This window comes from Podarcis melisellensis (genome assembly GCF_964234715.1).
Source record: "Podarcis melisellensis genome assembly, chromosome: 8".
Lineage (NCBI taxonomy): Eukaryota > Metazoa > Chordata > Lepidosauria > Squamata > Lacertidae > Podarcis > Podarcis melisellensis.
Window position 1 is genome coordinate 75,177,638 of NC_138540.1, and position 55,259 is coordinate 75,232,896.

The window sequence follows — 55,259 nt, forward strand, 5'->3', positions numbered from 1 at the left end:
TCCGGACAGCCACTCGACCGTGGCTGTCTCAATCGCTGGCAGAATCCGTCAGTGGGCGTTTCTTGAACTTCTTCCAGCAAAGAAGCTCTTTGACGCCTAGTCTCCGCCTACTCTCCCTGCGTGGAAGCCTTCTGCGCAAGGAGGGCGTGGGCAACGGAGGACCCCTACTCTCCCCGCTGGTCCCCGGCAAGGAGTCATGGGACCGCCTCGCCGATTCCCCCATCTGCCCCCCTTCTCCACTGGTGCTACGCTGATTCCCTTCCCCAGAAGGGAATCAGCCTCTCCCCATCCCGGGACGCTCTCTGGAATCCCTCTGGAGCCCACTCTCTCCCTCTGGCCCTGATGGCAGTTCCCTGACATCCTGTGTCCTGCCTCTCTACCCATTTAAGAAGCCAGGTGCAGGTTTCCTCTGAGACACCCTCTGCTGGTAAACAATCCATTCTTGGTTTCCTCTCCCTTCGGTCCTTTGGTTCCAGCAGCCAAAAATGGATTTTGCTTTTGATTTACGTCTACAGTGGAAGGTACTCTACCCTCTGTCAGCTCCATCATATAATCTAAACTGTGCATCGTTGGGGGGATGCAAACATGAAATAATATACAGCATGTCATGCGTGACTCATCATTTATGACCCTCACTTGTATTGAATGGAAAATATCAACATGCACTGTAAAAACTGAAGTCAAATCACTGGTACGTTGGTTACTCGCCGACGGAACGCTGGAAGAAGGAGAATAATGAGAATTAGAACCATTCCAAATGCTCAGGCCCAATCTTAGTCTCAGCTCCTTTATTCTTTTTTTGTCTCCTGTTCTATTTTAGGAGCTATGGGGCACCAGGAGCAGTTTTAAAGAGACCCTGTGTTTTTAGTTATTGCGCGCCTCTTAAGAGTCATGTATCTATGTGTCTTGATTGGGTTATTCTTGTTTTTATTATGTATTTTGTGCTTTTATATTGTGCTTTTATAATTTGAACCACACTGAGACCTGCGCGTATAGGGTGGTATAAAAGTTGTTGTTGTTGTTGTTGTTACACTGGCTACCACTTAGTTTCCATGCTCACAGTGCTGGTTTTGACCTATAAAGCCTTACGTAGCTCAGGTCTGCAATATTTTTATTTATTTGGACTACTGCTTGGACTACTGCAATGAGCTCTAATTGGGGCTACCATTGAAGGTGACCACTACAACTAATCCAGAATGCGGCAGCTAGACTGGTGACTGGGAGTGGCCGCCAAGACCATATAACACCAGTCCTGAAAGACCTCCATTGGCTCCCAGTACATTTCCGAACACAATTCAAAGTGTTGGTGCTGACCTTTAAAGCCCTAAACAGCCTCGGCCCAGTATACCTGAAGGAGCGTCTCCACCCCCATCTTTCAACCCAGACCCTGAGGTCCAGCTCCGAGGGCCTTCTGGAGGGTCCCTCATTGCGAGAAGTGAAGTTACAGGGGACCAGGCAGAGGGCCTTCTCGGTGGTGGCACCCACCCTGTGGAATGCCCTCCCATCAGATGTCAAAGAAATAGACAACTACCTGACTTTTAGAAAACATCTGAAGGCAGCCCTGTTTAGGGAAGTTTTTAATGTTTAATATTTTATTGTGTTTTTAATATATTCTGTTGGGAGCCGCCCAGAGTGGCTGGAGAAACCCAGGCAGATGAGCAAGGTATAAAAAATAATAATAAAATTATTTATTATTACATTTATATACCACCTTTTCTTCCAAGAATCTCAAGGTGGTGTACATGGTTTTCCTCCTCACCCCCACCCCCATTTCATCTCCACAAAAATCCAGCGAAGTAGGTTTGGCTAAGAGATGGTGCCTGGTCTGAGGTCAATCGGCTTCATGGCTGAGTGGGAATTCTAACCCTGCTCTCCCAGGTAGTAATCCAACACTCTAACCATTACCTCAATGACCACCTCTCCCCATATGGGGAGACCTTACTGGTTTCATCCATCTTCCTTACCCAAGAAGCTGCCTTTTTCACTGGTGCCCCTCTGTCACCTGTGGAATGCTCTCCCCAGAGAAACATGCTTGGCACCACCACCATCCATGTTAAGGTTCCACGCTAATACAGTGGTACCTCGGGTTACAGACGCTTCAGGTTACAGACGCTTCAGGTTACAGACTCCGCTAACCCAGAAATCGTACCTCGGGTTAAGACCTTTGCTTCAGGATGAGAACAGAATCGCGCAGCAGCAGTGGGAGGCCCCATTAGCTAAAGTACTGTCTCAGGTTAAGAACAGTTTCAGGTTAAGAACAGACCTCCAGAACAAATTGAGTTCTTAACCCAAGGTACCACTGTAGGTTTTTTATTCAGTCTGGGAGTTACAGTGAACTGTGTGGTTATTAGCAATGACAATAACTATAATAGATTTAAACTACATGCACCTTTCACCATAAGCTCCCAGGCAGGGGCGGAGGAAGGGGGTGCAGTGGGGGTGGTCCTCCCCATGTGTCACCACTGGGGGGTGACAAAATGCCAGGCGGCACTCCCCACAGGCCTGCAGCATGCCTGAGCCATGCATCTCTCCTGGGAGTGACGCGGTGGCTTGGGTGCCACAGGCTCCATACTGCCCCAAACGGTCCGCCCGCTGCCTCCCCCATCCCAGCTGTAGGGCAGCTGAGTGGGAGGAGGCAGGCAGACTCCTTGGAGGCCCGACGGAGCATCCTGCCTCAACTCGGGGCAGGTCGTGCCGCCCCAGGTGCTCTATCAGCTTGCTCCGCCGCTGCTCCCACGGTGGGCCACAACAATGTTAGAAACAAAAACAATCCCAGCTAGAGTGAGTCATGTGGTGGAGCTAATCTTTTAGTGGGGTAAGTAGAACTTGTGCATCTTATTACATTACTGGAGAAGCATTTTAGGTATTTTCTATGGCACACTGTTTTCAGTTTTCTGGTTTGTAATTGTCGTTTTTGCTGTTTACATTTCATCTTGATCACTTTTGAGTATAGACTGTCAGATGTTATCAGTGATGATGATGATATAAAAGGTAAAGGTAAAGGTACCCCTGCCCGTACGGGCCAGTCTTGACAGACTCTAGGGTCGTGCGCTCATCTCAATCTAGAGGCTGGGAGCCAGCGCTGTCCGCAGACACTTCCGGGTCACGTGGCCAGCGTGATGAAGCTGCTCTGGCGAGCCAGCACCAGCGCAGCACATGGAAACGCAATTTACCTTCCCGCTATAAAGCGGTACCTATTTATCTACTTGCACTTAAGAGTGCTTCCGAACTGCTAGGTGGGCAGGCGCTGGGACCGAACGACGGGAGCGCACCCCGCTGCGGGGATTCGAACCGCCAACCATGCAATCGGCAAGTCCTAGGTGCTGAGGTTTTACCCACAGCGCCACCCGTGTCCCCGTTGATATAGTAATGATGATATAGTAATGGTTAAAAACCACCTCTATCTGATCTCTGGGGAAAGAACACAACCCCAGAATCTCTGGTTCCAGAATATATTACTCACCTAAGAAGGAGCAAATGATGCCCCCTGAAATGGCAAGTGCAGCAATGACCCCGAAAACGATCCCAGAAATCATCCCACTGCTCAGCTCCGTCTTGTCATCATGTGGTGATTTGGTCACTGCGCCTTGGATAATGATGGCAACATTTTATTACATTTCTATATCAGACACCTGGCCGAGTTTTCTGGGCAGTTGCGTAAACAAGGAATTGCAAAATACCACCCACACAAAAACCAGAATAAAATCCCTCCGAAATAAAAGATTTCCGAGCCTTTTGGATGCTCACCAGATCACAACTCTCACCAGGCCTGCTCTGCTTTTGCCTGGCTGAACTGTCAAAATATGGCCCTGGTGAGATGTGTTTGCTAGTGTGTGTGTGTGTGTGTGTGTGTGTGTGTGTGTGTGTGTGTACAAAGAAAATTGCAGTGGTTGCCTCAGCCACTTTTGCCTGTGACTATACGCATCATTGGCATAGGGATCTCAGTGCAGAACCTGAAGCACCCAATGTGATCTCCCTTCATCGCTTGCTGTGTCAACCTGAAACTTTGCAACCAGCTTCAGCACTGCCTGTCTCATCCAGCGCTTCTGTTGCTCTTGAAAGGCAACTCTTTTTTTAAAAAAAAAATATTTTTATTAAGTTTTTAGAATATAGAAAAACAGAAAGAAAAAAAAGGATAGAAATAGAAGATTAGAGTACATAAATAGCCAATTTCCATATTCTTTTTCCATCAATTCTAAGGGACTTCCCCACAACCTCCCAATCCTGCGTTATCAAAAATGTATATTTTCAGCAATTTGTTATCTTGTTTCAATAATATATTGTATCTTTCATTTTATCATGTTACCTAATTTCTTAAATATTGTTACCTCAGATCTTATACGTTCTGGATTTAACACAATAAAGTTGTTTCGTTGTTGTACCTCAAACTTCTTATGTCTTAATTTCTTTTCCTTAAGCTTAAATTTGCCAAAACTGTAATTTCCTAAAAGGTGCATTTTTCAACATTCATACAATTTATAATGTTTTTCCAAATAGTCCTTAAACTTTCTCCAATCCTCCTCAGTTGTTTCTTCTCCCAAGTCTCGGATTCTGCCAGTCATTTGAGCCAATTCCATGTAGTCCATCAACTGCGATTGCCATTCCTCCAACGTGGGTAAATCTTGTGTCTTCCAATGCTTTGCAATCAGGATCCTTGCTGCTGTAGTAGCGTACATAAAGAAAGTTCTGTCTTTCTTGAGTAACCTCTGGTCCACTATGCCCAGAAGGAAGGCCTCCGGTTTCTTAGGTATGGTAAATCTGAGTACCTTTTTTAGTTCATTATGGATCATTTCCCAAAAGGCCTTCACTTTCGGGCAAGTCCACCAGAGGTGAAAGAATGTCCCCTCCGCCTCCTTACATTTCCAACATTTATTGTCAGACAAATGGAATATCTTAGCAAGTTTGACTGGGGTCATGTACCACCGGTATATCATTTTCATAATATTTTCCTTCAAAGCGGTGCACGCCGTAAATTTCAAACCGGTGTTCCATAACCTTTCCCAGTCTTCAAACATAATGTTATGCCCGACATCTTGCGCCCATTTTATCATGGCGGATTTAACTGTCTCATCCTGTGTATTCCATTTAAGCAGCAAGTTATACATTCTCGAAAGTAATTTGTCTTTTGGCTCTAACAGTTCTGTCTCTAGTTTCGATTTTTCCACCTGGAATCCAACCTTTTTGTCTACTTTAAAAACCTCCTGAATTTGAGCATAGTGCAACCAATCTCTCACCTTATTTTTTAATTTTTCCATGCTCTGCAACCTCCAATTGTCTCCAACTTTTTCAATTAGTTCCCAATATTTAGGCCAATAGGCCTCCATGTTAAGTCTCTTACGTGCCTTGGCCTCCACCGGTGAGAGCCATCTTGGAGTCTTACTCTCCAATAAGTCTTTATATTTTGTCCAGACCATCAAAATTGCTCTTCTGACAATATGGTTTTTAAACAATTTGTGCACTTTAGCCTTGTCATACCACAAATATGCATGCCACCCAAAGGCATTATCAAACCCTTCCAGATCTAGGACGTCGGTGTTCTCCAATAAGATCCAATCTTTCAACCAGCAGAAGGTTGCGGATTCATAATATAACCTCAGGTCTGGCAGGGCAAATCCCCCTCTTTCTTTCGCATCAGTTAGTATTTTAAACTTTATTCGGGGCTTTTTGCCCTGCCAAACGAACTTAGATATATCCTTCTGCCATTTTCCAAAACATTCCACCTTGTCCACGATCTGTAGGGCCTGGAACAAAAATAACATTTTTGGCAATACATTCATCTTTACGGCTGCTATTCGGCCTAACAAGGAAAGTTTCAATCTTGACCATATTTCCAAATCTCTCTTAATTTCTGACCAACATTTCTCATAGTTGTCTTTGAACAAATTCAAATTTTTGGAGGTCAGATACACCACCAGGTATTTCACTTTTGTAACCACCTTTAGTTCAGTTTCTTTAAGAAACTCATCTGTTTCTGTAGTTGTCAAGTTTTTTGTTAAAACCTTGGTTTTTTGCTTGTTTAACTTAAACCCTGCCACCCGACCAAAATCTGAAATTAATTCTAATACTCTTTTAGTACTAGAGACTGGTTCCTGTAATGTTAAAACCAAATCATCTGCAAATGCTTTCAATTTATATTGTTTCTCTCCGACCTCAATCCCCTGGACCAACCGGTCCTTTCTGATCATATTTAGCAACACCTCCAGAACTGAAATGAACAACAATGGGGATAGGGGGCACCCCTGGCGTGTCCCTTTTTCAATTTTAAATTCCTCTGTCACATTGTTTACTATCAATTTGGCTTTTTGTTCTTTATAAATTGCTTCTATACCATTTTCAAACCCCCGCCCCACTCCCATCCCTTCCAAATTTTTCTTCATGAACATCCAAGAAATGTTGTCAAAAGCTTTCTCCGCATCGATGAAAATTAAAGCCGCTCTAGTATTTAGATTTGTTTGTAAAAGTTCCAGAATATCGATAATATTTCTTGTATTGTCAAACAAATGCCTACCGGGGAGAAAGCCTGCCTGATCTTTATGGATCACTTCGTTTAATACTTTTTTAAATCTATTTGCCAAAATATTCGCAAACATTTTGTAATCCACATTTAGGAGTGAGATGGGGCGGTAGTTCTTAAGCTGGGTCTTTTCAGTTTCTAGTTTAGGTATCAATGTGATGAAAGCTTCTTTCCACGTTTCCGGTGCCTTCCTCCCTTCCATGATCTGGTTACAAACCTCCATCAAAGGTTGTATCAAATATTCCTTTAGGACCTTATAATAATTGGAGGTTAGTCCATCAGGGCCTGGAGACTTGCCTAATTGAAGATTTTGAATGGCACTTTCAATTTCTTGCTGTGTAATCTTACAATTCAGGGTTGTTCTCATTTCCTGGGGTATTTTTTGTAATCCGTTTGTTATAAGGAATTGTTCCACTTCAGAAGCTTTTTGTGGCCCTTGTGCGTAAAGATCTTTGAAGTATCTCTGGAAACACTTTCTGATTTCCTCGGGTTTCTGAACCATTCTCCCTTCGATCTCTAGATTTGTAACTGTATTAAGTTTTTGTCTCTTTTTCAACTGCCAAGCTAGCAGTTTCCCACATTTGTTAGCTGATTCAAAGGATCTTTGTCGCATTTGTTTAATCTTCCATTCCACCTCTTGATTTATCAATTTCGAATATTGTGCCTGGAAAAATTTCACTTCTCTGAGTACTTCCTTCGACTTGGGCTTTGATCTTAGTTTTTTCTCTCCTTCCCTTATTTTCTCCAGGATCTTCTCCTTCTTCTCATTCCAGAGCCTTTTCTTAATCGTATTTTGTTGAATTAGAAACCCTCTCATAACTGCTTTACTTGCGTCCCAGATTGTTCTTTTTTCCACAGTGGTGTTCAAATTTATCTCGAAATAGTCCTTTAAAGTTTTTGGGGCCTTCTTGACAATCTCCTGATCTCTTAATAAGGTGTCATTCATTTTCCATCTGAAGGATCCGGTTGTGTTTAATCTCAGTTCCACTTTCAGGGCATTATGGTCGGAGCAGGTTTTTGGGCAGATTTCCACTTTTCTAGTCTTAGGTGTCAGTCCTCTAGTTATCCATATCTGGTCAATTCGTGTCCATGTCAGATGAGCCTCGGAAAAGAAAGTTCCTTCTTTCCCTAGAGGGTTCTTGACCCTCCATATGTCAATTAAGTCCATATTGTCAGTCATTTCAAAAAAGGTTTTAGGTAGTCTTCCATCTTTCGATATGTTTGCACTTTGTGACTTATCCATGTTTACAGACACAACCCCATTCATATCGCCCAGCATAATGATGTTGTCATAATCTAAGTAGTCCAGCATACTCTCATGCAGCTTCTTGAAGAATTCCGATTTCCCCTCATTTGGGGCATATATTCCTAATATTAAGAATTTTTCTCCTTGTGTCTGAATTTCAATTGCCAAAATTCGACCATGTTCATCTTTAAATAAGAATTTCGGTGACAGGCTCTCCTTAGCATATATGTCCACACCTCTCTTCTTAACTTTGTCTGATGAGATAAATTCTTGGCCTAATCTCTTATTGATTAACACTTTTCTGTGAAGCCTTGTCACATGTGTTTCTTGTAGGCAGATAACATCTAATTGTTCTTTTTTCAAAATATGAAAAACTTTTTTCCTTTTTTCCGGGGAGTTTCCACCATTTATATTCCAACTAAGCAGCTGCAGAGACATCCTGGTTCAATTAGCGGGTTCTACAATGGGGTATCTAGGTTGTCCTCCGATCCCGGAGGTGGTAGAGCTGGTCCAGATCCAGACGGTGTAGCTTTCGAAGATGGTTCCGGTGGTGGTGGCCAAGAAGCCCCAGCACCTTTTTGGAGGTCCTCCTCGTGGTCGTGTAGGAACTTCTGCTGGTCCTCCGGTGATTTAATTTTCGTTTTCCTTCCTTTGTAAGTGAATGATAGTCCTTGTGGAAACTCCCACCTATAAGGAATTCCGTTGTATCTCAGCAATTTAGAAAGATCTCTATAGGTAGTTCTGAGATCCAAGAGATATTTGGGTATGTCTCTATAGATTTCAGCCTTTTTACCTTCTACCTCCAAGGATTTCTTAAAATGTAGGCCTAATATCTTGTCTCTCTCTTCTCTTGATCTCAGAATAACTAAACAGTCTCGGGACTTGTCTTTCTTTACAGATCTTCCCAGTCTAAAGGCCGTCACAATCTTAAAGTCCTTGTCTTCCTCAATTCCCCAAAACTTGGAGAACAGATGTGTCAAAAATCCCTCTAAGTCACCTTTCTCCAGTTCCGGGATAGCCCTTATCCTGAGGTTATCTTCTTTACTTTTCAGTTCAACTAATGACAGGTAGGCTTGTTGTTCCCCTACCTGTCTTTTCAGAGGCCTTACTTCCCCTTTGATCTCATCAACCTTTATATTCGCCTGCTCTGCTTTCTGGTTGGCTTCCACAGCCAGTTTGTAGTTTTCAGCCGTAGCTCCTTGCAGTTTTTCAATGGCCTGGGTATGCTGCGAAACCTGTTCAGTTAATTTTCCTATGGAGGATGTAGCCTGATCAATTTTTAATGTTTGATTGTCCACTTTTTTATTTAAAACCGCTAGTTGTTCCAAAATTTGCTTCAAAACTGTTTCAGATCCTCCAGTTGCCATATCTTCTGCAGCAGGCTGTTCAATTTCCACCTCCTGTGCTGTCAGCACAGTTGGGACTGATGATCTGCGTTGATGGGTTAAAGTTGTTTGAACCAATTGCCCTGGCTTCTTTTCCTTTTCTTTTTCTCTAGCTTTGGCTGCTCTTGTTTTCCCTACGCCGCTCATTCCACACCTGCCTCTGTTCAAGGTCAAATAGTCTTTTAGTCCATGAGAAAGACAAGTCCAAAGAATAAACAACTTGACCACAAAAAATCACAATATAACACAGTTCCCAGGCCTCTATACCTCCACAGTCCTCTAGGGGGATGTTTCAAAGTTTTCAAAGAAAGGAAGAATTCTATTCCGCCATTAAAGTTCCTATATTCCCCATGTTAAAACTTTGTAATTCCAAAGAACAAAAGGAAGGCTCCCAGAGCTTTCTATTTCTTAAAATCTGGTCACAAGGTGTCGAGAAGCTTCCCAGCAACAATGTTCACACTTTAGTCTCTCACACTATGCAACAATTTAACCTTCAGTAACAGTATCTGCAGTTTGACAGTTCTCTTTTATACGCTGGCAATCCGTGTACTCGGTTGTTATTTTTACTCCGCAAGACTCAAGAATAGGAAGAAAGTTCCAAAGAAAAAAAAAATCCACCCGTTTGATAATCCTTTCCCTTTTATCTTCTAGATATAAAAGTCCAGCAATGCACCTTTGTTACTCTTTTTTGCGAATTTCTCATTTAAATGCTTCAGCCCACTTCAGAGCCCTTGCTTTGATCTAGTCAGCAAGATCGGGAGACGGACTTCCTGTTACTCGCCTCCCGTTTTCAGCCAAATTTCATTAATTTAGTCCAATACTTGGTACCCCTTACTCACGGGTATGTTGCAGCCAAATCCGATGTTTTCAAGAAGAAAGGTCGGCGCTCATCGGCAGCAGCAGCGCGGCTTTGCTTCCACGAAAAGAGCGATGAACTCACAGCGCCGCTCCCCCTTTCCCGTTCCGGAGCCCCTTATGGGGTCCCTTCTCCGTTCCTGGGGGGGCTTTTGGCGCCCGCCGAGTCCCACGGCCACAGGCTCACTCTGCCTGTGGTTTTTCTTGATGGGTCTCCGCTTCGCCGTAGCGGACGACCCTTTTTCGCGGAGCCCCTCTTCACAGCACGAAGAGGACCGCCATTGCCATTTCGCGCCGCCTCCGGAAGTCTTGAAAGGCAACTCTTAAGGGAATCGGCACATCTCAGCAAGCAACTTCACTCATGTAAAGAGTGCCAGAGGGAGTGTGTCAGTCCACAACGATTGCATGGTTGATTAACTGAAGGCATCATTATGTCAAGGTGATCACTGGAAGCAAAAGGGAAATTCTAGCCCTGACTCCTGGTTTACTTTGGCCCCACCACCCAATTTCCCTTTTTGGCTTTCCCCACTTTTAGCAAGTGCCTTCAGAAGGTCTGCCATAAGAGCAATATCAGGATTGTGAAGAGGGCGGCATCCTTTAAGAGTGATTTATTTATTTATTTTTGTATAAAGTGTCTCTTGCATGGGCTGAATAGTCTAAAGGCATGCCTAGGGGAGAGAGGGACAGATTTAGACTCCCTCAGAGCCAGCTCCATAGATCTTCCTTGCCCATGACCAACGGTCTTCTGGAAAGGTTCCCAGGAGAAAGGGGCAGGCAAGAGACCATCTCAATACCTGCTGCTGCAGGACACTTCCTCCCAAACAGAGCCATCCACCATCAACTGCCCTGTGGGAAGGATCCCAGGAGAAAGGTGAAGATAGCTCAGGTTAGAGCATGGTGCTGACCACACCAAGGTTACAGGTTCGATCCCCATAAGAGACAACTGCATATTCCTGCATTGCAGGGAGTTGGACTAGATAATCCTCAGGGTCCCTTCCAAATCTATGGAATAAATGTGGGTCCTGCTCCAGCTGCTCTTTCCCTTCCCCTCCACAGGATCCTGTCAGAAGAATCCCAGGAGAGGATGGGTATGACGTTAACATATGAGAGTGCTGGAGGTGAAATAGTTAAACAGGTTACCCAATCAGGACCCGGGGGGTGGAGTCAGAGGGACTATAAAACCAGCTCTTGGAGGGGCAAAGGGAGGAGTATGTTGGGAGTTGGGTGGTTGGTTGGAGTGGGAGTGAATTGGGATAGAGTTGTGGGTAGGTTGATTTAGTGTAGTGAAATAGGTTGAGTCAGGAATAGTTAGGGGCTAGGAAGATAAGTAAATATCTGAGAGGTGGTTTAGTGAGTGAGAGCAGGTAGCAGAAGTTATAGGTCTGGATAGGCACCCCATGAATGTAATTGACCAATACTGTTTATGAAACCACATGCAATAAATAAACAAAAGTACCAGGTAGGGCCTGGGTGGAGGCAGCGAGAAATAAAGTGGTGGCACAGGGATCAATAAAAGGTGAAACATAAAGGGACCCTGTGTGATCGCCACAATGGGACATAGGCAAAGACCATCTCAGAGCTTGCTCCAGCAGAACCATCCCCTCTTCACACACAACGTTTGTGCCATCAACTGCCCTGCCTCAGAGATCTCAAAAACTTTTAAAATATATTGATATCGTTTCCTTTTGTGGGTGGGGTTAACTTTGGAAGCATTTGTATCCTGAAAGCTGGCATATAAAAATTTGCATTCAGATAAACACAATTAAAAATGATATGCAATCCTTGGGCTTTCTCCTGGAGATGTGTAAATGTTAGCAGACCATGCATGAGACTTAAAGATGAAGTGGGAAGGCATGCTTACCGGTACTTGTCACGTTGAGCTCAAAGGGGACCTTGATTGTGACCGCCCCATATTTATTTGCTCCGGTGCAGGTGACTAAAGACTTTTTCTGGCTATCTAAGTCTCCTGGCCAGCTCAGGGTGCTGGTAACCGTATTGCCGTCAACCCTGGAGAAGAGTTTCATGGCCTCTGATCTCACAGTCTCATTTACAAGCTTCCCATCCACATGCCATTGAATCTTGGATGGAGGCCAGGAGTGGATAGAACAGAAGCATAAGTGTCCTTTCTTCTCGTACTGGCACGTAGTGCTCCCCATGGAGGTGGTGGCCTCAGGGGGATCTGGGAAAAGATTTTGGAAAGCCAGGGTGAATGAATCCAATCCTGGGCTATTAACTTACCTGGCATAGCTATGACAGAGCGTGAGAGGCTTCTGGGATGCAGAAGGTGAGCCACAGCAGTAAACTCTGTCTTATGCAGAGGTCACACCTGGAATGGGGTAGCTGCATCCCAAAATGACCTGGCCAAGCATTAGGAGAAATGGGAGCTGTAGTCCATATCTTCAGGCATGGGGTGTAGGCTCTTGCCACTGGCTTGGAGTAAAGATTGATGGGGCTTCTAGTTCAGACAGCTCTGCTCACAGATGTAGAGCCAGAAGAAAGGCCAGTTGGGTGGTGGAGGGCAAGTGTGGTGCCAGCATATAAAAGGAACGTAGAGGGTACCTTTTATCATACGCAGCGGTTATGTAAGATAACAAAATCATTTTGGGAAATGATATATAATGAACTGGAAAAAAAAGGTTTAAAATAACTTTTGTCAAAACAAAAAAACCTGTAGCCTTTGCTTTTAGGAATTATAGGTACTGAGATTCCAAAAGATCAGAAAAGACTTTTTATGTACACGACAACAGCTGCACGAATGTTATTAACTCAAAGATGGAAAGAAGCAACAATCTCGACTAAGGAAGAATGGCAAGCCAAACTGCTGGACTTTGCCAAAATGACAAAACTGACTGGGAGACTGAGGAATCAAGAAGATAAGGACTTTAAAAAAGAGTGGCGAAATTTTATAATTTACCTAAGAGACCATTGTAAGCAAATCCAGACATTAGCTGGACTTCAAGAATCACTTGTAAAGCAATGAGGTTTATATATAATTTAGAGAAATGAAAATCATGGAGAATATAATGACATGTAGATGGTTGTTGTTGTTTTTTAAAAAAACTGTTATTAGGACCCATGAAAGCGATGGGGAAGGGGGAGCCACAAGATTCAGAGAAATGACTATACAAAGAATTTTGCTATTAAAAAAAATTCAATAAATAGATAAATAATAAATAAATAAATGGAGTGTAGAAATGATCCTGCCATGTACAGGCCAGTAAGTCTTCAAAACTTAATACCGTTGTTGTTTTTTCATGTATAACACGTCCCTGTGTATAAGATGCCCCTTATTTTGGGGGATGCAAAATTGAGAAAATGGGGGGAAATTGCCCTGAGTTGTTGAGCTTTCTTGGGGGCGGGTGACCCAGGGTTATTGAGCTTTGGGGGCTGTTGGGAGTTGGAGTCCAACAAGCTCTGTAGGGCACCAGATTGAGGGAAGGTAAACTTGTGCTCTTAGGGGATGAGGTGCACGGCAACATTGTGACACAGACCCCACTTGTCAGAAAGTGGGGGCACTGAGGGCACCAAAAAGGGAACTGGGGAACCCAAGGGCAAAACAGGTTGTGGGGATCTGATCTTCGGGGAGATGCTGAGGGTTTGTGGATTTGAATGCAGTGGAAAGAAAAGAGAGAGCTACTCACAGCCAAAGGCAATGCGGGTGGATTGATGGACTGTTTTCTTCAAGTTATGGTATCTGACGCTGCAGGTGAGGACTTTGCCCTCATCATCTAAGGAGGGCGTAAAGGTGATGTCACTTCCGTATGTCTTACTCCAGTCGCTCACTGTCGTATGCCAGAAAAGTTTGACGTGATTCTTTAAATTGGCATTCCAGCTGACTTGGGGTATATTGTCTGGGCACACTCCTGGCATGAAACATCTGAAAGTGGCTGGTTTACGCCAGACTACCTCTGATGGCTTCGCAATATTTGGCTTCGTCAGATCTAAAGAAGTGAGATTCACCGGGAAGGAGAGAGAAGAAAATTCACAGGGCATTGAGTAGGATGCACGAGCCCTGGATTAAGGGTGGGATTTCTCAGTCACAGACATTTTGCCACTCTTAACTCCCACCAAGGTTGTCATCCTTTCGTTCTCATGGGCCTCTTCCCCTACACACACACACACACACACACACACACACAGAGTTAAGAACTGCATGATATCCTGGAAACTAACAGTCCACAGGTCCTAATGCAGTGTCGGCACAATTTTGAAACATTCAAATCACCCTGAAGTGCTTCAGAGTCTCTTGCTTCTAAATCCTATATTTAATGCTCCTAGGAGAGCCACCTACCTGTCAAGAAAATCTGAGGTTGAGTATGAATTCGTTTACTGAAAGAAAGAAAGCTGAATCCTTCTCCTTTCTCAATTCGCAAGTAGTACCAGCCCACATCTTCTGGCCCCATATTCTTGATGCTGAAGGAGCAGTCACCAGTCTTAGGATCTCCTGTTAGCTTGAAATGGGTCTTGGTAAGATTTTGATTTTTGTTATTGGTGCAGACAATTTTACCGGGGATCCAATATCCGGGCCAGATCCAGCTGTGGGATTTATCTGCATCCTTAAGCCAAAAGGCATATAATGGCCCAGACTTTTCCATGAACCATTTAGGTGTAGTAAACCTGCAGGCAACATAGGCACAGAAACCTTTCTGTACAGTGATAGTTTGGGCCACTTTGATGGAAAAGTCGAGGTGCTGGGCCAGCACGCCTGCCAGAGAGGGAATAAAAAAGATTTAAGTGTTATCTAGAAATGTTCAGTTAAAACAAGCTCAGTGTTCTCCTCCTCTAGGGTAGCCACCTGAGCATTGCCTCCCCAAAAGACTTGCCAATGTTTTGCCTGCCCCTGAGAAAGGGCAAAGAAAGACACTTGCATAAAACTTGAATAAAATCTGCAAAAATAATCCTCAGAGTACTGTACTGGCTATCCCTGATTATTAATCACTGTCCTTGGAATTGTCCAGGATGCTGAACGACTTCTCTTAGCACGCTTGAGTTCTGCTTCTTGCCATTTAAGAGGCTTTAAGAGGATCAGAAGGTCGGCGGTTCGAATCCCCGCGATGGGGTGAGCTGCTGTTGCTCAGTCCCTGCTCCTGCCAACCTAGCAGTTCGAAAGCACGTCAAAGTGCAAGTAGATAAGTAGGTACCGCTTTGGTGGGAAGGTAAACGGTGTTTCCGTGCGCTGCTCTGGCTCGCCAGAAGTGGCTTAGTCATGCTGGCCACATGACCCGGAAGCTGTACGCCGGCTCCCTCGGCCAATAAAGCGAGATGAGCTCCGCAACCCGAGGGTTGGTCACGACTGGACCTAATGGTCAGGGGTCCCTTTACCTTTACCTTTGCACTCCCTGCCTCTGAATCCCTTGCCCCAGCTATCTGCTCCAAACCACTGCACAACCCCACCATCCTCAATCTGACTTCATTGAGCGCCTACTTGCCTACCTTCTTCCCCAGAACCTCCTCCTCCAACTCTGTGGAGCCACTTGTAGGCTTCAGCAAGGATGGAGACAAATCTAGAATCAGTTGACTCTGCCAGTCATTGGCTCTGGCTGTGTTTGCTGTTGACTCTCTTGTCTTCATCCTTACCAGTCTAAGTGGACACCAGCGATCCAGTGGACAGGAACATTGGTTAAAAAAAAATATCAAAGCATTTCCTCACCTTGTCAATTTCACATCAGAAGGGACAGGGGAGAGGTGGTAATGGCAACAATAGCGGACAGGAAATAAGATAATGATGGGTGACTGGGGGGGGCATAAGGACTTGGAGAAATCATAAAAAGACAAAGGAATTAGTGATTTTCTTCCTCTTCATTTCTGCACATGGCTCTTACCTTTGCAAAGTAAGGCAAGGATTAGGGTTGCCACTGTCGCTAGAGAGGACACCAAACCTTTTGTCTTTGAGGAAGGATTGGCAACCTGCCAGCTATTCTCTGCCTCCATCATCTTCTGGCTACAAAGGAGATCTGTCAGAGGGAAAGAGGGAAGGGTTTGACAAGAAGGAGAATTGTGACTACAGGCCACTGAAAGATTTCTGGTTGTGCTTGGGGAGGTCTCATCAGCGATCCTTGCAGCCCAATCCCAGGCATGTTTACTCAGATGTAAGTCCCATTGAATTCAGTGGGGCTTACGCTCAAGAAGCTATGCGTAGGCTTGCAATCTTAGATAAAAATCATGCCAGTGGTAGGACTATTTTAATTTATTTGATTTAACTAGCAGGTAAATCTGTCAAAATTTGCTCCTCCATTTCTCGCTTTCCCAATCTTAAGACCTTAATGATTCCACATCCGTTTATGAGGGGGTTTTTATATGTTATTTTTTTTACTAAACTATGCATTATAATACACAATTTACCTCCTTACGTGCATTTTTGTAGATGGTACTTGACTGGAGCTGTACATCAAAATTCAGGGAAGTGTGTGAATGGCTGTGTTTTGTTTCGCATAGTGTTGCAGAAAATTGAATGGAGAAGACTCATCTTTAAGAGAGCCAGTGTGGTTAGGAGCGGTAGACTCATAATCTGGTGAACCGGGTGCGCTTCCCCGCTCCTCCACAGGCAGCTGCTGGGTGACCTTGGGCTAGTCACACTTCTCTGAAGTCTCTCAGCCCCACTCACCTCACAGAGTGTTTGTTGTGGGGGAGGAAGGGAAAGGAGAATGTTAGCCGCTTTGAGAGTCCTTTGGGTAGTGATAAAGCGGGATACCAAATCCAAACTCCTCCTCCTCTTCTTCTTCTTCTTCTTCTTCTTCTTCTGATTCTTCTTCTTCTTCTTCTTCTTCTTCTTCTTTAAATGAGAACCAATTTTCCAAATGCCCCATCCCTACCCAGATGTAACCTGAAATTGCTTGAAATGTGATTCAATCTCACCTCAAAATAGCAGCAGTTTGGAAGCCCCGCAATCAGCTGGATGGGGGGAAGAGAAGAGGGCACTGATGGAGTCTAAAATACTTAATGAACCTTGACTCGTTTTTATAAAAATCTATAAACAATGGGAAGTCTAATTTTCCACTTCTCTCTCCTACCTCACTGCCTCTTATTCATTCTAAGCAGATTCCAACTGCCTTGGAATATTACATCACAAAAGATGCCCATATTTTCAAAAGGCAAGGACATTCCACAGATTTGGATGAATCTATTCATTTCATACAAACGTTTTATTTTGTTTTTTAGAATTGGAAGGGACCCCAAGAGTCATCTAGTCCAATCACCTGCAATGTAGGAATCTCAGATTTCTTTTTCTCAGTTTTCAAATATACCGTATATACTCGAGTATAAGCCGACCCGAATATAAGCCAAGGTACCTAATTTTAGGACAAAAAACTAGGAAAACTTATTGACTCAAGTTTAAGCCGGTTCACCACACCACAAACCTGGTGGTGGCGGCAGGAGAGGAGGAAGAACAAGAAGACCGAAAGGGCTGCTTTCGGGCTGCTCGCTCCTCCCCCACCGCCGACAGCGTCAGAGGTGGAGGAGGAGGAGGAGGAAGGAGCAGCCGCTCATTCATCTGCCACTCGCAGGAGCAGGCATAGGAGCCCGGTTGGGAGAGGCACAGCACAGCGCCGCTCCCAGCCGCGGCTCCTGTGCCTGCCCTTGCGAGATGCGGGCAGTGGCAGAGGGACGAGCAGGAAGAAAGGGCTCCTTTCTTGCTGCTCATCCCTCCGCAGCTGCCTGCCTCACTCGAGTATAAGCCGAGGCAGGCTTTTTCAGCATAAAAAATATGTTGAAAAAGTCAGCTTATATTAGAGTATATACTGTAAGTGCTCTGCGTTCCCCCATTGTCATGAACTGGTTGGATGCAAAAGAATGGTGGGAGGAACAGGCTAGGAAACAACAAGAAGGTTCAGAGCCCCGGGAGTGGAGGTGGGACAATGATGAGTGGTCAGAGGGAGAAGAGGAGGTGTCGGAAGCTGAGGAAGTAACAGGGTTTAGTGAGCTGGGAGACTCTGTGGAAGAAAGAAGTCCAGAATCAGAGGTGGAAGCTGAAGCAGGAGGGTGGGAGGAGAGAGGTCAAGAGGCAGAGATGATTCAGGCTGGTGACGAGCCATGGGTGTCTTGCCCTCCTGCTGTGACAAGCTCCCCCCTCCCCTCCCCATTGTCTTCCAGAACCAGAAGAGTCATGAAAAGGGCAATTAAAAGATTAGTAGCACCCAGATGCAGCCTCCAATTGCTTGTGGGGGGGGGAACCATGGAGAAGAGGGGACTTAGGCAGTGGTGGGAAGGTAGGGACCTTCAATCTCAACAACTGCTTCATGTGGGGGCAAGACCTACTAGGGATGGGTTGCTGTGCTCCTTAGACTTGACACTCTACCAAGCCTGTGCAGTCTGTGGTTTTGCTAGTAAAATGTTAACTCTAACTTGTGTGATTTACTGCAGTCCTGTCAGATATCAGTTTTTGAATTTGTGCAATGTTTGGCATGTGGGTACCTGTGGCTTTTTCAGTGCTCTCCTGTTGCGACCTTTCCCCCTGGTATCGTATTCATTTAATTGATGCTGCAACATTTCACACTTTTGTGAGTCACTTGGGGAGATTTGTATGCCCAAAGGCCAGTATGCAAGATCTTGGAAACAAATGGTGCCCTGCCCTTTTTAGAATGGGAGTATTCCTTCTGATGCTCAAGAATTTTCCAAGGCAGTTAGACCCAGTTAAGGATCAATAAGAGGCAGTGAGGTGAGCCAGGGGGGAGAAGTAGATTTAATACAGTGGTACCTCGGGATATGAACGGGATCCGTTCCGGAGCCCCGTTTGCATCCTGAAGTAAACGTAACACCGCTTCTGCGCATGTGCGTGACATCATTTTGAGCGTCTGCACATGCGCGAGCGGTGAAACCCGGAAGTAATGCGCTCCGTTACTTCTGGGTCACCACGGAGCACAACCCGAAAATACTTAACTTGAAGCTACACTAACCCGAGGTATGACTGTATGTGTCTTGTGTGCATTATGTTTTAAGGTATTATCTATACCCCTCTACCCCAAGCAATCCAATTAAGTGTATTCTCCTCTCCCTTTCCTTGCCTGCAGTCCTCCAGTTATGAATTGAATCAGTTCTGCATTCCACAAAGCAGAGTGGAGGCTGTCCCGTGAGGGTTAACTGTGCATTTCCCACCAAATTCAGCCACACCTGAAGGTTTCCTTTCTCCTTACATACTACCAGTCCATATAGTGGCCCAAATTATCAGCTTCCTCTCTGTCCATCTCAGTGTCATCCTTGATGTCAAGGACGTGCTGAGGAGGGCTGCACTGAGGAGGCGTGATAGGAGTCACCCCCTCCCCCTGATCCTGAATCTTCCCAAGAACAGGAGGACAGTGTAGGTTTGGAACAGTGGTTTGCAGAGGGGCATAGTTCAGAAGGCAGAAGCTGGGAAATACTGGATGGGGAATAGCTAGAACAGGGGTAGGCAACCTAAGGCCCATGGGCCACAAGCGGCCCACAGGGGTCGTTTAACTGGCCCACGAACCGCTCCCAAACCGAGCTGCTCGCTCAGTGAGTCCCCGCACGCTGCACTAAACCAGCACAGTGACTCACTTCTGTGGTGCCAAAATTGCGTCTGCGCAAACACCAGAAATTGTGGGCACATGCGCTCATGTGTGCGTGTGATCCGGCCCACAGAGGGATCTCCGCTGGAGTGAACCAGCCCAGGCAAGGTAAACCTTGCTGATCTCTGAGCTAGAAGAAGAAGAAACACTGTGGAAGAGATGGTTGACAGCTTCACAGTCATTGGACAGCATTCCCCCACCACCCTCCCCAAGGCTGAGAAGAGCTCAAAAAGTCTCAGAACAGAAAGCCCAGAGGATAGAAGTTCAGATTACAAGATGTAGGAGTGACAAAGATTACTGTACTTTTCTGTGTATAACACGCCTCCCCATGTATAAGAGGCCGCCTATTTTGGGGGACTAAAAATTAAGAAGATGGGGGGGGAGATTGCGCAGAGTTGTTGAGCTTCTGGGGGGAGGGTGGCCCAGAGTTGTTGAGCTTTTTGGGAGGGTTGCCGAAAAACACTCACCCGCCTGGCCGACACTAACACTTCCCGGCCCAATTGCCACAGCAGCAACCAATCAAGCACACGTCTGCGAAGAAGAAAAGAAGTAACCAATAACAGCACCAACCAATCAACACCACCCCTTGCCACAGGTAATAACACGCTGCAGACCACCTCCGTTATTTATTTTTTTGTCCTATGAGCTCAGGTGACAAAGATTACCATACTTTTCCGTGTATAACACGCCTCCCCCCATGTATAAGACACCGTCTATTTGGGGGGACTAAAAAATAAGAAGATGGGGGGGAGACTGCCCAGAGTTGTTGAGCTTTTTAGGAGGGTTGCCAAAAAACACTCACTCACCCGCCTGGCTAACACTTCCCCGCCCAATTGCCACAGCAGCAACCAATCAAGCACACGTCTGCGAAGAAGAAAAGAAGTAAGCAGTCCGAGATGGAGGACGAGTCAGGTACGTCATCCTCTGATTCGGATAGTGAGGGCCCCATGGATGGTTACTGGGGTTTTGGTGAAGGTAATCGCGGGATCCCACTTTGGGCGCATGAAAGGAGGGCCAATTCCCATCGTAAGACCTTCAATGGAGTACTGGAATGGAAGGATGGGGCGTTGGTCGAGGACGTTAAGGTTTCCACCAATCAGTCCACCAATTTTATACTGGGGAACCATTTGTCCCAGAAGAAGAGGAATAAGATCCTCAACGGGGACTATGTGGACATGTTTACCCTTCTCCCTCTTACTAAAGTAACGGGGAAAGGTGAAAAGAGGTGCTCTTTTGGTAAGCGGAGTTATAGGACACCTAGGGCGGAGCAGACCTTTGAGAATTGGTTGGATGGGTACCAGGTTTTCATGGGAGTTGTTTGCACCGCTTATCCTCAGCGCTCCATGGATTTGGTTGCTTATTTGGCTCATGTGAGGCGGGCTCACACGCTCGCAGGGGAAAATGCTGCTTTAACATATGATGAGAATTTCTGTAGAAATACTTCTCTCCTGCCTTCCACCCGATGGGATCTAAGGGATCCCAACTACTGGGGCGAGGACATCAATCCCTACATCAAAAAGAAAAACCAGGAATCAGCCAAGGCGGGTAAGACAGAGGCGAAATGGTGCCGCCAGTGCTGGGAGTTCAACAGGGGTATATGCTCACAACCCTGCTGTAAGTAGCTTCATGAATGTGAGCGGTGCTTGGGAAACCACCCCGCCTCTGCGTGCTTCAAGAATAAACAGCAGCCCTTTCGAGGGGGCAGGGGGTACTTCCACAACAATACCAGAGGTGCCCCCGGATCCTCCCACCAGGGACCCGGTAACCGCCAGTAACTTGTATCTTGGTTTGGCCTCCTCCCCTATCCGTCTTCAGCCCCTCAAAACCCTGCTAGATCAATATCCCGATCGAAAAGTCACACAATACCTTTGGGGGGGGGTTCTCTATGGGGTTCAGGATTCCCGTGGCTTTTCCCCCTAACACCAGGGACCCACAAAATCAAAAATCAGTTAGAGAAAGGCCCAAGATAGTCAGAAAAAAGATAGAGAAAGAAATCAGGACAGGTAGGGTAGCGGGCCCCTTTGCCGAACGTCCCTTGGATGGACTTCACTTATCCCCCCTGGGCATTGTACCAAAAAAGACACCAGGGGAATTCCACATGATCCACAACCTCTCTTACCCAAGGGGAGGCTCGGTCAATGATGCGTTCCCCCAGGAACTTTGTACAGTGAAATACCCCTCCTTTGACCAAGCAGTTAAAATGATTCGCAGATTTGGGCAAGGGGCACTTCTAGCCAAATGTGACACTGAGTCAGCGTTCCGCCTTCTTCCCGTCCATCCAGCTGACTTCCGTTGGTTGGGCTTTAGATTTGAGGGGGCGTATTTCATTGACAAAGAAATGCCTATGGGCTGCTCCGTGGCTTGCTCAGCCTTCGAGTCGTTCAGTACATTTCTTGATTGGGCCCTACGCATCAGGACAGGGTCATTGGGCATGTCGCATTACCTGGACAACTTTATTTTGGTGGCAGATAACAGGCAACAATGCTCCGCCCTCTTGGAGGCTTTCACAGCCCTGGCCGGGAAGCTGGGGGTGCCGCTGGCCGCCAAGAAAATGGAGGGTCCAGCCACTTCCATGGTCTATCTGGGCATTGAGATAGACACCGTGGCCCAAACGTCTAGGTTGCCCGGGGGGAAACTGATCGCCCTTAAAGCACTGGTACAACAGCTACAGCCCCTAAGGAAGGTTACCCTAAGGCAAATTCAATCCCTGCTAGGCCACCTAAATTTCACTTGTAGGGTAGTGGCACCGGGTCGCCCCTTTTGCAGCCGCCTGGCCAGATTGTCGGCAGGTCTCAGGGCACCACAGTATAGGGTGCGCCTCTCCAAAGAAGTTAAGGCGGATCTGGGAGTTTGGCTACAATTCCTCGACAAGTACAACGGTATATCCTTATGACAAGATTCCATGGCACTCAATGCTGACTTCCAAGTCCAATCAGATCCAGAAGGTTCCTTGGGTTTTGGAGTTTATTTCAGGGGCCAGTGGTGTGCCCAAAAGTGGCCTGCAAACTGGCAGGGCCAGCCCATTACTCGGGACCTTACATTCTTGGAATTTTTCCCTATTGTAGTGGCAGTACATCTTTGGGCAAAGCAGTTCCACAATCATAGGGTTTGTTTCAACACAGATAAACAGGCAGTAGTAGTGGTTCTTTCCAGAAAGTCCGCGCGCTCCACCAGGGTGGGGAACTTGTTACGGTCCTTCGTCCGTCTGTGTCTGGAACAGAATATATATTTTTCAGCCAAATTCGTACCTGGCATTAATAATGACATCGTGGGTGCTCTGTCTCATTTTCAGATGGAGCGCTTCCGCTCATTAGCGCTGAATGCGGAACAATCATCAATGCCTTTCCCGGAGCATCTCTGGAGTCTTGGGAGCAAGAAGTGCTGAAGGGAGTATTCGGTGCAGTGGCCCCTTCCACAATGATATCATACAAGAAGGCTTGGGCTTCCGCAGCAGAACACCCAGCACAAGGCAGAATTCCATTCCCTCAACGAGGGCGGTCCTCCACTACTTAGCCCACCTGAAGGAGCTGGGCAGGGCACCAAAAACTCTCAATATTCAGTCCATGGGGATTTCATATTTTTGTAAAACCTTTTTCGCCACCAACCCGTGCCCTGAATTTATCGTGCGTAAGACTTTAGAGGGTTGACACCGGCTGCAGCCCTCCAGCTCTGACAAGAAGAGGTCCATAACTTATGATATTCTGACCCAGATACACAAAAAGTTACGAGAAATATGCTGGTCAAAATATGAAGCCCGCCTATTCTCTGCCGCTTATTCCATAGCCTTCTTTGGTGCCCTGCGCATAGGGGAGGTAGTGTACGAGGGAGGGGTTGCCCACTGCCAGAAGGGCATTCTCTTAAGTGATCTGACCCTATCAGGGACTGACCTAATCGTTCAAGTACGGAGCTCTAAGATGGACCAACAGGGTAGGGGGGCCCTCCTTTGGTTACCAGCCGCACAAGCTAGTGGTCCCTGTCCAGTTAGGGATATGAGGCGTTTCATCTACTTAAGACCCAATAGCCCCGGCCCCTTTTTTATTCACACGGATGGATCGCTCTGGAGTTGCAGCATGCGGACTACCTGCGGCTGAATTTGCACTTCACTCCTTTCGGATCGGGGCAGCTGCCACTGCAGTGCACCTTGGGCTCTCCACAGAGAGGATAAAGGACTCAGGGCAGTGGAGATCTAATGCATACAAAGCTTATGTGAGAAAGAATCTATGACTAGCGGTTGTTCTCCTGACCTTGGTTTTTCTGTCTATTTGCTTTTCAGAATACAAGAGGGTGCGCATTTGGTTGGTGGGCCACAGCATTGTGCATTGGGCCAAGAATCGTGCCATTAGTACCGGGTTGGGACAAAACTTGAACTTGCCTGCAAATGTGGAGCTGGCGTGGATAGCGTGAAGAGGGATGTGCTGGAGTGAATTCAAGCCAGCCGTGATGGCGAGAGCTGCCTCTGAGGGCCCACCTGATGCCCTGGTTATCCAGTTGGGGGGAAACGACCTAGCGTACCGCAAAGCTATTGACTTGAGATGGAACATTTTTGACGATTTTGCTGATCTGATAGCAGTTTACCCAAACATTACTATCTTGTGGTCCTCATTGCTTGAGAGGAGGACATGGAGGGATTGTGTGAGCCCAGTTGGAATCAATAAAGCAAGAAAGGTTTTGGAGTGGGCTGTGGAACGTAGAGTGGCGGCTCTGGGTGGGTGCGTCATAGGACACCCAGGCATCCAGGACAGCAATGAGGCCCTCTACAGATGGGATGGCATGCATCTGTCAGATGCTGGAAATGATATTTGGTTGGGGGACATCATAGCAGGGATTAGGAGTTGGTTACAGGTTTGAAGGTATTGGCGGCGAGCTTTGCTCGAGTGGCGGTTAGGCATTGGCAGGGGTTAATTGTTATGCAAATGAATGGGGGGAAGGAAGCGCCATCACCTTCCCCCAAGGAAAAGGGTAGTCCGGTAGAGGGAGGGGATTTGCCACGTGGGGGGCTGGCCTTTTGCCCCCACGAGATCCAGGGAATCCCCGGGCGTGCCTTCGACCCGGCCCGCCAATCAGCAGGCTGGGGAGGCGTGGCCTAGCCTACTTAAGGCCAGGCATGCCCGGGGACCACCCTCTTTCCCCTTTCCAGCTGAGAGGGTAGTCCGGTAGAGGACTCCACGGGGTGTTGCCTTGTCCAAAACCTAGGGAGGTAAGGACACTATTACCAACCGGCTCCTTTCGATGGAAGATGAATGACAATCTATTTAGAGATCAGGAGATTATTAAGAAGGCCCAAAAAGTTTTGAAGGACTATTTCGAAATAAATTTGAACACAACGGTGGAAAAAAGAACAATTTGGGACGCGAGTAAAGCCGTGATGAGAGGGTTCTTAATACAACAGAATGCTATTAAGAAAAGGAAACAAAATGAAAAGAAAGATAAGATCTTGGAAAAAATAAAAGAGCTAGAAAAGAAGCTAAGAGGAAACCCGAAGTCGCAGCCGACTCTGAGAGAAATTAAACTCCACCAGGCACAATATTCTAGACTGATTAATCAGGAAATAGAATGGAAGATTAAGTCAATGAAACAAAAAACGTTTGAATCGGCTAATAAATGTGGGAAACTGCTGGCCTGGCAGTTGAAGAAGAGACAAAAGCTGAACACAGTAACAAATTTAGAAATTGAAGGAAAAAACATTCAGAACCCTGTGGAAATCAGGAAATCCTTTCAGAAATATTTCAAGAAATTATACACTCAAAGGCCGCAAAATGAGGCTGAGATTGAACAATTTTTGGAAAAAAATAGTCTTAAAAAGCTCACACAAGAAAATAGACTACTCCTGAACAGTCAAATAACACGACAAGAAATTGAACATGCCATTCAGAATATGAAGCTGGGCAAATCTCCAGGACCAGATGGTCTTACCTCCAAGTATTATAAGACAATGAGTGACTATTTGATTCAACCCTTAATGGAGGTCAGCAATGAAATTTTGGAGGGAAAGAAGGCGCCGGAATCGTGGAAGGAAGCTTTTATCACGTTGATACCAAAATCAGAAACTGAAAAGACACAACTTAAGAACTATCGCCCCATCTCCCTTTTAAATGTGGATTATAAAATATTTGCTGATGTTTTGGCAGGAAGACTTAAAAAAGTTCTGAATGAAGTAATTCACAAGGACCAGGCTGGCTTTCTCCCAGGTAGACATATGTTTGCAAACACAAGGAACATTACTGACATTTTGGAACTTTTGCAAACAGACATAAACACTAAAGCAGTGCTGATATTTATAGACGCGGAGAAGGCCTTTGATAACATCTCTTGGAAATTTATGAAGGGAAACTTAAAAGAAATGGGAGTGGGGCGGGGTTTTGAAAATGGGATTGATGCGATATATTCAGAACAAAAAGCTAAATTGATAGTTAACAATGTGGTAACGGAAGAATTTAAAATTGAAAAAGGAACACGACAAGGCTGCCCGATTTCCCCTCTGTTATTTATCTCAGTTCTGGAGGTGCTCTTGAATATGATTAGAGGTGACCGGTTGGTGAAGGGGATTCAGGTCGGAGTGAAACAATATAAACTGAAAGCTTTCGCAGATGACCTAGTTTTGACATTGCAGGAGCCAGAATCTAGTACGAAAAGAGTTTTACAACTGATACACGACTTTGGTCAGGTTGCAGGATTTAAGCTAAATAAACAAAAAACGAAGGTGCTAGGGAAAAATATGACAGAAATAGAGTCAGAACGGTTTCAGAGAGAAACAGAATTATCACTGGTGAAAAGGGTAAAATACCTAGGGGTTAATATAACAGCCAAAAATCTGAGTCTATTCAAAGATAATTATGAAAAATGTTGGTCTGAAATTAAGAGAGACTTGGAAAGCTGGGCAAAGCTGAAGCTTTCTTTGTTAGGCCGAATTGCTGCAATTAAGATGAATGTGCTGCCAAAGATGCTGTTTTTGTTTCAAACATTGCAAATTGTGGACAAAACAGAGTGTTTCCGGAGGTGGCAGAGAGATATTTCCAAATTTGTCTGGCAGGGCAAAAAGCCCAGAATCAAGTTTAAGATATTAACAGACGCAAAGGAAAGAGGGGGCTTTGCCCTGCCAGACTTAAGGTTGTACTATGAAGCCGCAGCTTTCTGCTGGCTAAAAGATTGGCTACTTCTTGAGGACACTGATGTCTTAGATCTGGAAGGTTATAACAATGCGTTTGGTTGGCATGCATATTTGTGGTATGATAAAGTTAAGATCAATAAGGCCTTTAAGAACCATATTGTCAGAAAAGCAGTGTTTAATGTCTGGACAAAATATAAAGACTTACTGGAAAATAAAACACCAAGGTGGCTTTCACCTTTGGAAGCTAAGGCCCGAAAAGGAACCAATATGGAAGCCTACTGGCCAAAATATTGGGAACTGCTAGAAAAAGACGGAGACAATTGGAAATTGCAGAGTATGGAGAAAATGAAGGATAAAGTGCGAGACTGGTTACACTACGCTCAGATCAAGGAAATCTTTAAAAGTGACAAAAAGTTAGGATTCCAGGTGGAGAAATCGAAGTTGGAAACAGAACTGTTAGAACCTAAGACTAAGGTACTTTCAAGAATGTATAACTTGCTGTTGAAATGGAATACACAAGACGAAATGGTTAAGTCGGCTATGATAAAATGGGCACAGGACATTGGGCATAACATTATGTTTGAGGACTGGGAAAGGTTGTGGACCACTGGGTTGAATTTTACTGCATGTAATGCTTTGAAAGAAAATGTAATGAAAATGATATACAGATGGTACATGACCCCAGTTAAACTTGCCAAAATATACCATTCGTCAGATAACAAATGCTGGAAATGTAAGGAAAATGAAGGAACATTCTACCACCTCTGGTGGACCTGCCCTAAGGTGAAGGCCTTCTGGGAAATGATATATAATGAGTTGAAAAAGGTATTTAAGTATACCTTCACTAAGAAACCAGAGGCCTTCCTCCTGGGCATTGTCGACCAGAAGGTGTTAAAGAAAGATAGAACATTTTTCATGTATGCGACAACAGCAGCAAGGATACTACTTGCCAAGAATTGGAAAACTCAAGATCTACCCACACTGGAAGAATGGCAGATGCAACTGATGGACTATATGCAACTGGCGGAGATGACTGGCAGAATCCGAGACCTGGGAGAAGAAAGGATGGAAGAGGACTGGAAGAAATTTAAGACTTATTTACAAAAATATTGTGATTTAATGGAATGTTAAAAAAGATGCTTGGTTATAAATAATTGGCCATCACTAAAATAGATCAGGAAATGATGATAAGAGAGATTAAGAGAAACAAAGTTGAAGGAGAATTATTTTAATGTATTTTATTGGTACACAAGTTGGAAATAAGATGATAATTTGCTTGACAAAAATTTATTAATGATGTAAATGGGAGCGGGAGGCGTGAGGAAGTTCAAAGATGACATGAAACTTTGTTAAAGCAAAACAATACTGTTTATTATTAATGTACCTTTTTTTTTCTTTAAAAATCTTAATAAATATTTATAAAAAAAAAAAACAAAACCTAGGGAGGTAAGGGCCTCCGGCACGCCCCTGAGTGGTGACACCCATGGGATCCTAGTTGGCATACTTCAACAGGACTCCCATGGCTTGTGGATAACCCTTCCCGGTCTCCATGCCGGGTAGTCGATAGGAGCCAATGCCTAAGGCCAATACCTTTCAATTCAGTAATCAATAAAGTTGTTGCCTTTTTATGCCCATTAACCTTAAATAATGTGTCCAGTGTCTTCATTTCACATGGGGGAGGGGACTTGCCACGCAAACAATCCCTTCAGTCCTTTGGTTCCAGCAGCCAAAAATGGATTTTGCTTTTGATTTACGTCTACAGTGGAAGGTACTCTACCCTCTGTCAGCTCCATCATATAATCTAAACTGTGCATCATTGGGGGGATGCAAACATGAAATAATATACAGCATGTCATGCGTGATTCATCTTATATGACCCTCACTTGTATTGAATGGAAAATATCAACATGCACTGTAAAAACTGAAGTCAAATCACTGGTACGTTGGTTACTCGCCGACGGAATGCTGGAAGAAGGAGAGTAATGAGAATTAGAACCATTCCAAATGCTCAGGCCCAATCTTAGTCTCAACTCCTTTATTCTTTTTTTGTCTCCTGTTCTATTTTAGGAGCTATGGGGCACCAGGAGCAGTTTTAAAGAGACCCTGTGTTTTTAGTTATTGCGCGCCTCTTAAGAGTCATGTATCTATGTGTCTTGATTGGGTTATTCTTGTTTTTAATTATGTACTTTGTGCTTTTATATTGTGCTTTTATAATTTGAACCACACTGAGACCTGCGGGTATAGGGCGGTATAAAAGTTGTTGTTGTTGTTGTTACACTGGCTACCACTTAGTTTCCATGCTCACAGTGCTGGTTTTGACCTATAAAGCCTTACGTAGCTCAGGTCTGCAATATTTTTATTTATTTGGACTACTCTTGGACTACTGCAATGAGCTCTAAGTAGGGCTACCTTTGAAGGTGACCACTACAACTAATCCAGAATGCGGCAGCTAGACTGGTGACTGGGAGTGGCCGCCAAGACCAAGGACAATGTAGGTCCTGAAAGACCTACATTGGCTCCCAGTACATTTCCGAACACAATTCAAAGTGTTGGTGCTGACCATTAAAGCCCTAAACAGCCTCGGCCCAGTATACCTGAAGGAGCGTATCCACCTCCATCTTTCAGCCCAGACCCTGAGGTCCAGCTCCGAGGGCCTTCTGGAGGGTCCCTCATTGCGAGAAGTGAAGTTACAGGGAACCAGGCAGAGGGCCTTCTCGGTGGTGGCGCCCGCCCTGTGGAATGCCCTCCCATCAGATGTCAAAGAAATAGACAACTACCTGACTTTTAGAAAACATCTGAAGGCAGCCCTGTTTAGGGAAGTTTTTAATGTTTGATATTTTATTGTGTTTTTAATATATTCTGTTGGGAGCCGCCCAGAGTGGCTGGAGAAACCCAGGCAGATGAGCAAGGTATAAAAAATAATTAAAAAATTATTTATTATTACATTTATATACCACCTTTATCTTCCAAGAATCTCAAGGTGGTGTACATGGTTTTCCTCCTCACCCCCACCCCCATTTCATCTCCACAAAAATCCAGCGAGGTAGGTTTCGCTAAGAGATGGTGCCTGGTCTGAGGTCAATCAGCTTCATGGCTGAGTGGGAATTCTAACCCTGCTCTCCCAGGTAGTAATCCAACACTCTAACCATTACCTCAATGACCACCTCTCCCCATATGGGGAGACCTTACTGGTTTCATCCATCTTCCTTACCCAAGAAGCTGCCTTTTTCAGTGGTGCCCCTCTGTCACCTGTGGAATGCTCTCCCCAGAGAAACATGCTTGGCACCACCACCACCCATGTTAAGGTTCCACGCTAATACAGTGGTACCTCGGGTTACAGACGCTTCAGGTTACAGACGCTTCAGGTTACAGACTCCGCTAACCCAGAAATCGTACCTCGGGTTAAGACCTTTGCTTCAGGATGAGAACAGAATCGCGCAGCAGCAGTGGGAGGCCCCATTAGCTAAAGTAGTGTCTCAGGTTAAGAACAGTTTCAGGTTAAGAACAGACCTCCAGAACAAATTGAGTTCTTAACCCAAGGTACCACTGTACCTTTTTTATTCAGTCTGGGAGTTACAGTGAACTGTGTGGTTATTAGCAATGACAATAACTATAATAGATTTAAACTACATGCACCTTTCACCATAAGCTCCCAGGCAGGGGCGGAGGAAGGGGGTGCAGTGGGGGTGGTCCTCCCCATGTGTCACCACTGGGGGGTGACAAAATGCCAGTCGGCACTCCCCACAGGCCTGCAGCATGCCTGAGCCATGCGTCTCTCCTGGGAGTGACGCGGTGGCTTGTGTGCCGCAGGCTCCATACTGCCCCAAACAGTCCACCCGCTGCCTCCCCCCAGCTGTAGGGCGGCTGAGTGGGAGGAGGCAGGCAGACTTGGAGGCCCAACGGAGCATCCTGCCTCAACTCAGGGCAGGGTGCGCTGCCCCAGGCCCTCTATCAGCTTGCTCTGCCGCTGCTCCCAGGGTGGGCCACAACAATGTTAGAAACAAAAACAATCCCAGCTAGAGTGAGTCATGTGGTGGAGCTAATCTTTTAGTGGGGTAAGTAGAACTTGTGCATCTTATTAAATTACTGGAGAAGCATTTTAGGTATTTTCTATGGCACACTGTTTTCAGTTTTCTGGTTTGTAATTGTTGTTTTCATCTTGATCACTTTTGAGTATAGACTATCAGTGATTATCAGTGATGATGATGATATAGTAATGGTTAAAAAACCCCTCTATCTGATCTCTGGGGAAAGAACACAACCCCAGAATCTCTGGTTCCAGAATATATTACTCACCTAAGAAGGATTAAACGATGCCCCCTGAAATGGCAAGTGCAGCAATGACCCCGAAAACGATCCCAGAAATCATCCCACTGCTCAGCTCCGTCTTGTCATCATGTGGTGATTTGGTCACTGCACCTTGGATAATGATGGCAACATTTTATTACATTTCTATATCAGACACCTGGCCGAGTTTTCTGGGCAGTTGCGTAAACAAGGAATTGCAAAATACCACCCACACAAAAACCAGAATAAAATCCCTCCGAAATAAAAGATTTCCGAGCCTTTTGGATGCTCACCAGATCAGAACTCTCACCAGGCCTGCTCTGCTTTTGCCTGCCTGAACTGTCAAAAGATGGCCCTGGAGAGATGTGTTTGCTAGTGTGTGTGTGTGTGTGTGTGTGTACAAAGAAAATTGCAGTGGTTGCCTCAGCCACTTTTGCCTGTGACTATACGCATCATTGGCATAGGGATCTCAGTGCAGAACCTGAAGCACCCAATGTGATCTCCCTTCATCGCTTCCTGTGTCAACCTGAAACTTTGCAACCAGCTTCAGCACTGCCTGTCTCATCCAGCGCTTCTGTTGCTCTTGAAAGGCAACTCTTAAGGGAATCGGCACATCTCAGCAAGCAACTTCACTCATGCAAAGAGTGCCAGAGGGAGTGTGTCAGTCCACAACGATTGCATGGTTGATTAACTGAAGGCATCATTATGTCAAGGTGATCACTGGAAGCAAAAGGGAAATTCTAGCCCTGACTCCTGGTTTACTTTGGCCCCACCAACCAATTTCCCTTTTTGGCTTTTCCCACTTTTAGCAAGTGCCTTCAGAAGGTCTGCCATGAGGCAATATCAGGATTGTGAAGAGGGCGGCATCCTTTAAGAGTGATTTGTTTATTTATTTTTGTATAAAGTGTCTCTTGCATGGGCTGAATAGTCTAAAGGCATGCCTAGGGGAGAGAGGGACAGATTTAGACCCCCTCAGAGCCAGCTCCATAGATTTTCCTTGCCCATGACCAACGGTCTTCTGGAAAGGCTCCCAGGAGAAAGGGCAGGCAAGAGACCATCTCAAGACCTGCTGCTGCAGGACACTTCCTCCCAAACAGAGCCATCCACCATCAACTGCCCTGTGGGAAGGATCCCAGGAGAAAGGTGAAGATAGCTCAGGTTAGAGCATGGTGCTGAGCACACCAAGGTTGCAGGTTCGATCCCCATAAGAGACAACTGCATATTCCTGCATTGTGGGGAGTTGGACTAGATAATCCTCAGGGTCCCTTCCAACTCTATGGAATAAATGTGGGTCCTGCTCCAGCTGCTCTTTCCCTTCCCCTCCACAGGATCCTGTCAGAAGAATCCCAGGAGAGGATGGGTATGACGTTAACATATGAGAGTGCTGGAGGTGAAATAGTTAAACAGGTTACCCAATCAGGACCCGGGGGGTGGAGTCAGAGGGACTATAAAACCAGCTCTTGGAGGGGCAAAGGGAGGAGTACGTTGGGAGTTGGGTGGTTGGTTGGAGTGGGAGTGAATTGGGATAGAGTTGTGGGTAGGTTGATTTAGTGTAGTGAAATAGGTTGAGTCAGGAATAGTTAGGGGCTAGGAAGATAAGTAAATATCTGAGAGGTGGTTTAGTGAGTGAGAGCAGGTAGCAGAAGTTATAGGTCTGGATAGGCACCCCATGAATGTAATTGACCAATACTGTTTATGAAACCACATGCAATAAATAAACAAAAGTACCAGGTAGGGCCTGGGTGGAGGCAGCGAGAAATAAAGTGGTGGCACAGGGATCAATAAAAGGTGAAACGTCCAGGGACCCTGTGTGATCGCCACAATGGGACATAGGCAAAGACCATCTCAGAGCTTGCTCCAGCAGAACCATCCCCTCTTCACACACAACGTTTGTGCCATCAACTGCCCTGCCTCAGAGATCTCAAAAACTTTTAAAATATATTGATATTGTTTCCTTTTGTGGGTGGGGTTAACTTTGGAAGCATTTGTATCCTGAAAGCTGGCATATAAAAATTTGCATTCAGATAAACACAATTAAAAATGATATGCAATCCTTGGGCTTTCTCCTGGAGATGTGTAAATGTTAGCAGACCATGCATGAGACTTAAAGATGAAGTGGGAAGGCATGCTTACCGGAACTGAGCTCAGAGACATTGATTGTGACCGCCCCATATTTATTTGCTCCGGTGCAGGTGACTAAAGACTTTTTCTGGCTATCTAAGTCTCCTGGCCAGCTCAGGGTGCTGGTAACTGTATTGCCGTCAACCCGGGAGAAGAGTTTCCTGGCCTCTGATCTCACAGTCTCATTTACAAGCTTCCCGTCCACATGCCATTGAATCTTGGATGGAGGCCAGGAGTGGATAGAACAGAAGCATAAGTGTTCTTTCTTCTCGTACTGGCACGTTGTGCTCCCCATGGTGGTGGTGGCCTCAGGGGGATCTGGGGAAAGATTTTGGAAAGCCAGGGTGAATGAACCCAATCCTGGGCTATTAACTTACCTGGCATAGCTACGACAGAGCATGAGAGGCTTCTGGGATGCAGAAGGTGAGCCACAGCAGTAAACTCTGTCTTATGCAGAGGTCACACCTGGAATGGGGTAGCTGCATCCCAAAATGACCTGGCCAAGCATTAGGAGAAATGGGAGCTGTAGTCCATATCTTCAGGCATGGGGTGTAGGCTCTTGCCACTGGCTTGGAGTAAAGATTGATGGGGCTTCTAGTTCAGACAGCTCTGCTCACAGATGTAGAGCCAGAACAAAGGCCAGTTGGGTGGTGGAAGGCAAGTGTGGTGCCAGCATATAAAAGGAACATAGAGGGTACCTTTTATCATATGCAGTGGTTATGTAAGATAACAAAATCATTTTGGGAAATGATATATAATGAACTGAAAAAAAAGTTTAAAATAACTTTTGTCAAAACAAAAAAAAACTGTAGCCTTTGTTTTTAGGAATTATAGGTACTGAGATTCCAAAAGATCAGAAAAGACTTTTTATGTACACGACAACAGCTGCACGAATGTTATTAACTCAAAGATGGAAAGAAGCAACAATCTCGACTAAGGAAGAATGGCAAGCCAAACTGCTGGACTTTGTCGAAATGACAAAACTGACTGGGAGACTGAGGAATCAAGAAGATAAGGACTTTAAAAAAGAGTGGGGAAATTTTATAATTTACCTAAGAGACCATTGTAAGCAAATCCAGACATTAGCTGGACTTCAAGAATCACTTGTAAAGCAATGAGGTTTATGTATAATTTAGAGAAATGAAAATCATGGAGAATATAATGATATGTAGATGGTTGTTGTTGTTGTTGTTTTAAAAAAACTGTTATTAGGACCAATGAAAGGGATGGGGAAGGGGGAGCCACAAGATTCAGAGAAATGACTATACAAAGAATTTTGCTATTAATTTTCCCCCCCAATAAATAGATAAATAATAAATAAATAAATGGAATGTAGAAATGATCCTGCCATGTACAGGCCAGTAAGTCTTCAAAACATAATACCGTTGTTGTTGTTGTTTTCATGTATAACACGTCCCCGTGTTTAAGATGCCCCCTATTTGGGGGGATGCAAAATTGAGAAAATGGGGGGAAATTGCCCTGAGTTGTTGAGCTTTCTTGGGGGCGGGTGACCCAGGGTTATTGAGCTTTGGGGGCTGTTGGGAGTTGGAGTCCAACAACCTCTGTAGGGCACCAGATTGAGGGAAGGTAAACTTGTGCTCTTAGGGGATGAGGTGCATGGCAACATTGTGACACAGACCCCACTTGTCAGAAAGTGGGGGCACTGAGGGCACCAAAAAGGGAACTGGGGAACCCAAGGGCAAAACAGGTTGTGGGGATCTGATCTTCGGGGAGATGCTGAGGGTTTGTGGATTTGAATGCAGTGGAAAGAAAAGAGAGAGCTACTCACAGCCAAAGGCAACGCGGGTGCCTTGATAGATTGTTTTCTTCAAGTTATGGTATCTGACGCTGCAGGTGAGGATTTTGCCCTCATCATCTAAGGAGGGCGTAAAGGTGATGTCAGCTCCGGATGTCTTACTCCAGTTGTCGCCCACTGTCCTTTGCCAGATATGTTTGACGTGATGCTTTATATTGGCATTCCAGTTGACTTGGGGTATATTCTCTGGGCACATTCCTGGCACAAAACATCTGAAAGTGGCTGGTTTACGCCAGACTGCCTCTGATGGCTTTTCAATCGTTGGCTTCGTCAGATCTAAAGAAGTGAGATTCACCGGGAGGAGAGAGAAGAAAATTCACAGGGCATTGAGTAGGATGCACGAGCCCTGGATTAAGGGTGGGATTTCTCAGTCACAGACATTTTGCCACTCTTAACTCCCACCAAGGTTGTCATCCTTTCATTCTCATGGGCCTCTTCCCCTACACACACACACACACACACTTAAGAACTGCATGATATCCTGGAAACTGACTGTCCACAGGTCCTAATGCAATGTCGGCACAATTTTGAAACATTCAAATCACCCTGAAGTGCTTCAGAGTCTCTTGCTTCTAAATCCCATGTTTAATGCTCCTAGGAGAGCCACCTACCTGTCAAGAATATCCGAGGTTGAGTATGAATTCGTTTACTGAAAGAAAGAAAGCTGAATCCTTCTCCTTTCTCAATTCGCAAGTAGTACCAGCCCACATCTTCTGGCCCCATATTCTTGATGCTGAAGGAGCAGTCACCAGTCTTAGGATCTCCTGTTAGCTTGAAATGGGTCTTGGTAAGATTTTGATTTTTGTTATTGGTGCAGACAATTTTACCGGGGATCCAATATCCGGGCCAGATCCAGCTGTGGGATTTATCTGCATCCTTAAGCCAAAAGGCATATAATGGCCCAGACTTTTCCATGAACCATTTAGGTGTAGTAAACCTGCAGGCAACATAGGCACAGAAACCTTTCTGTACAGTGATAGTTTGGGCCACTTTGATGGAAAAGTCGAGGTGCTGGGCCAGCACGCCTGCCAGAGAGGGAATAAAAAAGATTTAAGTGTTATCTAGAAATGTTCAGTTAAAACAAGCTCAGTGTTCTCCTCCTCTACGGTAGCCACCTGAGCATTGCTTCCCCAAAAGAGGCAATGTTTTGCCTGCCCCTGAGAAAGGGCAAAGAAAGACACTTGCATAAAACTTGAATAAAATCTGCAAAAATAATCCTCAGAGTACTGTACTGGCTATCCCTGATTATTAATCACTGTCCTTGGAATTGTCCAGGATGCTGAACGACTTCTCTTAGCACGCTTGAGTTCTGCTTCTTGCCATTTAAGAGGCTTTAAGAGGATCAGAAGGTCGGCGGTTCGAATCCCCGCGATGGGGTGAGCTGCTGTTGCTCAGTCCCTGCTCCTGCCAACCTAGCAGTTCGAAAGCACGTCAAAGTGCAAGTAGATAAGTAGGTACCGCTTTGGTGGGAAGGTAAACGGTGTTTCCGTGCGCTGCTCTGGCTCGCCAGAAGTGGCTTAGTCATGCTGGCCACATGACCCGGAAGCTGTACGCCGGCTCCCTTGGCCAATAAAGCGAGATGAGCTCCGCAACCCCAGGGTTGGTCACGACTGGACCTAATGGTCAGGGGTCCCTTTACCTTTACCTTTGCACTCCCTGCCTCTGAATCCCTTGCCCCAGCTATCTGCTCCAAACCACTGCACAACCCCACCATCCTCAATCTGACTTCATTGAGCGCCTACTTGCCTACCTTCTTCCCCAGAACCTACTCCTCCAACTCTGTGGAGCCACTTGTAGGCTTCAGCAAGGATGGAGACAAATCTAGAATCAGTTGACTCTGCCAGTCATTGGCTCTGGCTGTGTTTGCTGTTGACTCTCTTGTCTTCATCCTTACCAGTCTAAGTGGACACCAGCGATCCAGTGGACAGGAACATTGGTTAAAAAAATATATCAAAGCATTTCCTCACCTTGTCAATTTCACATCAGAAGGGACAGGGGAGAGGTGGTAATGGCAACAATAGCGGACAGGAAATAAGATAATGAAGGGTGACTGGGGAGGGGCATAAGGACTTGGAGAAATCATAAAAAGACAAAGGAATTAGTGATTTTCCTCCTCTTCATTTCTGCACACGGCTCTTACCTTTGCAAAGTAAGGCAAGGATTAGGGTTGCCACTGTTGCTAGAGAGGACACCAAACCTTTTGTCTTTGAGGAAGGATTGGCAACCTGCCAGCTATTCTCTGCCTCCATCATCTTCTGGCTACAAAGGAGATCTGTCAGAGGGAAAGAAGGAAGGGTTTGACAAGAAGGAGAATTGTGACTACAGGCCACTGAAAGATTTCTGGTTGTGCTTGGGGAGGTCTCATCAGCGATCCTTGCAGCCCAATCCCAGGCATGTTTACTCAGATGTAAGTCCCATTGAATTCAGTGGGGCTTACGCTCAAGGAGCTGTGCGTAGGCTTGCGATCTTAGATAAAAATCATGCCAGTGGTAGGAGGACTATTTTAATTTATTTGATTCAACTGGCAGGTAAATCTGTCAAAATTTGCTCCTCCATTTCTCACTTTCCCAATCTTAAAACCTTAATGATTCCACATCTGTTTATAAGGGGTTTTTTATAAGTTATTTTTTTTACTAAACTATGCATTATAATACACAATTTACCTCCTTATGTGCATTTTTGTAGATGGTACTTGACTGGAGCTGTACATCAAAATTCAGGGAAGTGTGTGAATGGCTGTGTTTTGTTTCGCATATCGTTGCAGAAAATGTGAATGGAGAAGACTCACCTTTAAGAGAGCCAGTGTGGTGTAGTGGTTAGGAGCGGTAGACTCGTAATCTGGTGAATCGGGTTCGCGTCTCCGCTCCTCCACATGCAGCTGCTGGGTGACCTTGGGCTAGTCCCACTTCTCTGAAGTCTCTCAGCCTCACTCACCTCACAGAGTGTTTGTTGTGGGGGAGGAAGGGAAAGGAGAATGGTAGCCGCTTTGAGAGTCCTTTGGGCAGTGATAAAGTGAGATATCAAATCCAAACTCTTCTTCTTCTTCTTTTTTAAATGAGAACCAAATTTCCAAATGCCCCGTCCCTACCCAGATGTAACCTGAAATTGCTTGAAATGTGATTCAGTCTCACCTCAAAATAGCAGCAGTTTGGAAGCCCCGCAATCAGCTGGATGGGGGGAAGAGAAGAGGGCACTGATGGAGTCTAAAATACTTAATGAACCTTGACTCATACACTTCTCTCTCCCACCTCACTGCCTCTTATTCATTCTAAGCAGATTCCAACTGCCTTGGAATATTACATCACAAAGGATGCCCATATTTTCAAAAGGCAAGGACATTCCACAGATTTGGATGAACCTATTCATTTCATACAAACATTTTATTTTGTTTTTTAGAATTGGAAGGGACCCCAAGAGTCATCTAGTCCAATCACCTGCAATATAGGAATCTCAGGTTTCTTTTTCTCAGTTTTCAAATATACCATATATACTCAAGTATAAGCCGACCCAAATATAAGCCAAGGTACCTAAGTTTAGGACAAAAAACTAGGAAAACGTATTGACTCGAGTTTAAGTCGGTTCACCACACCACAAACCTGGTGGTGGCGGCAGCGGAGGAGGAAGAACAAGAAGCCCGAAAGGGCTGCTTTCGGGCTGCTCGCTCCTCTGCCACCGCCAACAGCATCAGAGGTGGAGGAGGAGGAGGAAGGAGCAGCCGCTCATTCATCTGCCACTCGCAAGAGCAGGCATAGGAGCCCGGTTGGGAGAGGCACAGCACAGCGCCTCTCCCACCCACGGCTCCTGTGCCTGCCCTTGCGAGAGGCGGGCAGTGGTGGAGGGATGAGCAGCACGAAAGGGCTCCTTTCTTGCCGCTCGCCCCTCCGCAGCCACCCACCTCACTCGAGTATAAGCCGAGGCAGGCATTTTTAGCATAAAAAATATACAGAAAATTCGGCTTATATTCGAGTATATACGATAAATGCTCTGCGTTCCCCCATTGTCATGAACTGGTTGGATGCAAAAGAATGGTGGGAGGAACAGGCTAGGAAACAACAAGAAGGCTCAGAGCCCCGGGAGTGGAGGTGGGACAATGATGAGTGGTCAGAGGGAGAAGAGGAGGTGTTGGAAGCTTAGGAAGTAACATGGCTTAGTGCCCAAGGATTAATATGATATATAATGATATATAATGAAATGAAAAAGGTATTTAAATATACCTTCCTGAAGAAACCAGAGGCCTTTCTCCTGGGCATGGTCGGCCAATTGGTGCCAAAGAAGGATAGAACATTCTTTATGTATGTAACAACTGCAGCAAGAATACTCATCGCAAAGTATTGGAAGACACAAGATCTACCCACCTTGGAAGAATGGCAGATGAAGGTGATAGATTATATGGGACTGGCAGAAATGACTGGCAGAATCCGAGACAAGGGAAGAGAGACGGCGGAAGAAGATTGGAAGAAATTCAAGGACTATCTTGGGAAATATTGCAAAATTAATGAATTTTAGAATGATGTTGGATTAGAAATTAAGTGGTTTTCAGCTGTAATGATAAAGAAAATTGGAGGGGGAAAAAAGAAAGAAAGAAAGGTTGAAAATTAAATGAAAATTAATGGTGAGGATTTGCTGAATTAATAATTAGAATTGAAATACAAAAAGGGGAAGTATGAGGAGGTCTGGGAAGTAAGTTATAAGAAAATAAGTGAACGAAATTTTATTTGTTTTTAAATTGTTTTCAGTTTTGTATTTTTCTATTTTTGTTATTTTTTCTGTTTGTGTTTTGTCTTTGTTATTGTTTTTTGTATAACTTTTGAAATGTTGATAAATATCTTTTTTTAAAAAAAAAAAAAGGAAGTAACAGGGTTTAGTGAGCTGGGAGACTCTGTGGCAGAAAGAAGTCCAGAATCAGAGGCGGAAGCTGAAGCTGAAGCAAGAGGGTGGGAGGAGAGAGGTCAAGAGGCAGAGAAGATTTAGGCTGGTGATGATCCATGGGTGTCTCGCCCTCCTGCCAAGACAAGCTTCCCCCCCCCTTGTCTTCCAGAACCAGAAGAGTCATGAAAAGGGCAATTAAAAGATTAGTAGCACCCAGATGCAGCCTCCAATTGCTTGTGGGGGGGAAACCCTGGAGAAGAGGGGAGTGGGGGGGGAAACCCTGGAGAGGAGGGGACTTAGGCAGCGGTGGGAAGGTAGGGACCTTCAATCTCAACAACTGCTTCATGTGGGGGCAAGCTTTTAGGGAGGGTTGCCCAATTGCCACAGCAACAACCAATCAACACCACCCCTTGCCACAGATAATAACACGCTGCAGACCACCTCCGTTATTTATTTTTTTGTCCTATGAGCTCAGGGGCACTAAGAGATGTTTTAATGAGACCCAGGTATCCCGATGAGCTTGCCATTCTATTCCATGCTCAGGTAACCCCGCTCGTACGAAAAGTACCAGGAAAGATGGAGGAATACTATTTAAGTTACCTCTTGTCCGACTGGAATCCCTATGTCACCAGAAATGTAGCTAGAAATGTACAATCAGGCATTCTCCATTGCAGTGTACAATTAAACAATTATACTTAATATTCCCTCCAGCCACTTTTGCCTCAGGCATGTTCCCTCCTCTCTCTGGAAGAGACTGAAGCACATGCTGTGATCTCCTTTCATAGCTGCCCTGTCGACCTGAAATTTGCAATCAACCTCAGCACCGCCTGTTTCACCAAGAGCTCATGATAACATTAAACGGAATCACTGAATCTTAGAAAGCAACTTTACTCATGTAAGAGTGTGGCAGTGTGAACTGCATGCAAATTAAGCTTGATTTTCAATTGATTATGATGGCATTTTGGGGGAGCAAGTTTGTTTTGCTTCTCCAAATCAGCTTTAATTGTGCAACCTGAATTTTCCGCTATGTGACTGAACCCTGCCCCAAAATAGCAACAGTCTGGAAGCTTTCACACTCAGTTGGAGGGAGGGAGGTCACAAACAGAATAATAATAATAATAATAATAATAATAATAATAATAATAATAATAATAATAATTATTATTATTATTATTATTATTATTAATTTATACCCCGCCCATCTGGCTGGGTTTCCCCAGCCACTCTGAAGCACTTAATGCATGTTGGACCATTTTTATTGATAAACAATAGAAAAATCTAGGTTCTCCTTCCCACTCCTACCCCCTCACTTACCTATTGCCTCTTACTCACTCTAAAGAGATTCTAACTGCCTAAGAATATTTCATCACAAAGAGCAGCCACATTCTCAAAGGGCAAGGACATTCTGTAGGGAGTGACAAATCTTCCCATTTCAGTTCCTTATCTTTCTGATCTTAGTTCTCCGCATTTCCACATCAGCTTGCAAATTCATGTAATGTTTGACTGGCGTGTATATCTGGCTTTCTAAACGATCTTCCATGGTGACCATCTTCCATTGTATCATATTGTGTTATATCCCACTTTTGCAAGTCGCTTAGAGTGCCTTCATTACAGTTCTATAGGAGCCAGGCATTCCTCTTCTCCAAGGTCTTTGGCGAATGAAACCATCTATGGCCTTTTAAACACTGGGGAGGGGGAATTTGTGCTTTGTTGCTGTTGTTGTTACTATGTTACGTGTTTTTTATATTGTAAACCACCCAGGGATCCTCAGATAAAGGGTGGCATGGAAATTTAATCAATAATAATAAATGAATAAATAATGTATAAAACTGCATTATAGGAAGGAAACTGCTTTGCAAAAATGTGGAAAATTGCATACAAAAATGTGTATATTTAGATAAAACAAAAAAAATTCCTTCCAGTAGCACCTTAAAGACCAACTAAGTCAGTTCTTGGTATGAGCTTTCGTGTGCATGCACACTTCTTCAGATAATTTCACACTAAAGTGCTGGTGAATTTTTGTGTGGACTTAAAAACAAACAAATTAGCAACTGATGTGAAAATGGGGAGAACTAAGCTTTGAAATAGTGAGAAGCTTGTGAGAAAGACATGGGCACATGCACTGATCCTTACAGTTTGTTTTTGTCCTTTTAGAATGTGGGTGTGCTTTGTGATGGAAAAGGATATGCTAGCGCAGTTAGTACCCAGTTGGAATGAGCAAGAGGCAATGAGGTCAGTGAGAGAGGGAAAGGGGCATGTACAGGAAGTTGTTTATAGATCAAGGTATGTACATTATGTTTTTAGCCATTATCTGTGTCCTCTTTCACTCTTCTGCCCAAACCATCTGAGTGTGGGAACTTCCAAATTGTTGAATTTAACTATGCACAAATTTGTGAACACACAAAATATCCTGTCGGGAAAAGAATAAAATTGAATGAATGGGCCCGATACCACTGGCATGATTATTATCTAAGACTGCAATCCTGTGCACATGTATACCCATCTTCTGATAAGACCTTCCCAGGCAGAGCCAGAAATCCTTCAGCAACCTCCTCCTCATCAAATCCTCCCCTCTTTCTCTGTGGCAGATCTCCTTCCATGGGAATAGCGGCAACCGTGATCCTTTCCCTGCTTTGCAAAGGTGAGTGTGATGTGCAGAAAAGTCACTGTAGAAGTCCCATGTCACTTTCTGATTTCTCCAAGTCATATTACTCTCTTTGGTGACCCCATTCCCCACTGCTTTTCCTATCACATTCTCTTCCCGTCTCAAATGAAAGTGATGAGCCTTGTTACATGTTCTGTTCCTGTCTTTTGGGCTTGGTGATAGGGATGGGGGAGAAATGTGTTTAGAAGAGGCAAAATACAGATTATGGAGGAAGTTGTATGGAAGACAGCAGGCAAGTGGGGGGGGGGGTCAGCTGAGGACAAACTGAGGTTCATGAGAAAATGCCCCATTCCTCCTAATGGACCAGCCTCCACTGCTCCTGTCTGTTTGCTTTGAGGAGCCCTCAGTAGAGTCGAGAAGAAGCAGATCAAGCAATGGTCTGGGAAAGATAACTGGCTCAAGGTATGGACAGACAGGGAGTGTAAATCCTACCAAAGCGCAGGAAGCAAGAGCGATCAGAGAGAAAAGATGTTCAGCACCCTGGACAGTTCCCAAGAAAGTTATTATTAAAGCAGTGGCAGCCAGAGTGGTTCTGGACTCCAGATCCCATCATGCCTGGCTATAAGCCATGCCAGCTGGGGTGATGGGTTCAAGAACATTTGGAAGGGACATATTTTGTATGCCAAGGGTCTTGGTTACATTCACCAGCATCTCTATGTAAAAGGTATCAGGTTGCATACCTCTGCCTGAGATCCCGTTGGGCTGCTTCCACTCAGAGCAGACAACAGTGGAGAGGGTATAGCAGAACTCTGGAGTTCTGGCTCAGTTTTCAATACTATAATCAACTTGGGTAAAAAGTGTGGTAACATTTGCACCATCACCAGAAGATCTAAAATGAAAGACTTAAGATTTAGGGAAGGTCTCTTTGCGGTGGCAGAGTATATTCACTGGTGCTCCTATAGCAGATAATATAAGTGGAGCAAATGCTTTGGGGGCTGGAAAAAGTGAGGAAGGTCAATGGTCCTTAGCCCTGTTCTCAGTTACAAAACAATGGGGGGGTTGTTGCCTTAAGAAGGGATCTCCTCTTGTTAAAGCCAGCCAAGGCCACAAAGGTAGACTGTAACAGCAAGAGGAGGTGGTAAAAAGACTACAATAAAATTGGTTCTGTGCACATCAAATGGAGAGGATCTAGCTATGGCACACAATACAAAATCTGAGTTTTCTTGGTGGTTTTTCAGGGCACACATCTTGAGTACCCCAGTTGCTTAGTATCTGTTTCACAAAACAGTTTGAAACTTGTTTTACTGCCACGGCTTTCTGTAAAGAACTATAGGAATGGAAACTTTGGTGAGGCTGCTGATAACTCTTTTGTGGTATCTCAGACCCTTTTACAGAAAGGCAGTTCCTAGAGGAATGCACAGCTAGACAGAAGCACACTGAATTTATGTTCTCGGAATTTTATTTGGGACCATGAGAGCTAGAAACCTTGAAACTTTGAAAGCAGAGGTTCTCAGTGTTGTAGCACAAAAGTGCCTCAGGGGCTTACACATCGGCTGCATGTTGCCCCCCTATTGTACTAGACTCTACTATTTTGCCCAGAGCTGGGAATAAAAAAAAACCCAAGATTTTTGGGTTCTAAGATAAAAGGGGGGAACAGTGGAGTGGGTAGAAGGCAGCTTCTTGTGAATGACACTCACCCCTAAAAACATTCTGCTTTTCCCTCCTGGAATCTGAAATGAAGACCAGTGGATGATTCCTGCAGGCTTCTCTGGTCCACTGAGTGAGACTACCCTGAGAGGGGACACATGGTGGTCACATGCCCTGTTTTACAGAGGGTAGTCCCCACAGTGTAAAGGCATCCTCTGTTTGAAGGGCTGCCTGGTCAAACTTCAGTTTAAAGACAAAGGGAAAGCAGGAGGGCCATTGAAGGGGCAGCAGACTAAGCAGTCTTGCAGCTCACTTGGTCAAAGTCCTTTCATCTATGGTAAGATGCATTTCTGTTTCAGTTATAGTCCTTGTTTCTGCGTTTGCATCTATAAATATGCATTAGCGCATGCAATTTTGTGCAGATGAATCTCCTCTTCGGCTCTCTTTCTTTGCCATATTTTTGGAAGTGCTGAATGAATTGGTCGTCTTTGGATACTAGTTAATTCTCTCCCCCCCCCCCATTCACACATTCTGATAGGTACGCTGACCAACAACTTGGACTTTAGAATCACAGTGCCTGATAGCATCACCGCACAGCGAGGCTTCTGCATCCACGTTCCCTGCAGTTTTACCACTCCCAATTGGTACAAGCGCAGCTCTGAGCCACTGTGTGGCTATTGGTTTAGGATTATGGATCGGCAGACCAATTTGGAAGGGACCAACATCTGGGTCCCGGGTGAACTTAAGGCCAGCAATGATGAAAGGCAGAGATTACTTAAACTTCATTCCACTCATATGAAGTTGTCAGGGGATCCAGAAAAAGGCGACTGCTCGTTCACCATCATCAACGCTGGACTCGATGACTGGGGCCGGTACTACTTTAGAATTGATAAAGGAGAGAGCTACAGATACTCCTTTAATCCTTCCAGTTCTCAAACTCACACTAATCCTGAGGTTGTGCTGACAGGTAGGTGGCTTTCCTATTAGGGGCATGCATAGGATTCAGACAAATCCCAAAGCCTGAGTTTAAAGCATCCTGCTTCAAAATGATTTGGGATTTGTCTGAAGCAAAGCAGGATCTTTCCAAAGAGCCCCAAGCCAAAGCAACAGTCTCTGAAGCATTTCATGGTACAGTAATTCAGATATTTGAAAACTGTGCAGTCAGTGTGTCTGCAAACATGGAAACACTTCTCCCCAAGCTTGCCATATAAGGAAATTGCAAGGGGGGATATGGAGAGCTCTTTTGTGACTGACATGTCTACTCGGAAGTAAAGAGGGCTTTCCAATCACAGTATTTGCAAGGAGTAAGATGTTGATGCGATGTATCACATTGTCCTTGTCTGTTCTCTGCTCTTTTGCTAGTTCTACTCATGGTTCTTGCTTGGAACATGCTGGACATTCAAGTCCTTCTGCCTCTGGGCTCCATGCCCTCCCATCCACTCTGGTGAAATCAACTTTGCCCTTTCATTCCTATCAAGCAGAACACAACCTGGAGCTGTTTCCCATCCCATTTGTCATATTTCTGTAGCCTCAGCACCCACAATGTGAGAAGGACATTGCACTCGTGTCCTGCTGGTGGGAGTTTTTAAAAGCATTTGGTCGGCCACCCTAGGAAATAAGGTGATGGACTTGATAAGCCATTTAGTCTTGAGTTCCACTAAAACTAATGTGGCTTAAGGAAATCACAACTCATATTCACATTGATTTCAATCAAACCAGAGTATGACTAACTTGTCATGGATCCAGCTCATTATTTGTTTCCCCTTCCCTTTTAAAGAAAAGTTGTTGGTTTCACTTTGTGCTGATGTTTTCATCACCGTTTTAACATTTGATCTGTCTCTTTTCATTACGTATGGCTTTATAATTTTATTGGCAGATGACTTGTGAGTTCATTGAACGAAAAGACCAAGTAGAGATTGAATTGAGTTAAAATAACAATAACAAATATCATTGCCCTGGGATTTTGCTACATTAAGGCGCATTGATGTGCACATAATGGGTTCTCAAATGTGTGGCCAGGAGGCTCTTGGGAACAAAAGGATGACAACCTTGATGGGAGTCAAGAATGGCAAAGTGACGATGACTGGGAAATCCCATCCTTAAGCCAGGGCTCATGTGTCTTACTCAATGCCCTGTGAATATTCTTCTAATTCCTCCCTGGGGATTCTCACACATTTAGATCTGAAGAAGCCCAAGATCATAAAGCCACATGAAGTGATTTGGGAGAAGCCAGCCACTTTCAGATGTATAGCAGCAGAAATGTGCCCAGGGACTAAGCCCCAAATCACCTGGCCTACAGAGCCAGATATACACCCTGTTTACGCAACATATCCATGGAATACTCAACAGAGCAATTGGAGCTCGACCTATGGAGTTGACATCACCTTCAAGCCCAGCTTAGCTGATGACAGCATAGTCCTTACCTGCAGCATCAAATACCATTTCTTGAAGAAGGCAGTCCACATAGCCACCCGCCTTTCTTTTGGCTGTGAGTAGCTCTTTGTTTTCTTTCCTCTCCCTGCATCCCAATCCACAAACGCTCAGCAGCGCCCTGAAGATCAGATTCCCCCCACCCTGTTTTGCCCTTTGGTTTCCCACGTCCCCTTTTTGGTGCTCTCAGCACCCACATTTTGACAAGGGGAACCTGAATCACAATGTTGCAGTGCACCTCATCCTCTAAGACATCCCTTGGGCCACATACAAACCTCTGCCTAATTTGATGCAGAAGCTAATAATAATAATAATAATAATAATAATAATAATCTTGCAATTTTCTGTCCAAGTTATTCTTCAAGAAGGCAGGTGTTTGTTTGTTTGTTTGTTTGTTTGTTTGTTGTTTTTGCCAGTTTTGAACAGGATTCGTAATGGCATTTTCTAGGAGAATTCAGATCAACAAGAGCACAAGGTTACCCTTCACTTCCTATCTCAGAACATGAAGGAATGTATGTACTCATTTGTTCTTGCCAGCAATTTTACACATGCTTAAAGGAACAGGGAATAGACAACAGGCTACATTGTCTGTCCTAAATTGAGATGAAACCATTTCCTTCTCTCTCTTTCTCTGGGTGCCTTCAGCCTGACTCTAGCGTATTTTGTGCAGGGGATTCAAGCACATATAGTGGTACCTCGGGTTACATATGCTTCAGGTTACATACGCTTCAGGTTACAGACTCTGCTAACCCAGAAATAGTACCTCAGGTTAAGAACTTTGCTTCAGGATGAGAACAGAAACCACGAGGTGGCGGTGTGGCAGCAGCGAGAGGCCCCATTAGCTAAAGTGGTGCTTCAGGTTAAGAACAGTTTCAGGTTAAGAACGGACCTCCGGAACGAATTAAGTACGTAACCAGAGGTACCACTGGTACCTAGGTTTGCACAATTAAAGTGGATTGAAGTGCTCTGCCCCCTAGTGGAACAAACACACTTTTAAAAATTAAAAAAGAAGAAGATGACAACTTCTGCAGTCCGGAAAGTGGTAGGGCTGGGGAATGCACTGGAAAATGTATGATGAATGGGAAGACTTCTAAGGAACCAAAAGCCAGTGAAGATGAATGCTCATTGTCATATAACCTCCCGGGAAACAGAAACAATGAATGCTCAATAAAGACCAGGTGTAATCTAACCAGATCCTCTGGATGAACCCCTGCCCACTTCTCTCTTGGCCCATCTGTGCTATACATTTTTTAAAAAAACTATGATACCACTTTAAACAGTCATGGATCCCTCCAGAAAATTGTGGGACCTGTACTTTGCTAAGGTTGCTGAGTATTGCTAGGTGACCCCTATTTCCCTCCCAGAGCTACAGTTACCACAGCAGTTTAGCAGTCAATCCCTCTTCCCAAAATACTCTGGAAATAGGCAATAGAACAAAAAAGCAATACCCCTATCTCTCTCTCCCCCGTCCTTTCCCCCACCTGCAAGATGTCTATGACAAAAGTGTCTCTCATCAAATGCAAAGAAACTGTGAAAAAGATTGTGCCTTGAAAGTGGAGGCAATAGATGTACCTTTCCCTGTTTCTCTGCTTGCTTTGTAACATAAATAAACCTTAATAAAAAAACAACTTTTTCTTTAAAGAAAGTGTGACGTGCACATCCACATCACAGGTTTAAAACATTCTCAATACCACTTTAACAGTCATGGTGTTACCCAAAGAATCCTGGGATCTGTAGTTTGTTTAGGGTGCTGGGAATGGTAGCTCTACGAGGGGCCTCCTAACAACACACAGAACCCTTAGCAAACTGCAGTTCCCAGGATTCTTCAAAGGGGACCATGACCGTTAAAGTGGCGTAACAGAGTGTGGCTGTGACATAGCTGTCAACTGTCCCTTATTTGGTGGGAAACTCCCTTATTCCAGCACCGTTTCCCGCTGCTGTCCCGGATTGATGATGTCCCTTAAATTTCCCAGGTTTCAAAGGAAGCAGCTCCTCTCCCTCCCTCCCTGCCGGCCAGGGAGGAGGAAGGCTCCAAATGTGTTGCTTGGCTGCATTGCTCACCCAATAAGGAGTCTAAGAACGACTGGGGGGTGGAGCTTGCATGCCTTGTGCCAATCAAATCAGCTGCGTTGCCTGGGGACTCGCCTTTGCTCAGCGCTTCCCAGCGGAGAGGTGACGTGGTTTTCCTTGCTGCATCCCCTTTGCCGGGTTGCTGCGCTGTGGGAACCATCGTTTGAGGCTTCGTTTGGCTGCTAGTTGACTAAAATCCCTTATTTTGGCTGCTGATCCCTTATTTTTGAGGCTGCTGGTCCCTTATTTTCAAATCTGTAAGTTGACAGCTATGGGCTGTAACCTCTGTATAAAACAAACTTTATTTGCTTCCGCTGCCCCAAAGCCTCTCGCTCTCTGTTGTAGCATTGTAAGACATGTTAATAGTTCTGAATTTGGTCCATTCACCTCGGTTTTTTGTTGCTTTCCAGATAGGCCTACAGCCAGCACCATCCTGCCTAATGCTACATGTGAGAATGAGGACCGAGGCCACCGTTGCACCTGTTCTTTCCACTGCTGGCCTCCACCAACGCTTACGTGGGAAGTGGACGGGGTAACCGTCACTGGGAACGGAAGCACAACTGACATGGAGGTCTTACACTGGGCTGAGGGCAATGCAGCGAGCAGCACCCTGCTATGGAAAGGAGACTCCATTGACCACTATGACCCCTTCATCACCTGCACGGCAACCAACCCCTTTGGGAAGTAGACAGTGGTGATCCTACCTGGGTCCAATGGAACAAGTGAGCATCCCCTTCCCCAGACTTCAGCTTTAAGTCCTGTGCATGCTAACATTTACAAATCTCCAAAACAGGCAGACTTGGGTGGGCAGCCCTAGGCACACTTCTCCTGGGAATAGGCACCACTGAACATAGCAGGACTTCCTTCCAAGGAAACATGCATCCCATTGTGCTGTTTGGCTTCATCCAAGGCAAGGATGGAGGACTTTTCTCAGCCGAAGGCCACATTGCCTCAATGCACCGGAAACTGAGGTCCAGTGCCATGGTGTTCTGGCAGTTCCCTCACTCTGAGAAGCCAAGTTACAGGGAACCAGGCAGAGAGCCTTCTCGGTAGTGGTGCCCAGCCTGCGGAATGCCCTCCCATCAGATGTCAAAGAGAAAAACAACTACCAGACTTTTAGAAGACATCTGAAGGCAGCCCTGTTTAGGGAACCTTTTAATGTTTAATAGACTATTGTATTTTAATATTCTGTTGGAAGCCACCCAGAGTGGCTGGGGAAACCCAGCCAGATGGGCAGGGTATAAATAAATTATTATTATTATTATTATTATTATTATTATTATTATTATTATTATATCTGTCCTTCTATCATGTCACTTCTCCAAACTAAAAAGTCCCAAACTTGGAAACCTCTCCTTATGGGAGAGTTGCCCCTTCACCATTTCCGTTGCCCTTTTCTGAACTTTCTCCAACTGAGAAAAACTACTTCCAGGTAAAACCTTTCCAGCACTGGAAATGGATGTATATTCGAAAAATGAATTGTGAACAGCACATTTCACTGAAAATGAAATGCTTGCTTATGCTGCAGTTTTGAAGCCAAACTTAATTACCTTTGAAGTTCATTTAATGATGATAATGAACTAAAGATGATAAATACCTTTCAGGCTTTCCAAGATATACACACCCACATACACAAAGCAGATATCCCACAGGCTGCATACAGGGCTCCCCTGGATTTAATGATGCCTTTAATTAATCAAGCAACTAATCATAATTAATTGATAATCAGATTTAACTTGCAGGCAGTTCAGAACACAAGCACCACAATATGCACAGCTTGCAGGCTTCACATATAGAATAAGAGAACAAGAAGAACATACATTTAGAGAAAATTGGAAAACGTTTATTGAATATATAGGGGGGAATTGTGTGCACTTGAAAAGGTTGGCAGCATTAAGATAAAATCGACAGTGTAAATAAGTTTTGATGGATGTGGTAATGGGATACTGAATGGTTTAGTTTATGTAAAATATGCAGGGATTTATGATTTGCACAGTGAACCGTGGAAAGAGAAGGAGGGAAGTCATTGATATTTTAAGGATGTTTAATTAATGCATTCCTTCCTGGGGCATGATGGCCAGAGGCAAATGTGGGTGTGATTCTTTCCTTTGTACAATGGGCTACATTCCAGCCACACAGCAGTCAGAGATGTCTACGTAGACATGCACAGGCACCTCTCTCCATCCAGGCATTCTCACAATTCAAGCAGTGGTTGTTAGTGCCCATTGGGAGTGGTAGGATGGAAGGCAAGGAGACCGGCAGCAGGTGGCGCCAGAGCCAATGAGATGCAGAGATAAACTCAGCCTAGTTTTGCTGCCATCCTCCTCCGGGCTGGGATTAACGAGAAGGAAGATGACAGTCGGGTTGCAGGGAGGAAGGCAGGACGGCTGGGGGAAAACTGAAGGCAGAAGTGAGGCTGATGGGGCAGTGCCCCACTTGCCACAATGGACCGGCCTCCACAGAAGTCAAGGAAACATTCTAGCCAGGCATAAGAACCCAAGGAGGGTTTCAAAGCAGCATTGGTGAGGATCACAATTGGGAGAGCCCCAATGGTGACATAGAGAGATTGGGGTGGAGGGATACATTCAGACCTGGGTCTGAGCTTCCCCTCCCCAGTCTAAATTGCTTTAGCCACTGTATTTTTATGCTAAATTTAGTGGTTGGGGCCTTTTGTTGGTTGACTGGGCTTACTATTTTGTGATGGATTTGATTCTGGTTTTGCAGAACATTCCTGGAAGCCAGCATAACTTACCCCTATTCCAATCTCCATATCTAAGGAAGGCTTGCTGAGCCAGTAGGTGAGCAAAAGCCCATGTTTTGAGGATTGGGCCCTAGGTCAATATGATCAAGGTTTGGAATAGGTAGAGGTCTCTCCTTTTTGTCCCCCATGCAACTCTCTTAGAATGCCCATTTGGGGAGGACTTATGACAGCGTAAGTTACACCAGGTAAGCCCCCATACTGAGTCATGGTGAGGGGCTCACATCAGTGGAGCCCCAACTCAGCAAGGAAAGACAAAGACCTGTTAAATCTCTGGTCTCATGGCAGATCTTGGGTTTGCACTGTGCTGTTATTATTGTGTGAGGGTGGGTTTTTTTGTATTTTCCTGGTGTATGTCAACTGCCCAGAGAACTTGATTGGGTGGATAGCATATAAAGATATTAAATCATCTTTTACAGACGGCCCTCTATCACCACCTTATGTGAAGGTGAAGATCCCTTGGGTCATTTCTGAGATCACTCTTGGGTCCTTGACTCTCCTGACTGTTGTTGTGGCCCTGGTTTACCTTGGCATAGGTGAGTAATGTGGAGAGCAGGCCTCTCCTCCCTCAGTTGTGGCTGAGTGAGGCAGGCATGTCATCTCTCGGCTTAACTATCCATGGCATAAAGATCCTTAGTGGATATTTACCCCTGAGGTGACCCATCTCCCTCTACACCAGGAGGTGTCTATCACCTTCCCTAATCTCATAAAGGTATCACTCTGTTTACCTGTAAAATGTGACTTTGGCTTTCATGGTCAGAAGGAGCCAAGTGTTGCTCAGTCCCGGGGCTGTCTTAAGCATATGCGGCACCGGGGTGCAAAGATCTGTCCAGAGGCACCCCCCCCCGACTTTTTAGAGGATTTTCCAGGGTTAAAAAGTCATCTAATACGCCGGAATCTACAGTAAATAGAGATTTCCTAGCTGCCAGGTTCCAAGTTTGGGGCAAATACTCTTTGCTGAGAGAATCCCAGGGGAGTTTTAAATATGCAGCCATGTAAAGCATGGAAATATAGGATGTTAAACTTTTAAAATATACCCTTCTATGTTCCTTCCAAAATTGCCCTCTACCCTAGCATAGAAAAAGACTACACATTTGGTATGTTTAAAATGGTTTAAAACTGTTCTTAACCTGAAGCACCACTTTAGCTAATGGGGCCTCCTGCTGCTGTTGCGCTGCCGGAGGTAAAGTTCTTAACCTGAAGCACTATTTCTGGGTTAGCGGAGTCTGTAACCTGAAGCGTATGTAACCTGAAACGTATGTAACCCTAGGTACCACTGTACTAAATAAGCAACAGGGTGACATTCTTAGAGGGACACCTGTGTCGCTATTGAAACTGCTCTTAGTACCCCAAAGTTCAAAGGATGGAGCAGGAAACTGAAATAAAATAGGTAGCCAGACTAAGGGTGAGCCTGAGCATAAGGAATGGCTTTAATGCCTATGATTTTCTTCCCTCCAGTTTCCAATCGTCAGGTTTACAGGCATCGTAGAGATATGGCATCAAAGAGATTACAGGCATCGTAGAGATGTGGCTGAAGTTTCTATGATGGATGCTGCCATTTCCCCTTCAATGCAGGTCCGGCATTGAGTGGATCATATGAAATTACCGTATTTTTTGCACCATAACACTCACTTTTTTCCTCCTAGAAAGTAAGGGGAAATGTCTGTGCGTGTTATGGAGCGAACGCCTGCGGGTGGCGGGGGGGTGGATCTGCTGCAGTCGTGAGCAGAAGATCCATGGTTCCCCTTCCTTCCCTCCTCCGTGGTTACAAAGCATGGATCCCCATGGATCCTCAGGATTTTTGCATTGAGCTACTCCAAACTCACAGTCAGATCACATGTCTGTGGCCACAGCATAAACCACAAAAATCATATATCCACTATTTCGTTTAGAATTTTTTTCCCCCTGTTTTCCTCCTCTAAAAACTACGTGTGTGTTATGGTCTGGTGCGTGTTATAGAGCGAAAAATACGATAATTTACCATGACATGCTAGCTATTGTTTCAGATTTGCATTCACAGCCCAAATATGCACAGTAGAGTAACTTCCCTGTGCTAGTAAGCAAAGAATAAATCCATTTTGGCTTGTGGAACATTCTCCACCCTGATTCAATTGCTTTATTTTCCGCAAGTCTTTCTTCCACTTTGTAGGCCACTGACGGGGGGGGGGGGGGAATATACATACTTTAGTGCATTTTAAACATATTAATAGCAGGTAACAGCCAAGCATATATCAAGCCATCAAAGATATTAACAAGCCATCAAAGATATTAACAAGCCAATTTCCAACCCTGCACGATGCTTTTCCAAGTTAATGAATTTCCAGAGGGGCAGCCAGTGTTAGTCATTTGCAGCAAAAAAAGAAGAAGAAAAGAACAAAGAGTCTTGTGGCACCTTGGAGACAAAGGGCTAATGACAGCAATTCTAACCATATCTACTCAGTAGGTCTCACAGTCAAAAGCTGCTGTGTTGACCTGTTGGATAGGCACCTTATGAACAGAGGGGATTAGGTACCTTCAGGGATTTTAGGGGGAAATAGACCATTGCAACTTCTGATACCATGTTCCCTGATCTGCACCTCATCAGGGAACAGGGAGGCCTAAGAGATCGGGGGGGGGGCAGTTTCCACATCTGCAGACCTGATGCTGATGCCAGCCAGGACAGAAGAGCCCATCGTTGTGCCTGTTGCATGATTAAAAATGAACCAAAAACAAACCCCTGTGTTGCAATAACACAACAAAAGGACAGTGTCTCTGGAATGATGCTACTGTTTCGTAACAGTCTTCATCAGCCGATATTTTTCAACAGAATATATAAGTAAGATTCATGCTAAGGATCAGTGCCTTTTGAGGCTTTTGAGACGTCTTCTGTTGAAACTTTTGAAAAACTGTTGAGAGACTTTACTTTTGAAACCTTTGTGACGTCTTCTGTTGATACTTTTGAAAGACTATTGTGAGACTGTCCTTAGACATCTGTTTTGAACACACGGCTTGACGGTCCTCATTACCACTCTGTTATATTGTACTTAAGAACTTTGATAGGCTTACTCCTACAATTTGAATGATATCATTCTATTATATCTTTTCTACTAACTGTTAGCCTACGTGTTGTGTTTGTATTGTTGTGCATGATTAAAAATAGCAGTTTAAATTTCAAGCAAATGTGAAAGTTAATGCAGAAAAGGGATGGTGCAGACTTTAGGGATGAACAGAGGTGAACAAGACATGAGACAGAAAACAGACTTATTCTCCTCCCAATCCCTTTACTGCTCTGTGATAGGCAGGCATTTAACAGGCCTTGGGTTTTCCAACAGGGAAGAGCTGTAATGGTTAAAGCTTTTACTGTTGATATCTGTCTGCCATGATGTTCTTAAAGGCATCATAAAACAGAAGCCAAACTCATATGCATGGGACCCAATTTTATATCAGTCTGTCTGTCTGTCTGTCTATCTATCTATCTATCTATCTATCTATCATGATGACAATGAGGAAATTCTTCCAACATATTCCACTTGGGATTTCCACCTCATGTCTTTCAATTTTCTCTTCAGGCTCCACAGCAGCAAGGCGACGAGGCCTGGATCAACAGGCCTTGGTGGCAACAGAACCCACTGAACTATTGGCACCGATTCTCTTTTTTCTTTCAACAACGATAAAAGAACCTTTCCAGCCCTTATTCAAGACACTAGGGACTAACTCCCTTGTCCTGGAAATGTTGCATGTACAACTCTCCTTCTTCCTTCAAATAAAACATTTTGCTTATTCACGTATAAACTCTTTATCTTACCTTTCAAAGCATTCGAGGCATGCATTCCCACCATGTGTTGGACAGACCCAGCAACATTACAATGAAGGAGAGAAGGCCAGCAAGACCTGAAGCAAAAGACCTTAATTAATCCTTTGAAGCCTACATTTTGTCCCCCATTTCAAGTCACTACAAATTCTCCAGAAATGTATTTGCTTTGTGTTTTGCCCGACTTACTTTTGCCCTGCAGTCTTCAGCCCCTGGCTCCACACACCCTCAGAA

General features: G+C 44.9%; 3 protein-coding genes and 1 long non-coding RNA gene across 5 annotated transcripts; 1 reads left to right on the forward strand and 3 right to left on the reverse strand.

Annotated features, from left to right (window-relative positions):
- Positions 1-367: 367 nt before the first annotated feature.
- On the reverse strand, positions 368-17,030 carry LOC309375488 (sialic acid-binding Ig-like lectin 14). Of its 2 annotated transcripts, none has more exons than XM_081921229.1 (7): positions 16,856-17,030; positions 15,823-15,954; positions 14,292-14,705; positions 13,642-13,941; positions 11,862-12,179; positions 3,464-3,586; positions 368-718 (listed from the first exon to the last, which is right to left on the reverse strand). In XM_081921229.1, the coding sequence occupies exons 2-7, from the start codon at positions 15,932-15,934 to the stop codon at positions 681-683; spliced, it is 1,305 nt and encodes a 434-aa protein (XP_081777355.1). In that variant the 5' UTR covers positions 15,935-15,954; positions 16,856-17,030; the 3' UTR covers positions 368-680. The 2 variants fall into 2 exon arrangements, with proteins under 2 accessions (XP_081777355.1, XP_081777356.1); XM_081921230.1 differs by having other exon boundaries at positions 17,011-17,029.
- An 11,464-nt stretch (positions 17,031-28,494) lies between these two features.
- On the reverse strand, positions 28,495-31,142 carry LOC309376719. Its single transcript, XR_014171287.1, has 2 exons — positions 30,929-31,142; positions 28,495-28,597 (listed from the first exon to the last, which is right to left on the reverse strand). It is a non-coding gene; the product is annotated as an uncharacterized lncRNA (long non-coding RNA).
- A 1,881-nt stretch (positions 31,143-33,023) lies between these two features.
- On the reverse strand, positions 33,024-38,134 carry LOC309375871 (sialic acid-binding Ig-like lectin 14; the record flags this gene model as incomplete). The annotated part of the gene is made up of 5 exons (XM_081921789.1): positions 38,105-38,134; positions 36,997-37,128; positions 35,468-35,881; positions 34,830-35,132; positions 33,024-33,358 (listed from the first exon to the last, which is right to left on the reverse strand). The coding sequence occupies exons 2-5, from the start codon at positions 37,106-37,108 to the stop codon at positions 33,024-33,026; spliced, it is 1,164 nt and encodes a 387-aa protein (XP_081777915.1). The 5' UTR covers positions 37,109-37,128; positions 38,105-38,134.
- Positions 38,135-40,239: 2,105 nt separating this feature from the next.
- Positions 40,240-54,998, forward strand: LOC309375872 (myeloid cell surface antigen CD33-like; the record flags this gene model as incomplete). Its single annotated transcript, XM_081921790.1, has 8 exons — positions 40,240-40,268; positions 41,880-41,957; positions 42,314-42,366; positions 44,516-44,944; positions 48,888-49,199; positions 51,655-51,771; positions 52,694-52,810; positions 54,784-54,998. 5 exons carry the CDS (start codon positions 40,240-40,242, stop codon positions 49,163-49,165), a joined length of 867 nt encoding a protein of 288 aa, XP_081777916.1. The 3' UTR covers positions 49,166-49,199; positions 51,655-51,771; positions 52,694-52,810; positions 54,784-54,998.
- Between the last annotated feature and the right edge of the window lie 261 nt (positions 54,999-55,259).

Bases quoted from the DNA above. Each gene is read 5' to 3' on its own strand.
- LOC309375488 (XM_081921229.1), bottom strand. From the start codon at position 15,934: ATGATGGAGGCAGAGAATAGCTGGCAGGTTGCCAATCCTTCCTCAAAG. The intron at 13,942-14,291 runs GTAGGTGGCTCT...TCACTTCTTTAG, and splicing joins ACCTCAGATTTTCTTGACAG to ATCTGACGAAGCCAAATATT. The intron at 3,587-11,861 runs GTAAGCATGCCT...TCATTATCCAAG, and splicing joins GCTCAACGTGACAAGTACCG to GCGCAGTGACCAAATCACCA.